The sequence below is a fragment of the Bos taurus genome, chromosome 15, assembly GCF_002263795.3.
Source record: "Bos taurus isolate L1 Dominette 01449 registration number 42190680 breed Hereford chromosome 15, ARS-UCD2.0, whole genome shotgun sequence".
NCBI lineage: Eukaryota > Metazoa > Chordata > Mammalia > Artiodactyla > Bovidae > Bos > Bos taurus.
The window spans coordinates 25,143,176-25,215,264 of record NC_037342.1 but is presented as its reverse complement, the minus strand read 5'-3'; the positions used below and the strand labels follow the sequence as shown (position 1 = coordinate 25,215,264).

The window sequence follows — 72,089 nt, the reverse complement described above, 5'->3', positions numbered from 1 at the left end:
ATTTAGAGTAAGGTGTTTCTGCACTTCTGCCTCCAATAATGATAAATGAGATTTCTTCTCTCTCTCACTCCCTTGCCTTCTCTCCCATAAGCTTAGAGACTTTTATATATTCAACATGTTTCAAACAATTGCAGTCTTTTTTTCAGTGTTCACATTGCCCCATATTTGGCCAGTAAGAGCACCTTTGAGTTTCTTTTCACATGCCTAAAAGGAAGGGGACCTCAGTTTTCATTCCACAATTTCTGTTTATAAAAATAGTTAAGTATTACATGTGAAACTTTATCCATGGCTGCTAGAAGCCTGAAAAAACAAAACAAAACAAAACAAAAAAAACCCCACCAGGACAGAAGTGAATTCAGAATCACCTTCCAACGTAAAAAGAAAAGTGTGTGATGTTAAGTGTAGGGGTCTCGGGGAAAAATTGTTAAGAAATTTCGGACATTGCAGGGATGGAAAAGTATTAGATGTAAGTAAATAAAAAAGCAACCACAAATAGCCTCAGGACCATTTTCAGATTGCAGATGAAATTTTGATGCAGTTATTCTTAAGCTACATTTTCCCATTTACATATCCCTGTCCACCAAAAGGGAGCAGAGAGTCAGAGAGATGGAGAGAAACAAAGAGAGGGTAAAGGGAGGGAGGGAAGAAATGTGGAGGGAGAAAGAGAAACAGAGGCAGACTAGCTTGGTTCTTCCAAAAGCTTTTAGATATGAGTAAAATTGCCACCAAGTCCATCCATCACTTGCACCCCATCTGCAAGTCCCACCTCTGCAAGTTACTTTGTCTTTACTTTAGTCCATGTCTGACTCTTAATTCCTTTGTTTTGAAAAGGCCTTTGATTTTTTTAATGTTTTTCATACCAGTGACATCAGCAAGGACTATTTCTTCTATTTATATGGATAAAAATTTGAAGGATTATGCCACATTCCCCAGAATATCGTCTACCATTTTGCTAATGGAGCAAGGCAATTGTCCCAAGCCAAAGTGATTCAAAGGGCTTCCCTGGTGACTCAGGCAGTAAAGAATCCTCCTGCAATGCAGGAGATCTGGGTTTGATCCCTGGGTCAGAAAGATATCCTGGAAAAGGGAATGGCAACCCACTCCAGTAATCTAGCCTTGAGAAGCTCATAGGCATAGGAGGGATTTTAAGGAGCCTGGGAGGCTACAGTCCGTGGGGTCACAAGAGTCAGACATGACTTAGCAACTAAACCACAACAGCCCGAAAGTGAGTCAAGACACAGGATATTTTAATGTTGATGGTTGTAGCACAAGGTACAGCTCAACTCAAAAGCAAGAAAGCCAAAAATTTAAGCCCCAATCTAAATCCGGCTACTTAATTTGAAACCAAAGATTAGTTGAAGGATTTAACAGCAAGTTGTCCACAATAAAGCTGATACTAGTAAAATATTTGGACTACAGGTCAGGAATGAGATTATGTCCAGGGGCGGGGCAAGACTGGCCGTCATGGGAGAAGATTTGTTTTTCACGTTAGTTACTTACTAAAAAATAATAATAAAGGCTAAAAGGTGAATGCTACCCATACCACTGCTTCCACAAAGCATCAGAATGACCAAATCATATTAATTACAGAAAAACCTTCAATTTCTTAACTGTTATTGCCCCTATATCTTATCCAAGGTATAAAATCTAAGAATTAGGCACAGTGACATAGATGAGATAGGAGAGGACATTTCTGTGAGGCAGAGAACATTTCAGAGGCAAGAGGGAACAATAGTACTTAACATCTTTTGCTGATGTTACTTTAAACTTGTTTTGATTTCATTGCAGCATTTGCTTCTTTAATCTGATGAGCATGGGAGTCCCAAAGAACACAAATATTCGGCTATGATGAATTTGGTTTATTAAAACCAAGCATCTTATGAGTGGAGAGAGTAGCGTGGAAGCATATACACTACCATATGTAAAATGGATAGCAAGTGGGAATTTGATGTATGACTCAAGGAGCTCAAACCAAGGCTCTGTGACAACCTAGAGGGGTGGAATGGAGTGGGAAGGAGATTCAAGAGAGAGGGGATCTGTGTATACCTATGGCTGATGCATGTTGATGTATGGCAGACACCAGCACAATATTGTAAAGCAATTATCCTTCAATTAAAAATAAGTCAATTAGTTTTGTATTCTTTTTAGTGGCTGAGTAATATTCCATTGTGTATATGTACCACAGCTTTCTAATCCATTCATCTGCTGATGGACATCTAGGTTGTTTCCATGTCCTGATATACTAACACATATATATGGAATTTACAAAGATGGTAATGATAACCCTGTATGGGAGACAGCAAAAGAGACACAGATGTATAGAACAGTCTTTTGGACTCTATGGGAGAGGGAGGGGGGGGATGATTTGGGAGAATGGCATTGAAACATGTATAATATCATATAAGAAACGAATCGCCAGTCCAGGTTCGATGCAGGATACAGGAAGCTTGGGGCTGGTGCACTGGGATGACCCAGAGGGATGGTATGGGGAGGGAGGTGGGAGGGGGGCTCAGGATTGGGAACACGTGTATACCCGTGGCAGATTCATGTTGATGTATGGCAAAACTAATACAATATTGTAAAGTAATTAGCCTCTAATTAAAATAAATAAATTTAATTAAAAAAATAAGTCAATTAAAAAAATAAAACATTATACAAGCATAAAAATGTTTTTAATAAAATTAAGCATCTTGCCATATTAGAGTGGTACCATTGTATTTTGACTTCCTTTCCTTGAAATGTTACACCAACTAATATCTTAAAACAAGAGCATGAGGCATAGTGGATATCAGTGAGTGTTAGTTGTTAACATTGATTTTGATGAAAAATATAATAGGTATTAATAATAAACAAAAATAACAAATAAAAAACATTGTTGCATACTTATATTGTTCCAGACTTATTTTACTAAATACTTTAATAAATCAGTCCTAGAAAGTAGATCAGTTCAGTTCAGTCGCTCAGTCGTGTCCGACTCTCTGCGACCCCATGAACTGCAGCACACCAGGCCTCTCTGTCCATCACCAACTCCCTGAGTCCCCAAACTCATGTCCATCGAGTCGGTGATGCCATCTAGCCATCTCATCCTCTGTCATCCCCTTCTCTTCCTGCCCCCAATCCCTCCCAGCATCAGAGTCTTTTCCAATGAGTCAACTCTTCACATGAGGTGGCCAAAGTACTGGAGTTTCAGCTTTAGCATCATTTTTTCCAAAGGACACCCAGGACTGATCTCCTTTAGAATGGACTGGTTGGATCTCCTTGCAGTCCAAGGGACTCTCAAGACTCTTCTCCAACACCACAGTTGAAAAGCATCAATTCTTCAGCACTCAGCTTTCTTCACAGTCCAACTCACATCCATACATGACCACTGGAAAAACCATAGCCTTGACTAGATGGACCTTTGTTGGCAAAGTAATGTCTCTGTTTTTGAATATGCTATCTAGGTTGGTCATAACTTTCCTTCCAAGGAGTAAGCGTCTTTTAATTTCATGGCTGCAATCACCACCTACAGTGATTTTGGAGCCCCAAAAATAAAGTCTGACACTGTTTCCACTGTTTCTCCATCTATTTCCCATGAAGTGATGGGACCAGACGCCATGATCTTCATTTTCTGAATGTTGAGCTTTAAGCCAACTTTTTCACTCTCCTCTTTTACTTTCATCAAGAGGCTTTTTAGTTCTTCTTTACTTTCTGCCATAAAGGTGGTGTCATCTGCATATCTGAGGTTATTGATATTTCTCCCGGCAATCTTGATTCCAGCTTGTGCTTCTTCCAGCCCAGCGTTTCTCATGATGTACTCTGCATAGAAGTTAAATAAACAGGGTGACAACATACAGCCTTGACGTACTCCTTTTCCTATTTGGAACCAGTCTGTTGTTCCATGTCCAGTTCTAACTGTTGCTTCCTGACCTGCATATAGGTTTCTCAAGAGGCAGGTCAGGTGGTCTGGTATTCCCATCTCTTTCTGAATTTCCCACAGTTTATTGTGATCCACACAGTCAAAGGCTTTGGCATAGTCAATAAAGCAGAAATAGATGCTTTTCTGGAACTCTCTTGCTTTTTCCATGATCCAGCAGATGTTGGCAATTTGATCTCTGGTTCCTCTGCCTTTTCTAAATCCAGCTTGAACATCAGAAAGTTCATGGTTCACGTATTGCTGAAGCCTGGCTTGGAGAATTTTGAGCATTACTTTACTAGCATGTGAGATGAGTGCAATTGTGTGGTAGTTTAAGCATTCTTTGGCATTGCCTTTCTTTGGGATTAGAATGAAAACTTACCTTTTCCAGTCCTGTGGCCACCGCTGAGTTTCCCAAATTTGCTGGCATATTGAGTGCAGCACTTTCACAGCATCATCTTTTAGAATTTGAAATAGCTCAACTGGAATTCCATCACCTCCACTAGCTTTGTTCATAGTGATGCTTTCTAAGGCCTACTTGACTTCACATTCCAGGATGTCTGGCTCTAGGTGAGTGATCACACCATCGTGATTATCTGGGTCGTGAAGATCTTTTTTGTACAGTTCTTCTGTGTATTCCTGCCACCTCTTCTTAATATCTTCTGTTTCTGTTAGATCCATACCATTTCTGTCCTTTATCAAGCCCATCTTTGCATGAAATATTCCCTTGGTAACTCTAACTTTCTTGAAGAGATCTCTAATCTTTCCCATTCTGTTGTTTTCCTGTATTTCTTTGCATTGATTGCCGAGGAAGGCTTTCTTATCTCTCCTTGCTATTCTTTGGAACTCTGCATTCAGATGTTTATATCTTTCCTTTTCTCCTTTGCTTTTCACTTCTCTTCTTTTTACAGCTATGTGTAAGGCCTCCCTAGACAGCCATTTTCTTTTTTGCATTTCTTTTCCATGGGGATGGTCTTGATCCCTGTCTCCTGTACAATGTCACGAACCTCCGTCCATAGTTCATGAGGCACACTATCAGATCTAGTCCCTTAAATCTATTTCTCACTTCCACTGTATAATCATAAGGGATTTGATTTAGGTCATACCTGAATGGTCTATTGGTTTTCCCTACTTTCTTCAGTTTAAGTCTGAATTTGGCAATAAGGAGTTCATGATCTGAGCCACAGTCAGCTCCCAGTCTTGTTTTTGCTGACTGTATGGAGCTTCTCCATCTTTGGCTGCAAAGAATATAATCAATCTGATTTCGGTGTTGACCATCTGATGATGTCCATGTGTAGAGTCCTCTCTTGTGTTGTTGGAAAAGAGTGTTTGCTATGACCAGTGCATTCTCTTGGCAAAACTCTATTAGCCTTTGCCCTGCTTCATTCTGTATTCCAAGGCCAAATTTGCCTGCTACCCCAGGTGTTTATTGACTTCCTACTTTTGCATTCTAGTCCCCTATAATGAAAAGGACATATTTTGGGGGTGTTAGTTTTAAAAGGTCTTGGAGGTCTACTATTATGTATTTCACATACGATGAAACTGAAGTCCAGAGAGGTTAAGTAAGTTGTTCAGAGTTACAGAGCTAATAAGGGACAAAGCTGGGATTCAAATTCAGGCTGTCAGAACCCAATCTCTTAATCAATATTTGATCATGATTGCATTCATTTATAGGTAGATACAATCATCATTCATTCACTCATCCAGCAATCATACACTGAATGGCTCCTATTTCCATACAATTGTGTCAGGCGTAGTAGATACAGAGCAAAATAAGACCAGAACTCAGCTCTTAAAGTGGAATCCAGTGACTGTCTTCTTTGACAAACATCCCCAGAGCAACCCACTCAAAGTTCTGTGTTTGTCCTGCTTGTAAGATCCCGGCCAACTCTCTCAGACCTCAGGCTTTTCCTAAGGTCCAAATACCTCAAACAGACCCAGAAGGTGGATCCCCTGGACTCCCATCCAGTCCTGACCTAAGCAGAGAGGGCAGCAGAGAAGATGGAGGAGAAAAGAGGAAGCCTGCACCCTGCCTGCCATGGGGCCAGCGGAGAAAAAGTAGGGAAGGGGTGTCCTAAGCACTGTGTGGTTTGTTTGCTTCTATCTGATCTCAGTCTTCCCAGATCCTTTTTTTGAGATAATCAGTTCAGTTCAGTCACTCAGCTGTGTCTGACTCTTTGCGACCCCATGAACCGCAGCACGCCAGGCCTCCCTGTCTATCACAAACTCCCAGAGTTCACTCAGACTCACGTCCATTGAGTCGGTGATGCCATCCAGCCATCTCATCCTCTGTCATCCCCTTCTCCTCCTGCCCTCAATCTTTCCCAGCATCAGGGTCTTTTCAAATGAGTCAGCTCTTTGCATCAGATAGCCAAAGTATTGGAGTTTCAGCTTCAGCATCAGTCCTTCCAATGAACACCCAGGACTGATCTCCTTTAGGATGGACTGGTTGGATCTCCTTGCAGTCCAAGGGACTCTCAAGAGTCTTCTCCAACATCACAGTTCAAAAGCATCAATTCTTCAGCACTCAGCTTTCTTTATAGTCCAACTCTCACATCCATACATGACCACTGGAATATTGAGATAATAATGTACCATTATTTCAAATTTATACATGGAAAACCAAGATCATTGACATTAAGTGCTGCATTCAATATGTTAGCAAATTTGGAAAATCCAGCAGTGACCCCAGGACTGGAAAAGATCAGTTTTCATTCCAATCCCAAAGAAGGGTAATGTCAAAGAATGTTCAAACTACTGAACAATTGAACTCATTTCACATGCTAGCAAGGTAATGCTCAAAAATTTTAAAGCTAGGCTTCAATGGTACCTGAACCAAGAACTTCTGGATGTATAAGCTGGAGTTAGAAGAGGCAGAGGAACCAGAGATCAAATTGCCAACATCCATTGGATAGAAAAAGCAAGGGAGTTCCAGAAAAATATCTACATCTGCTTCACTGATTATGCTAAAGCCTTTGATTACGTGGATCACAACAAATGGGAAATTTTTATTTTATTTTATTTTTTTGGGGGGGGAGGGATTTTTAATGAGATGGGAATACCAAACATGGAACAATGGACTGGTTCCAAATTGGGAAAGGAGTACGTCAAGGCTGTACATTATCACTCTGCTTATTTCACTTACATTACTTATTTCACTTATTTCAAAGAGTACATCATGTGAAATGCCAGGCTGGATGAAGTTCAGGCTGGAATCAAGATTGCTGGGAAATATATCAATAACCTCAGATATGCAGATGATACCACCCTAATGGCATAAAGTGAAGAGGAACTAAAGAGCTTCTTGATGAAGGCAAAAGAGGAGAGTGAAAAAGTTGGCTTAAAACTCAACATTCAAAAAACTAATCATGGCACCCAGTCCCATCACTTCCTGGCAAATAGATGGGGAACGAATGGAAACAGTGACAGATTTTATTTTCTTGAACTCCAAAATCACTGTGGACAATGGCTGCAGTGCTGAAATTAAAAGATACTTTCTCCTTGAAAGAAAAGCTATGATAAACCTAAACAGCATATTAAAAAGCAGAGACGTCACTTTGCCAACAAAGGTCTGAAAGGTTGTCGTTGAATCACTCTAAGACGCTGGGATTCTTGGCCCCTGGAGGAGAAGAATTCAATCCAGGGCCAGAGACAAGGCCTGATCACTCAGAGCTTTTGTGTAATAAAATTTTATTAAAGTATAAAGGAGATAGAGAAAGCTTCTGACATAGGCATCAGAAGGGGGCAGAAAGAGTACCCCCTGCTAGTCTTCAGCTGGATGTTATATAGTCACTAGCAGTCTGTTAATGAAAGAAAGGAATGTCTTAAAACTCTGAATGGCACCAGGCCCCTCACCCATAAGATGCATTTTGGGATAATCTTTGCACCAAATGGTTCATCCTGGGCCATAAAATGATTAACTTGAATCTTGAAGAAGGGCAGATCACCATACAAATAATTTTGTTTACATAGATTAGAGGAACAATATCTGAGTATAACATACTGGTTTGTCAAGTAGGTTCTGAGCCAAGAGGTGGAACCGACTTGAAGACAGAGTCTGGGGTAAATGCATAGTACATTACGTAGCTTAAGACAAACATTTCCATAAGGAAAAGGCATTGGTTATCTCTAGGCTTGAGAATAGTTAACTTCAGGTGAACCCAGGTGTCATTATGGCAACACGGTATTTTAAGAGAAACCTCCTTTTAAATTTGTATAGAGAAGGAAAAAATATCGCTAGTTTGTTTCCTCCTGCCGCTTAAGAGAGATAAAAATGTCTGACACTTGCAGGCTATTTCCTCCATTTGGAGACCCCTGGCCTTCCTGCCTGTTACCCTCACAGGTCCATATAGCCAAAGCTATGGTTTTTCCAGTAGTCATTGAGACTACAAATGAGAGTTGAAACAAATAAGAGTTGAACCATAAAGAAGGCTGAGCACTGAAGAATTGGTGCTTTGGAACTGTGGTGCTGGAGAAGACTCTTGAGAGTACCTTGAACAGCAAGGAGATCAGACCAGTCAATCCTAAAGGAAGTCAACCCTAAATATTTATTGGAAGAACTGATACTGAAGCTGAAGCTCCAATACTTCGGCCATGTGATGTAAAGAGCTGGCTCATTAGAAAAGACCCTGATGCTGAGAAAGATTGACGGCAGGAGGAAAAGGGGGTGATAGTGGCACCATAGACTCAATAGACATGAGTTTGGGCCAACTCTGTGGGATAGTGAAGGACAGGGAAGCCTGCAGTTCATGGGGTCACAAAGAGTCAGACATGACTGAGTGTACAACAGCAACATCCGGAGAAGTAATGATTTAATTTGAATTTAAGAATATTTAACTGGCAAATGATTCTCTTTCCACTATGCCAGCTGCCTCACACTTCTCAAGATCGGGCAGTGGTTGCAGGAGTTAACTCCTACCATCTAGCAAGATCTGATTGTGTGCATTGCCCCCCAATTTTGTGTTCAGTAACATCATTGTTACAGCTTGAAATTGTTGACAGCTTGAAATCAGCTGTGGAGGGGAGTATTTACACCACAGAAATTGGCAGATGCTACAAAGCAGGGCTTGTTTGTTCCACTTGCTGGTTGTTGACTGCTGCTACTGCTGCTGCTAAGTTACTTCAGTCGTGTCCGACTCTGTGTGACCCCATAGACGGCAGCCCACCAGGCTGCCCCATCCCTGGGATTCTCCAGGCAAGAACACTGGAGTGGGTTGCCATTTCCTTCTCCAATGCAAGAAAGTGAAAAGTGAAAGTGAAGTCGCTCAGTCTTAGCGACCCCATGGACTGCAGCTCCCTCGTCCATTGGATTTTCCAGGCAGGAGTACTGGAGTGGGGTGTCATCACCTTCTCCAGATGGTTGTTGAACACTTACCCAAACACAAATGAGACTGGGTGAACCGAGAACAGGTACATGAACTCGGTCAGAAACAACTCTTAGTTGGTCTTCATGATGCAGCCAGAAAGAGTCCAATTAAGAGGAGAACCAGACAGGAAGTTACCAGGTACATGAGTCTAAAAGGACTCTAAGCCAAATATCAGCAAATTTTTCTGTAAAAGGCCAGATGGTAACTATCTTAGGTTTGCTGGTCACATATTCTTCTTTGTTTTATTTTTACAAACCTAAAAAGACGAAAACCATACTTAGGCCCCACCCCTCAGGCTGCATAAAGGCAGGCTGCCATCTGGGTTTGGCTGGTAGCCATTCATTTGTTGACTCCTAAACTAGCAGCAGATCTGCAGAAAGGCAGAACCTATTTATTTATTTCCATTCTCCTTAGAGAAAGTGCTCTTTGCAAGTGGAATGAACACTTTCATCAACTGCTTCAAGTATGGAATACTGAAACGCCACCTGCCTCCTCCCTACAGTGTATATCTAAGTGACAATGGCCTGATACCAAATAACTTTCTGAGTAGGGCAGGTCTTTTCAATCACAGAGCTCTCATTTGGCTTAGTGGGATATGCAGCCTGGGGATCAGAGCTGAATTACTCAAGACAATATAAGCAGCACTGATCATTCACTGCTTTGCCCTCAGCTGACATCTCAATATATGCTGGCCAAGTCCTTAAAAAGAGCCACACACTTATTTCTCTGCCCAGGTCATACTTTGCAGGAAGGACATATTGTGTAATACATCCAAGACCCAGGTAATGGAGACAGAGATAAATAGAAGAGACAAGAAACATACTCACCTGCATTTCAGAGCATTTTTATTTCATCCCTCATCATGCCTCCCCTATTCCTAGGGTAACTTCTATGCCATAAATGGAGTGACCTTCCTTGAGCACTGGAATTCCTTTTTTCATGAAGTAGAGTAGAAGTGGAGATGTAGACACTGAGCTTTATTGGATCCAGAGCAGGTGAGGATAGAGACAAACTGCTGGTAAGCAGGTCCCATGAAGGCTGCTTTTCTTGTCCTACCTGCTGATGAAACTTCCACAAGGATTATGAGTTACCTGTCTTGGGAGCTGTTTCCCATAGTATCCGTGGTGAGGACTCAGCCATGTGATAGGTTTAGATGAGAACTGTTGCTGCTTCTGCTGCTGAGTCACTTCAGTCGTGTCCAACTCTGTGCGACCCCATAGACGGCAGCCCACCAGGCTTCCCTGTCCCTGAGATTCTCCAGGCAAGAACACTGGAGTGGGTTGCCATTTCCTTCTCCAATGCATGAAAGTGAAAAGTGAGTGAAGTCATTCAGTTGTGTCCGGTCTTAGCAACCCCATGGACTGCAGCCTTCCAGGCTCCTCCATCCATGGGATTTTTCCAGGCAAGAGTACTGGAGTGGGGTGCCATTGCCTTCTCCAATAAGAACGGAGGAGGGATATAAACAGGGAAAACGGACAAGTGTAAGCTGCTTGACCTCAGGAAATAGAGTAGAGAGAGAATACTGTAGAATATGATTCCTAAATTGATCTTATTGCAAGATGCCAGAATGGGTATGTTAGAGTTACACTGGAAGACCATTTAAAATAGAGATTTCTGAGCATTACACAAGGAAGGTCTTATTTGGCTGGCCAGAAGTTGGACATGTCAATCAACGTCTTTTATAAGCTTCAGAGGTAGTTGTGGTACCCAGGCTCTTGGAGGAGCTGACTTTGAAAATATGCTTGCAGACACAGAGAATGGACTTGTGGAAATAGCGGGGGAACGAGAGGGTGGGACAAACTGAGAGTAGCATGGAAACATATACCTTAGCGTGTGTAAAATAGATAGTCAGTGGGAATTCGCTGTATGACTCAGGGAGTTCAAACTGGTTGGTATTGTTCAGTTGCTCAGCCGTGTCCGACTTTTTGAAACCCCATAGACTGCAGCATGCCAGGCTTCTCTGTCCTTCACTATCTCTCAGAGTTTGCTCAAAGTCAGGTCCATTGAATCGGTGACGCCATCCAACCATCTCATCCTCTGTTGTCTGTTTCTGCTTTTGTCCTCAGTCTTTCCCAGCATCAGGGTCTTTTCTAATGAGTCAACTCTTTGCATCAGGTGGCCGAAGTATTGGAGCTTCAGTTTCAGCATCAGTTATTCCAATAAATATTCAGGATTTATTTCCTTTAGCACTGACTGGTTTGATGTCCTTGCTGTTCAAGGGACTCTCAAGAGTCTTCTCCAGCACCACAATTTGAAAGCATCAGTTCTTCAGCACTCAGCGTTATTATGGTCCAACTCTCACATCCGTACATAACTACTGAAAAAAAACCATAGCTATGACAATACAGACCTTTGTTGGCAAAGTGATGTCTCTGCTTTTTAATATGCTGTCTAGGTTTGTTATAGCTTTTCTTCCAAGGAGCAAGCATCTTTTAATTGCAAGGCTGCAGTCACTGTCCACAATGATTTTGGAGCCCAAGAAAATAAAATCTGTCACTGTTTTCATTTTTTCCCCATCTATTTGAAGTGAAGTGAAGGGACCAGATGCCATGATCTTAGTTTTTTGTTTTTTTGTTTTTTTACTGTACAATATTGTATTGGTTTTGCCATACATCAACATTATACAGAGTGAAGTAAGCCAGAAAGAAAAACACCAATACAGTATACCTATGCATATATATGAGCTTAGTTTTTTGAATGTTGAGTTTTAAGCCAGCTTTGTCACTCTTCTCTTTCACTTTCATCAGGAGGCTCTTTAGTTCCTCGTCACTTTCTGCCATAAGGGTGGTGTCATCTGCATATCTGAGGTTATTGATATTTGTCCCAGCAATCTTGATTCCAGCTTGAACTTCCTCCAGCCTGGCATTTTGCATGATGTACTCTGCATATAAGTGAAATAAGTAGGGTGATGATATACAGCCTTGATGTACTCCTTTGCCAGTTTGGAACCAATTCATTGTTCCATGTCTGGTTCTAACTGTTGCTTCTTGACCTGCATACAGAAGGTCTGGTATTCCCATCTCTTTAAGAATTTTCCACAGTTTATTATGATCCACACAGTCAAAGGCTTTAGCATACTCAATGAAGCAGAAGTAGATGTTTTTTCTGGAATTCTCTTGTTTTTTCTATCATCCAACGGATGTTGGCAATTTGATCTCTGGTTCCTCTGCCTCTTCTTGCTCCAGCTTGTACATCTGGAAGTTCTTGGTTCACATACTGTGGAAGCCTAGCTTAAAGGATTTTGAATATTACCCTGCTACCATGTGAAATGAGTGCAATTGTGCAGTAGTTTGAACATTCTTTAACATTGCTTGTCTTTGGGATTGGAATGGAAACTGACATTTTCCAGTCCTGTGGCCTGGAAAACAAGTACTCTGTGACAGCCTAGGGGAATGGGATGGAGTTGGAGGTGGGAGGGAGGTTTAGGAGGGAGAGGACATATGTATACCTATGAGTGATTCATAGTGATGTGTGGCAGAAGCCATCACATCATACTGTAAATACTGTAAAGCAATACTGTATTGCAATCATCCTCCAATTAAAAATAAATAAAAAAATTTTTTTTTAGAAAAGAAAATACCCTTTTAGGAGAAAGCACTAAACCTCAGAGTGTGACCTACAATAGTTTATCAAGGAGTCAGGAGGTATTTGGGTAGTTCTCAAAGAAAAACATGTAAATATTTTGTACTTATATTTCATAGAGTTGAAATGAAATGCATTTCATCGTACCCCTTCTTAGGTTAGTTTGATGTTGATTTCTATCACCTGCTAAAAAAAGTCTCATCTAATGCAGAGGACTAAAGCCGTCAAAGATTTTATGTAATTGTCAGAGAGAGCACCGTAACCTCTCTGCTAAAGCAATCTACTTTTTTTTCAGAGCAGGAACAAAAGATTTCCTTCTAGTACAAACTTGATGAGTTCTATCAGTAAAGCCAAAAGAAAGATTAGAATTACTAAGATATCATTCAGCATTGCACTCCTGATAATGAAAAAAGGTACATGTCAAACAACAAAGCCAACCACAAGTTAATGACAAATATGGTTACTGCTAAATCAGAAGGAACTGCTGGTAAAATTCCTTTATCAAATGATACTGTTGTGCAAACACAACGTCAATAACATAGGACGTGGATTGAAAGGTGTGTGCTAGACTACATTTTGCTTTACAATAGGTTGAAGTGATTGATATGAGGGTATAAATAAGCTCTTGGCATCTGTGCAGCATTTATAAGAAGCTGAAGCACTTGATTTTTTGCTTCTGGTTGTCACTGAAAACTCATGCTGTAGAGGAAGAATTTTCATATAAGTTACTTAGTGTGCTATGGTGTAGAATGGAAAGGAGCGTTGGGATTACTCCCATTAGGACAGCAGCTATGTGTGCAGCAAGACTTATACCTGAAGCCAATTCACATGCTGCTTACTAACAGAGAACAGTCAGGGTTTTTTTAAAAAAACAACAATATGCTTCCTAATGTTGACTCATTATGAAAGAAAATTAAGAATTCAAGACACTAACAGCTACTGTGCAACTGTGGTTGTTTCATTTTAACATGTTGAGCAAAGAAATGAACTGCTTTGGATTTCAACACTGATGTTTATTTGCTATAATATGGAAAGAACACACATCATGTAAAAAACACATAATATTACATTTACCACCTTAACTATTTTTAATGCTCATTTCAGTAGCATTAAGTATATTCACATTGCTCTCCAACAGGTCTCTAGAACTTTTGTCTTGCAACAGCAAAACTCCACACCCACTCAATACTTGTTGCCCTTCCCCCACATTGATAACCACATTTGTACTTCTTGTTTCTATGATTTTAACTACTTTAGATACTTCATATTAGCGGAATCATAACACTGTTTGTCCTTTTGTGACTGACTTATTTTGCTTAGCATAATTTCCTTGAGGTTCATCATGTTATAACATGTGACAGGGTTTCCTTTTTTCCCTAAGACTTCCATTATGTTCCATTACATGTATATACCACATTTTCTTCATTCATTCATCCATTTTTCAGTGGGCATTTGGGTTGTTTCCGTATCTTGGTTATTGTCAATCTTGCTGCAATGAACATGGGAGTGCATGCAACTCTTTGAGATCCTGATTTTAGTTCTTCTGAATATACCTAGAAGCAGAACCAGTGGGTTCCATGGTAATTTTATTTTTAACTTTTTGAGTAACCTCCATACTTTTTTCCACAATAACAGCACCATTTTACATTCCCACTAACAGTGCACAAGAGTCCCAACTTCTCTACATCCTCACGAACGTTGTTTTGATTGTGGCCCGTCTGATAGGCATGAAGTGATGTCTTATTTTGGTTTTGATTTACTTTTCCCTAACGATAAGTGATGATGAACATCTTTTCATATGCTTATTGGCCATTTGTATATATTCTTTGGAGAAAACCTAATCGATTCCTTTGCTCAGTTTTTTCCTCTGTTGCATGTCACTAGCCTGGTGACTGACTACGCCAAAACCAGTGATTAAGGTCAGCAGTTACTCTTCAAGGACTCTAGCACACTAAACTAATAGCTGATACTCAGGTGGCTCAGATGGGAAAGAATCTACCTGCAATGCAAGAGACCTGGGTTTGATCCATGGGTCAGGAAAATCCCCTGGAGAAGGGAATGGCCACCCACTGTTCTTGCCTTGAGAATTCCACTATTGACTCCAGCCTCAATCCTTTGCCCATAGTTTCAATCAGGTTGTTGTATTACTATTGTTGAGTTGTAGCTCTTCCTTATATATTGTGGATATTAAGCTTTGCCAGATGTACAATTTAAAATTCTTTCATCCCATTCTGTAGGCTGTCTTTTCATGCATTTTCCCCTTTGACATGCAAGTCTTTGAGTTCATGGCACAGTCCCATTTGTGTTTATTTTCTTACTTGTGCTTTTGGTGTCATATCAAAGAAGTCATTGACAAATCCACTGTCTTAAAGAGTTTCCCCTATGTTTTCTTCTAGAAGTTTAGCAGTTTTAGGTCTTCTGTTTAGTTATTTCATAAATTTTGAGTGAATTCTTATGTACAGTATAAGGTAAGGGTCCAGCTTCATTGTGTTGTATGTGCATACCCAGTTTTCCTGACACCATTTGTTGAAAAGACTGTTCTTTCCCCATTGATTAGGCTTAGCACCCTTGTTAAAAAAATCATTTGACCATATATGCAAGGGGTTATTTCTATACTCACTATCCTGTTCCATTGGCCTATATATCTTTATGCCTGTACCATATCACATTACTTGGGCTTCCTAGGCGGCTCAGTGATAAAGAATCCACCTGCCAATGCAGGAAATGTAGGAGATGCAGGAAACCTGGGTTCAATCCCTGGGTAGCGAAGATCCCCTGGAGAAGGAAATGGCAACACATTCCAGTATTCTTGCCTGGAAAATCCCACGGGCAGAGGAATCTGGCAGGCGACAGTCCAAGGGGTTGCAGAGTTGCAGACACCTGCCTGACTAAACAACAAGAACACTGCCTTCATCACTGTTACTTTGTAGTGTCATTTTGAAATCAGCAAGTCTGAGTCTTCCAACTTTGTTCTTCTTCAAGATTGTTTTGGATATTCAGGTTCCCTTGAGAGTTCATATGAATTTTAGAATTTTTTTTCTATTTTCACACACACACACACACAAAAAAAAACCCACTGGAATTTTTATAAGTATTGCATTGAGTCCGCAGATTGCTTTATTTGGTATGTATGAACATTCTGATAATATTAAGTCTTCCAGTCTACATGTACATGAATGTCTTTCCATTTATTTGTAACCTCTTTGATTTTAAAAGTATTTTTTGTATCATTTAGTGTACAAGTCTATAGTCTACTTCATTAAGTTTATTCCAAAATATTTTATCCTTTTTGAGGCATAGTAAATAGGACTGCCTTCTTAATTTCTTTTTCGGGTTGGTCATTGTAAGTGTATAAAAACGCAACTGAATTTTTTTTAATCAAAGTACAGTTGATGTTCAATACTGTGTAAGTTTCACATGTGCAGCATAGTGATTCAGTTATTTTTTCTGATTATATTCCCTATAGTTTATTACAAGATGTAGAATATAATTCTCCGTGCTATACAATAAAGTCTAGTTGCCTACCTATTTATGTATAGTGGTTTTTATCTGTTAATCCCACACTCCTAATTTTTCCCTTCTTCCCTTCCTTCCTCTCCCCTTTGGTAACCATAAGTTTGTTTTCTGTCTGTTTCTGTTTTGTATACAAATTTATTTGTATTATATTTTAGATTCCACATTTAGTGAAATCACAGAGTATTTGTCTTTCTCTGCCTGACTTACTTCACTAAGTATAGTATTCTCTAGGTTTATCAATGCTATTGCAAATGGCATTATTTCATTCCATTTTTACTGCTGAGTAACAGGGCCTAGAGGAGCTATCCCATGTTGAAGGTCAGGAAGGGCGGCGGCGAGGTGATACCCCTCATCCAAGGTAAGGAGCAATGGCTGCGCTTTGCTGGAGCAGCCGTGAAGAGATATCCCACACCCAAGGTAAGAGAAACCCAAGTAAGACAGTAGGTGTTGTAAGAGGGCATCAGAGGGCAAACACACTGGAACCATACTCACAGAAAACTAGTCAATCTAATCACACAAGGACCACAGCCTTGTCTAACTCAATGAAACTAAGCCATGCCCATGGGGCAACCCAAGATGGGTGAGTCATGGTGGAGAGGTCTGACAGAATGTGGCCCATTGGAGAAGGGAATGGCAAACTGCTTCAGTATTCTTGCCTTGAGAACCCCATGAACAGTATGAAAAGGCAAAATGATAGGACACTGAAAGAGAAACTCCCCAGGTCAGTAGGTGCCCAATATGCTACTGGAGATCAGTGGAGAAATAACTCCAGATAGAATGAAAGGATGGAGCCAAAGCAAAAACAATACCCAGCTGTGGATGTGACTGGTGATAGAAGCAAGGTCCGATGCTGTAAAGAGCAATATTGCATAGGAACCTGGAATGTCAGGTCCATGAATCAAGGCAAATTGGAAGTGGTCAAACAAGAGATGACAAGAGTGAATGTTGACATTCTAGGAATCAGCGAACTGAAATGTTCTGGAATGGGTGAATTTAACTCAGATGACCATTATATCTACTACTGTGGGCAGGAATCCCTCAGAAGAAATGGAGCAGCCATCATGGTCAACAAAAGAGTCTGAAATGCAATCTCAAAAACGACAGAATGATCTCTGTTCATTTCCAAGGCAAACCATTCAATATCACAGTAATCCAAGTATATGCCCCAACCGGTAACGCTGAAGAAGCTGAAGTTGAACGGTTCTATGAAGACCTCCAAGACCTTTTAGAACTAACAACCAAAAAAGATGTCCTTTTCATTATAGGGGACTGGGATACAAAAGTAGGAAGTCAAGAAACATCTGGAGTAACAGGCAAGTTTGGCCTTGGAATATGGAATGAAGCAGGGCAAAGACTGAGTTTTGCCAAGAAAATGCACTGGTCATAACAAACACCCTCTTCCAACAACACAAGAGAAAACTCTATACATGGACATCACCAAATGGTCAACACTGAAATCAGATTGATTATATTCTTTGCAGCCAAAGATGGAGAAGCTCTATACAGTCAGCAAAAACAAGACCAGGAACTGACTGTGGCTCAGACCATGAACTCCTTATTGCCAAATTCAGACTGAAATTGAAGAAAGTAGGGAAAACCACTAGGCCATTCAGGTATGACCTAAATTAAATCCCTTATGATTACACAGTGGAAGTGAGAAATAGATTTAAGGGCCTAGATCTGATAGACAGAGTGCCTGATGAACTATGGAATGAGGTTCATGACATTATACCAGAGACAGGGATGAAGACCATCCCCATGGAAAAGAAATGCAAAAGGGTAAAATGGCTGTCTGGGGAGGCCTTACAAATAGCTGTGAAAAGAAGAGAAGCGAAGAGCAAAAGAGAAAAGGAAAGATATAAACATCTGAATGCAGAGTTCCAAAGAATAGCAAGGAGAGATAAGAAAGCCTTCCTTGGCAATCGATGCAAAGAAATACAGGAAAACAACAGAATGGGAAAGACTAGGGATCTCTTCAAGAAAATCAGAGATACCAAAGGAACATTTCATGCAAAGATGGGCTCGATAAAGGACAGAAATGGTATGGACCTAACAGAAGCAGAAGATATTAAGAAGAGGTGGCAGGAATACACAGAAGAACTGTACAAAAAAGATCTTCACAACCCAGATAAACACAATGGTGTGATCACTGACCTAGAGCCAGACATCCTGAAATGTGAAGTCAAGTGGGCCTTAGAAAGCATCACTACGAACAAAGCTAGTGGAGGTGATGGAATTCCAGTTGAGCTATTTCAAATCCTGAAAGATGATGCTGTGAAAGTGCTGCACTCAATATGCCAGCAAATTTGGAAAACTCAGCAGTGGCCACAGGACTGGAAAAGGTCAGTTTTCATTCCAATCCCAAAGAAAGACAATGCCAAAGAATGCTCAAACTACTGCACAATTGCACTTATCTCACACGCTAGTAAAGTAATGCTCAAAATTCTCCAAGCCAGGCTTCAGCAACATGTGAACCGTAAACTTCCTGATGTTCAAGCTGGTTTTAGAAAAGGCCAGAACCAGAGATGAAATTGCCAACATCCGCTGGATCATGGAAAAAGCAAGAGAGTTCCAGAAAAGCATCTATTTCTGCTTTATTGACTATGCCAAAGCCTTTGACTGTGTGGATCACAATAAACTATGGAAAATTCTGAAAGAGATGGGAATACCAGACCACCTGACCTGCCTCTTGAGAAATTTGTATGCAGGTCAGGAAGCAACAGTTAGAACTGGACATGGAACAACAGACTGGTTCCAAATAGGAAAAGAAGTTTGTCAAAGCTGTATATTGTCACCCTGTTTATTTAACTTATATGCAGAGTACATCATGAGAAATGCTGGGCTGGAAGAAACACAAGCTGGAATCAAGATTGCCAGGAGAAATATCAATAACCTCAGATATGCAGATGACACCACCCTTATGGCAGAAAGTGAAGAGGAACTCAAAAGCCTCTTGATGAAAGTGAAAGTGGAGAGTGAAAAAGTTGGCTTAAAGCTCAACATTCAGAAAACGAAGATCATGGCATCCGGTCCCATCACTTCATGGGAAATAGATGGGGAAACAGTGGAAACAGTGTCTGACTTTATTTTTCTGGGCTCCAAAATCACTACAGATGGTGATTGCAGCCATGAAATTAAAAGACGCTTACTCCTTGGAAGGAAAGTTATGACCATCCTAGATAGCATATTCAAAAGCAGAGACATTACTTTGCCAACAAAGGTTTGTCTAGTCAAGGGTATAGTTTTTCCTGTGGTCATGTATGGATGTGAGAGTTGGACTGTGAAGAAGGCTGAGCGCCAAAGAATTGATGCTTTGGAAGTGTGGTGTTGGAGAAGACTCTTGAGAGTCCCTTGGACTGCAAGGAGATCCAACCAGTCCATCCTAAAGGAGATCAGCCCTGGGTGTCCTTTGGAAGGAATGATGCTAAAGCTGAAACTCCAGTACTTTGGCCACCTCATGCGAAGAGTTGACTCATTGGAAAAGACTCTGATGTTGGGAGGGATTGGGGGCAGGAGGAGAAGGGGACGACAGAGGATGAGACGGCTGGGTGGCATCACTGACTCGATGGACATGAGTCTGAGTGAACTCTGGGAGTTGGTGATGGACAGGGAGGCCTGGCGTGCTGCGATTCATGGGGTGGCAAAGAGTCAGACACGACCTGAGCGACTGATCTGATCTGATCTGAACAGTCCATTGTATATGTACCACATCTTCTTAATCCAATTATCTGTTGTTTCCATGTCTTGACTATAAATAATGTGGCTATAAACTTTGGGATGCATGTATCTTTTTGAATTAGAAGCTTTTTTTCCTGAGTATATATCTAGGAGTGGGGTTGCCAGATCATATAGTAGGTCTATTTTTAGTTTTTAAGGAATATCTATACTGTTTTCCATAGTAGCTGAACCAATTTTCATACCTATCAGCAGTGTACAAAGGTTCCCATTTCTCCACACCCACTGCAGCATTTATTATATGTAGATTTCTTTAATAATAGCTATTCTGACCATTGTGAGGTGACACCTCATTGTGTTTTTTATTTAAAAGTGCAACTGATTTTAAACGTTGATTTTGTTTCTGCAAATTTGCTGAATTTAATAGTTCAAACAGGTATTTTTGTAACATCCTTAGGATTCTAAATATAAGATCATGTCACCTGGAAATGGAAATAATTTTATTTCTTTTTTTCAATTTCCATGCCTTTTGTTTATTTTTCTTATCTAATTGCATTGGCTAGAATATCCAGTACTATGTTGAATCTTTGCCTTGTTCCTGATTCTAGAAGCTAAGTTTTTAGTCTTTCTATGTTGACTAAAATGTGTGGGCTTTTCAAATGGAAGTAAGTATTGTACTGTCAGCACAGTGCCACTAGCCACATGTGGCCACTGAACACAAAATGTGATTAGTGCAACCAAGTAAATGATTTTTCATTTAATTTAATTTTAATTTAAACAGTGACATGTGACTCACAGCTATAATACTTACAGTGCAGCTTTAGAACAAGTGAACAGACCCTTACTATTCAATGCTGATTAATCACATTTAAATTAGAGCATTGACTTTGTTGAAGTGAGAGATGGGATAGAACACATGTTGTAGAATGACACAGACACAGTTCAGTGCAATCAGAGAAGAGTAATCATAATAAAAGTGTAAACTCTATCACGTCAGAATTAGGTTAGAGGGACTTAAGATAACTTTGTTGGTAGGACAATGATAACTCATATAAGCATTTAAGAGTGCAATGATTGGAAGAACAGATAGATTTATTTTGAAAGCTTTCTATGTGATGATTTAGAACCAAAGGAAAAGACTTCTAATATGTTTCTCTTATTTAGAGAAGCCTGATTCTAAGCTGTATGGATTGACATTCATACTGATGTTACAGCACTATAATTTCACTTCCTCTCCCTAAGAAAGACAGTACAAAAAAGAAATCACCCTGGAGTAACAACATTTCCACTCTTGTAACTTCAAGTGATCTTCATAGAACCATTCAATTCCAGTTTCTTCAGCATTACTGGTTGGGGCATAGACTTGGATTGCTGTGATACTGAATGGTTTGCCTTGGAAACGAACAGAGATCATTCTGTCATTTTTGAGATTGCACCCAAATACTGCATTTCATACTCTTTTGTTGACTATGAGGGCTACTCCATTTATTCTAAGGGATTCTTGCCCACAGGAGTAGATATAATGGTCATCTGAATTAAATTCAACCATTCCAGTCCATTTTAGTTCACTGATTCCTAAAATGTCAATGTTTACTTGTGCCATCTCCTGTTTGACCACTTCTAATTTACCTTCATTCATGGACCTAACATTCCGGGTTCCTATGCAATATTGCTCTTTTACAGCATCGGACTTTACTTCCATCACCTGTCACATCCACACCTGGGTGTTGTTTTTGCTTTGGCTCCATCTCTTCGTTCCTTCTGGAGTTATTTCTCCAATCTTTTCCAGTAGCATATTGGGCACCTACCAGCCTGGGGAGTTCATCTTTCAGTGTCCTATCTTTTTGATTTTCCATACTGTTCATGGGATTCTCAAGGCAAGACTACTGAAATGTTTTGCCATCCCCTTCTCCAGTGGACCACATTTTGTCAGAACTCTCCACCATGACCCGTCCAGCTTGGGTGGCCCTACATGGCATGGCTCATGGTTTCATTGAGCTAGACAAGGCTGTGGTCCATGTGATCAGTTTGGTTAGTTTTCTATGATTGTGGTTTTCATTCTGTCTTCCCTCTGAAGGATAAGGATAAGAGGCTTATGGAAGCTTCCTGATGGGAGAGACTGACTGTTGGGGAAACTGGGTCTTGTTCTGATGGGTGGGGCCATGCTCAGTAACTCTTTAATCCAATTTTCTGTTGATGGGTGGGGTTGTGTTCCCTCCCTGCTGTTTGACCTGAGACCAAACTATGGTGGAGGTAATGAAGATAATGGCGACCTCCTTCAAAAGGCCCCATGCATGCACTGCTGCACTCAGTGCCCTGGACCCTGCAGCAGGTGACCACCAGCCCATGCCTCTGCTGGAGACTCCGGACACTCACAGGCAAGTCTGGGTCAGTCTCTTGTGGGGGTCACTGCTCCTTTCCCCTTGGTCCCAGTGCACACAGGTTTTGTTTGTGCCCTGCAAGAGTCCATTTCCCCAGTCCTGTGTAAGTTCTATAATCAAATCCCACTGGCCTCCAAAGTTAAATGCCCTGGGGGTTCTCAGTCCCTTTGCCAGATCCCAAGGTTGGGAAATCTGTTGTGGGTCCTAGAACTTTCTTAACAGTGCAATAATTTCTTTGGTATAATTGTTCTGCAGTTTGTGGGTCATCTGCTCTGCATCTGTGGTGGGGTTAATGGCGACCTCCAAGAGGGCTTATGCCACAGGCTATGTGACCAGGCAGCTGCACCCAGAGCCCCTGCCCCTGTGGCAGGCCACTGCTGACCCATACCTCCACAGGAGACTCAAACACAGGTCTGACTCAGTCTTCTGTGAATGATGTCCTTTTCATCATAGGGAAATAGAATGCAAAAGTAGGAAGTCAAGAGATATCTGGACTAACAGGCAAATTTGGCCTTGGAGTACAAAATGGAGCAGGGCAAAGGCTAATAGAGTTTTCCTAAGAGAGCACACACTGATCATAGAAACACCCTCTTCCAACAACACAAGAGAAGACTCTACACATGGACATCACCAGATGGTCAACACTGAAATCAGATTGATTATATTCTTTGCAGCCAAAGATGGAGAAGCTCTATACAGTCAGCAAAAACAAGACCAGGAGCTGACTGTGGCTCAGACCATGAACTCCTTATTTCCAAATTCAGACTGAAATTGAAGAAAGTAGGGAAAACTACTAGGTCATTCAGGTATGACCTAAATCAAATCCCTTATGATTATTCAGTGGCAGTGACAAATAGACTCAAGGGATTAAATCTGATAGAGTGCCTGAAGAACTATGGATGGAGGTTCGTGACATTGTACAGGAGACAGGGATCAAGACCATCCCCAAGAAAAAGAAATGCAAAAGGCAAAATGGTTGTCTGACAAGGCCTTACAAATAGCTGAAAAAAGAAGAGATGCTTAAGGCAAAGGAGAAGAGGAAAGACATACCCATTTTAATGCAGAGTTCCAAAGAATAGCAAGGAGAGATAAGAAAGTCTTCCTCAGTGATCAGTGAAAGAAATAGAGGATAACAGTAGAATGGGAAAGACTAGAGATATCTTCAAGAAAATTAGAGATTAAAGGGAACGTTTCATGCAAAGATGGGCACAATAAAGGACAGAAATGGCATGGACCTAACAGAAGCAGAAGATATTAAGAAGAGGTGGCAAGAATATACAGAAGAACTGTACAAAAAAGATCTTCACAACCCAGATAATCACGATGATGTGATCACCAACCTAGAGCCAGACATTCTAGAATGTGAAGTCAAGTGGGCTTTAGGAAGCATCACTACGAACAAAGCTAGTGGAGGTAATGGAATTCCAGTTGAGCTATTCCAAATCCTGAAAGATGATGCTGTGAAAGTGCTGCACTCAATATGCCAGCAATCCTGGAAAACTCAGCAGTGGTCACAGGACTGGAAAAGTCAGTTTTCATTCCAATCCCAAAGAAGGACAATGCCAAAGAATGTTAAAACTATCGCACGATTACATTCATTTCACATGCTCGCAAAGTAATGCTCAAAATTCTCCAAGCCAGGCTTCAACAGTATGTGAACCAAGAACTTCCAGATGTTCAAGCTGGTTTTAGAAAAGGCAGAGGAACTAGAGATCAAATTGCCAACATCTGTTGGATCATTAAAAAAGGAAGAGAGGTCCAGAAAAACATCTACTTCTGCTTTGTTGATCATACCAAAGGCTTTGACTGTGTAGATCACAACAAACTGTGGAAAATTCTTAAAGAGATGGGAATACCAGACCATCTTACCTGCTTCCTGAGAAATCTGAATGCAGGTCAAGAAGCAACAGTTAGAACCGGACATGGAACAACAGACTGGCTCAAAATCAGGAAAGTAGTATGTCAAGGCTGTATATTGTCAATCTGCTTATTTAACTTCTATGCAGAGTACATCATGTGAAATGCCAGGCTGGATGAAGTTCAAGCTGAAATCAAGATTGCTGGGAGAAATATCAATAACCTCAGATATGCAGATGACACCACCCTTACGGCAGAAAGTGTAGAACTAAAGAGCCTCTTGATGAAAGTGAGAGAGGAGAGTGAAAAAGTTGGCTTAAAATTCAACATTAAAAAAACTAAGATCATAGCATCTGGTCCCATCACTCCATGACAAGTAGGTGGAGAAAGACTGGAAACAGTGACAGACTTTATTTTCTTGGGCTCCAAAATCACTGCAGATGTTGACTGCAGCCATGAAATTAAAAGACACCTGCTCCTTGGAAGAAAAGCTGTGACCAACCTAGACAGCATATTAAAAGCAGAGACATTACTTTGCTGACAAAGGTCCATCTAGTCAAAGCTATGATTTTTCCAGTAGTCATATATGGATGTGAGTGCTGGACCATAAAGAAAGCTGAGTGCCGAAGAATTGATGCTTTTGAACTGTGGTGTTGGAGAAGACTCTTGGAGAGTCCCTTGGACTGCAAGGAGATCCAACCAGTCCATCCTAAAGAAAATCAGTCCTGAAAATTCATTGGAAGGACTGAAGCTGAGACTCCAACACTTTGGCCACCTGATGTGAAGAACTGACGACTCATTGGAAAAGACCCTGATGCTGGGAAAGATTGAAGGCAGGAGGAGAAGGAGATGACAGAGGATGAGATGGTGGGATGACAGAGGATGAAATGTTTGGATGGCATCACCAACTCTATGAACATGAGTTTGAGTAAACTCCAGGAGTTGGTGGTGGACAGGGAGGCCTGGCGTACTGCAGTCCATGGGGTCCACTAAGTCCACAATTGAGTGGCTGAACTGACTGAACCTCAAGTATATTAATAGAAAGGGAGGATAATTTTATTTTGAGAGGACAATCTAGAGAAAATCTTATAAAGTCATTTGAAGTCGTCTCAAGGAGACCTCCTCTCATACTTTTAGGATCAGCAAGAACCAGGATTGTAGGGTCTGTACATTGACATAATAATAGTAGCTGGTTTTCTCAACATGTTTGCAGGTTTGGGCTGTGATTCCTGATTCTTACTGAAATCTAGAGAACAACTGGTTAACAAATTTCAAATAATTATCTTAAGTACAAAGACTGCTATTATGATTCCACTAGGTTTTCTTCTATATTTCACATTTTCTCTAAACTTCTCTAAACTTTAATCATTTAGACTGCTCATTTCCAGGCCTTATATTTCCTAAAATTAAACTATGAATGATGACCTTTTGCTGTTCTGTCATCACACTCAGCACTGGAAACAATCCTTTAAGTTTTATTTCCTCTTCATAGCAGTATTATTCACAATATCCAAAAGATGGAAACAACCCAAATATCCCCATCAATAGATGCCTGGAAAGACAAAATGTGTATAGACATAATACAATGGAATTTTTCATCTGCAAAAATGGAAGGAAATTCTGACACATGCTACAACATGTCTGAAACTCAAAAGACATTATACTGAGAAAAATAAGCCAGAACAATGGAAAAATACTGTATAATTCCACTTGTATGAACACCCGCCTCTGCTAAGTTGCTTCAGTCGTGTCCAACTCTGTGCAACCCCACAGACAGCAGCCCACCAGGCTCCCCCGTCCCTGGGATTCTCCAGGCAAGAGCACTGGAGTGGGTTGCCATTTCTTTCTTCAATGCATGAAAGTGAAAAGTGAAAGTGAAGTTGCTCAGTTGTGTCCAACTCTTTGAGACCCCATGGACTGCAACCTACCAGGCTCCTCTGCCCATGGGATTTTCCAGGCAAGAGTATTGGAGTGAGGTGCCATTTCCTTCTCTGATATGAGCTACCTAGAATGGTTTAATTCATAGAGACAGAAAGTAGAATGGTTGTTATCTGGGGGTAAGAGCAGTTGGGGAATTATTAGTCAATGGATACAAGTTTCTGTTCGGGATGATAAAAAATATCTGGAGATCATGATGGTGGTTGCACAATATGGTGAATGTAATTAATGCCATGGAATTGTACACATAAAATGGCTTAGGTTTTAAATTTTATATTATGTTTATTTTAACAGTAACTTTTCAATTTTGTTTCCTCCTACCTTGGATTGTATTAAACCACCCTTGCAGTATAAGTGAGGTCATCTATATAGAATGGCTAGCACAGGGTATTTTTGTTATTGCTATATTTTTCCTCTAGCAAATGTAGTTTAAGAACATGTTAATCTGATTTTCAATCACATAATCAGGTGGATGGATATTATTGGTGCTATCAGCAATAGTCATGTCCCAGGCATCAATAATACCCACATTGAGATCCATGAAAATATCCCTCATGATAAGATTCTGAATATAACCATGAAAATCACTAAACATCTCTGCATTATCAAACATCCTCCTAGTGTTTTCAGTTTTCAGGATCACCTTGGTTTCTGGGCTTCGCAAGAATAGCCGTTCTATGGCCTTTTGAACATTGATGGCCCTACGGATAAAAATTTTTATAGGGAAGGGTCTCAAGTGCTGACCAAGAGTGATAACAATGGCGGTGTCCTTGTCTCCTGCTATCCGGTCAATTTCCCGTGGGATATAATTATCATCCTTTACCGAGAACAGACTTTGAGTAACAAATGGATGACCATGCTTTTTCCACTGAATCAAAGTATGTCTTTCAGCATCCAGAAGCATATGTGTTTTAAAGGGCCCAACTCCATGAAGATCAAAATCTTTTAAGGCTGATGGGTAAAAAAAAATCAATAACTCTTTTAACAAAAGGAAAATAATGATATAATTTTTAGATGTACATATTTATAAAATTCTGACCAAGATCACTTCTAACTATAAAAACATTGCTGCCTATGGGAAGAATAGAACTTTACCAAATGCATTAAAATCTTAACAAAATTGTGAAATTATTACCAGCATAGAGACAGAGGAATAAAATGTTGATATTTGAGAACGAAAAGATAAAATTTAACTTTTGATTAAAAGCCCAAATCTAAATGTTTGATGCGTTTTAAAAAATAATTAACATTAGAAAAGGAAAATGAAGACTTCTATTATAAAAATAGCCTCTGAAGGCAACTATAATTTCAAAATAAAAATAAGACACGTACTTTTTACCATTTTTGGTAAATATTGAATCCACTGACGCAGTGTTGAATCTCCCATTAGGTAAATAAGTTTTCTCTTCAAGCAGTCATTTATAGTTTTTGTTTCATTTAATTCTATCTGTTTACAAAATGCTGCAATCCACTTTCTTTTCACAGTATAACCACTGGGGAAAGGACTCTTCATGCCGAGCCGACATTTTGCTTCTATGTTCTTACTCTCTGGTGATAAGAATTCCCACAATCAGCAATTTTTATTATCACAAATTATTTCAAAGACAGTTTCCTCATTTTCTTCCTCTTTTTCCCCTTTTCCCTCCACCCTTCTCTATTGCTTTGTCTTCTTCCTAAATATTTACTTAACAAGATCATGTTAAAGGGATGACTTAAAACTTATCACTTTTGAATAATCTCAGTAATGAATGGTATTCCCTAGAATGGGGTTGAGGCTCCCCAGGTGGCACAGTGGTAAAGAATCTGCCTGCCAGTGCAGGAGATACAAGACACACAGGTTTGACCCCTGGGTTTGGAAGATCCTCTTGAGTAGAAAATGGCAATCCACTTCAGTATTCTTGCCTGGAATAGCTAATGGACAGCGGAGCCTTGAGGGCTACAATCCATAGGGTCGCAAAGAATTAGACATGACTGGATGACTGAGCATGCACACACACAGAGGGGGGTTAGATTTTTCCCTTGTGAATTTTCAGTGTTTCCCAGGGCTTCATGTTATTCCTAAGGCCATGCAGTTGTGAGACAGCTAGCCAAAATTGAGGGAGAAATGCGTGGTGGTAAAAAGCAGCAATCAGTAGCCCAACTGAATATCATTTCCATGACCCTGGCCAGGCAGGACTGGACATCTCTTCCTCAAACTACTTACTCATGGAGAAAGTTTGAACACATTTACGAAATGACTGCTGCTTCTTATTCTGTATATATCAGAGCCATGTTTTCTAGTTCACAGGAAAACTCCTTCAGTGTTTCTTCCTTGTGCCCAAAACTGAACTTAATATGCTGTGTGGTCTGATTAGTGCAGAAAAAGAGAAGAACAATATCTGCTTTTTCTGAATATTCTGCTTTGCAGTGCTTAGTCGCTCAGTCATGTCCGACTCTGTCCTCTGTCAGGCTCCTCTGTCCATGGAGATTCTCCAGGCAAGGATACTGGTGTGGGTTGCCATGCCCTCCTCCAGGGTATTTTCCCAACCCAGAGATCGAACCCAGGTCTCCTGCATTGCTGGTGGATTCTTTATCATCTGAGCCACCAGAGAAGCCCGACTATTCCACTTTAAAAGTGGCCTAAGCTGAACTCACTGACTCATATCAAAATCTTTCCATCCATGTGTAACTCAGCTATTTTTATCTTTTGCCACTTTAAAACCAATCTTGGCATACATCAACATGAATCAGCCACATCACAATATTGTAATTATCCTCCAACTAAAATAAATAAATAAGTTAAAAAGAAAAAATCTTGGGACTTCTCTGGTGGTCCAGTGGTTAAGAATCCACCTGCCAATGAGGTGACGGTAGTTCAGTCTCTGGCCCGAGAAGATGCCACGTGCCACGGAGCAACTAAGCCCAAGAGCCACAGCTACTGATTTCTTGAGCCTATAGACTGTACTCTGCAACAAGAGAAGCCACCGCAGTGAGAAGCCCATGAACTACAAGGAAGAGTAGCCCCTATTCACCACAACTGGAGAAAGCCCATGCGCAGCAACGAAGACCAGTGCAGCCAATAAATAAATAAATACACAATTTTTTTAAAGCCACATCTTTTTGTTATCTACCTACATCGCTCAGATTTGGGATATATGTTCAGGAACACACCATCTCATAAGACTTTACTAGAAATTACTATCTAGGCAAGAGGGAAACCAAAGAGGGGTGTTACACATTAATTGGCCTCAAGAGTCAAAGAACTTTCATTGGTGTAAAAGTGATGGATGGATGATGGTTGCCATGGCAGGGAAGGAATGTATCTTTCACCCATAGCCTGTGAGCTTTAGATCTGGGTTTCTGGTTTATTTATATCCCCACAGGGTTTAGCAAAGTTCTTTGCCTATAGTAGGTCCTCAATAAACATTTCTGAATACATGAGAAAAGGGCAGTGGGTAGATGTATACCCTATTGACTGTTAAAATGGAAGTAATCTGCTTCTTTGAAGTTCACTTTAATTTCAGTATAGCAGAAACATCACTTTGATAACTGAGATGGCTTTGAATTGACCACTGAAGTTTATGTGATAAAACTGAAAGAAATCCACAGGAATTTTCATTTATAGAACTTTAACTGAGATGGTTTGGCTGAAAGAGAGATTAGAAACCATCAAAGAAATTTCCAAGCTCTGTAGTTCATTTGAGACATTTTCACCGGTACCCAATTACTGGTTTTTCAGGAACAAATCCCAAGATGAAATACAAATACAAATAACCTGTACATTTTGAGAGAAGGCAGCTGAAATGAAGGGTTGCCTAGCCTTTTATAGCGGACTCAAGATGAAAATTGGTTTAAATTTATAAGAAAATAATTTCCAAGAATAAAACCCCTTCTGCAAAGCCCAAGATAATTAATACTATTTATCCCAGGAAATGAAAAATTGAAATGGTTAATATTCAATAAATATCTCTTAAAGTAAGGATGTCCATTAAATGGATAAATTTTGAACACAATAGACTTACTGCCACATGCTAAGACCTTGATGGAGGCAAAGTTCTTCATCATTTCAACCCCCACGTTGGACCTCCAAGAAACGAGAAAATAAATTAGCCTGATAACTGTTGAGACATTAAAGTAAGAATAAATCATGGGGGACTTAGAACAATCAAACCACTCTCAACTCTCTGTAAATACGTTTTTTCTTTATTTTGATATATTTTAGATATTATACAGAAAAGAAACAGGCCAGGATTCTGTAAAACTGTTCTCCTGCTAATGATAGGAATCCAGAGATCCAGAGAGTCACTCACCTTGTATGTGCAATTAATCAAGTATAAATCTCTTCGATTTTACCATCCAAATTATTTTTGACCACATTCTACCACATTTAGCACACATAGTAATTTAGTCCTTCATGGATATTTTCTTAGGCGAGTACTTCTCTAATTCGAGTTTGCATCAGAATCATCTAGAGTGCTTGTTATAACTCAGATCACTGGGCTTCATCTTCAGAGCTTCTGATGTAAGAGTTCTGCAAACTTGAAGAGATATCTGTAGTTCTGTGGTCATAGCAGCATTATTGGCAATAGCCATGATATGGGAACAAGCTAAGTGTCTATCAATGGGTAAATAGATAAAAAAAAATATGGTTTATATGTACAATGGAATATTTCTCAGCCTTAAGAAAGTCCTGCCATTTGCAACAATATGGATGATTCTAGAGACCATTTTGCTAAATAAAATAAGCCAGATATGGAGAAGGAAATGGCAGCCCAGTATTCGTGCCTGGGAAACCATGGACAGAGGAGCCTGGTGGGCTATAGTCTATGGGGTCACACAGAGTCAGACACGACTGAAGTGACTTAGCAGCAGCAGTGTGAACTCTACTACTCATATCTCTACTTCCATGCATTGATGGACAGGGGAGGGGGGAGGGGTGTGGGGTAAGGGAGGGAGGGATAAATGGTTTGAATAGAGCAGGGTATGGAGGAAGTAAATGTGTCTTTGGGGAAGTAAAATGGAGTCGGGCAGATTATTGTCATGAACATAGCTCACTTGAGAAGCATCAGATCAGATCAGTCGCTCAGTCGTGTCCGACTCTTTGCAACCCCATGAATCGCAGCACGCCAGGCCTCCCTGTACATCAACAACTCCCGGAGTTCACTTAGACTCACATCCATCGAGTCAGTGATGCCATCCAGCCATCTCATCCTCTGTCGTCCCCTTCTCCTCCTGCCCCCAATCCCTCCAAGCATCAGAGTCTTTTCCAGTGAGTCAACTCTTTGCATGAGGTGGCCAAAGTACTGGAGTTTCAGCTTTAGCATCATTCCTTCCAAAGAAATCCCAGGGCTGATCTCCTTTAGGATGGACTGGTTGGATCTCCTTGCAGTCCAAGGGACTCTCAAGAGTCTTCTCCAACACCACACTTCAAAAGCATCAATTCTTCGGCGCTCAGCCTTCTTCACAGTCCAACTCTCACATCCATACATGACCACAGGAAAAACCACAGCCTTGACTAGATGAACCTTTGTTGGCAAAGTAACGTCTCTGCTTTTGAATATGCTATCTAGGTTGGTCATAACTTTCCTTCCAAGGAGTAAGTGTCTTTTAATTTCATGGCTGCAGTCACCATCTGCAGTGATTTTGGAGCCCAGAAAAATAAAGTCTGACACTGTTTCCACTGTTTCCCCATCTATTTCTCATGAAGTGATGGGACCGGATGCCATGATCTTCATTTTCTGAATGTTGAGCTTTAAGCCAACTTTTTCACTCTCCACTTTCACTTTCATCAAGAGGCTTTTGAGTTCCTCTTCACTTTCTGCCATAAGGGTGGTGTCATCTGCATATCTGAGGTTATTGATATTTCTCCCGGCAATCTTGATTCCAGCTTGTGTTTCTCCAGCCCAGCGTTTCTCATGATGTACTCTGCATATAAGTTAAATAAACAGGGTGACAATATACAGCCTTGACGAACTCCTTTTCCTATTTGGAACCAGTCTGTTGTTCCATGTCCAGTTCTAACTGTTGCTTCCTGACCTGCATACAAATTTCTCAAGAGGCAGGTCAGGTGGTCTGGTATTCCCATCTCTTTCAGAATTTTCCATAGTTTATTGTGATCCACACAGTCAAAGGCTTTGGCATAGTCAATAAAGCAGAAATAGATGCTTTTCTGGAACTCTCTTGCTTTTTCCATGATCCAGCAGATGTTGGCAATTTGATCTCTGGTTCCTCTGCCTTTTCTAAAACCAGCTTGAACATCAGGAAGTTCACGGTTCACATATTGCTGAAGCCTGGCTTGGAGAATTTTGAGCATTACTTTACTAGCGTGTGAGATGAGAAGTATAATTAGACCCAAAATAGACATCTGCAGACCTGCCAGACCCAGAACTTAGCATTCCTGAGAGCAGACAGGAGAATGTGCAAGGAGTGCTCCTCCATCCCAAACTGCAAGGAGGACCATTTTCTCAAGAGGGAGCAGATGTAGTGAACAGGAAATATGGAATCAGCACAGGTAATCTTTGTGCATAGAGTTGAGATGTGGTTTTGAGACCTTCAAGACAAGAAGGTCTTTATGCTTTTGTGATTATTTAGGCCTTTATGTCTCCATGATTATGTATCCTTTGGTTATTAGCAAAATATTTGAAAAAGTCCTGCCTTTTATGGCTGAGCTATAAGATCAATGGATTTTTTCACACCTCGACCAGGAAAACAAAAAGAAATAAAGGCAACCTAGGCGTGGAAGGGAAATCTTATAGCCAGGTAGGGTCTGTTGTATCCTGCCCCCTCCCCTTGTGTCATCATAGTGTTTGAATTGGATTTGAACTTGAACTTCCAGGATATTATGCTATCCAACTTGCTTTTCTGAACCTGTTTTAGAAAACCAAGGCCATTCTGCAGCAGCATTTACTATAGAACCACAACCCCTTAAAATAATCCATTAAATGGGTGGCCCATAGTCAAATAATTTGGGGAAGTGTTTTGTGTTCTATCTGACTTGAAGGAATAGATACTAAAGTTAATAGATATTCCAACGCTCTACCTACTTGCTGGAGCTCCTTTTTCCTTCATTCACTGCATTCCAGCCTCAATGGTCCCCTTCATGTTCCTGGAAGATTCCAGTATGCTGTTGCTTCAGGTTCTAGTCCCCTTCTTGAAATAGTGTTCCCCTTAAATGCACATGGCTCACTTCCTCACTTCATTCAGGTTGCTGTTCAAGTAACCCATTCTCAGTTTGCTGCTCAAGATACTTACCTGACCATGCTTTTCATTTCGATATTTGGCAAAACTCATACAATATTGTAAAGTTTAAAAATAAAATAAAATTTTAAAAAAAGAGAGGAAAAAGAATATCATAGATGACTCCAAGAGCACAGGAGCATGCATATGAAAAATAAATAAATAAATAAAATAACATTCACTATCACATTCCGATCTTATTCTGATGACTCTATGTTACAAATCTCTTTGTTGTCTTTCTACCCCAGCCCAGAATGTTAAATTCTCAACACCTACAGCTGTGTCTGGAATATAGAAAGTGAGAACTATTTACAAATTGAATGAATGAATGTTGAAAAAAATTTGATTGGCCAAAAGGTTCGTTTGGGTTTTTCCATAAGATGTTATAGAAAAACCCAAAAGAACGTTTTAGCCAACCCAATCGTCACAGTTATTGGGTCACAGAGCTTACAGCTTGGCAGAGGATACAAAATGTTTATCTGAAATTTAATAGTGTAATGAGTATTTTGATTGGGGGAGAATAGAATACAATGGAAGGCTACGGGACTAGCAGTTTACCAAACAAAGCGGAAATGATGTTAAGATGCAGGCTTGTGAAATGCCAGAGCTGAGAGAGAGCATGGTCCTTTTGTATAATTAAAGGAGTTCAATTTGAGTGACAGAGAGCAAGGTAGCTGAAAGGTGAGATAAGGGGCTTCAGAGAGAGACAAGCCCTTGTAAACATACTAAAGAGTTTAGATGTCATCCTTAGAGGAATGGGATCATATTAAGGATTTTAGGCAAGGAAAAGTAAAACACTGGTCTGAATGCACTATGGATAGGAAGGAAACCAGGCTGTGAGCAAGGAAACATCTCTGGAGATCGCTGCAATAATCTGAGGCAAGATAATAGTTTATACAAGGACAGAGGGAACAGCCATGGAATGAAATGGCTGGGTTCAGGAAATATTGGAAGGTACAATTCATGGGATTTGGTGAGTCATTTGATGTCAAGGGTGAGGTAGACCAAATAATGACAACATTCACTCCCTGTGGGTTTTTTGTTGCTTTGTTTGTTTTGGGGTTTTTTTTGTCATTGTTGTTCTGTTTTTGTTTTTGCATAGCATCTATTAACACTCTGTAGGATTGGCATCCCATGGAATATATTATAGAAAATGTTAGTCTCCAGAAAATTACTGAATCTAAAAGTGTGACAAGCCATGGAGAACTATCAGATCAGATCAAATCAGTCGCTCAGTCGTGTCCGACTCTTTGCGACCCCATGAATCACAACACGCCAGGCCTCCCTGTCCATCACCAACTCCCGGAGTTCACTGAGACTCACGTCCATCGAATCAGTGATGCCATCCAGCCATCTCATCCTCTGTTGTCCCCTTCTCCTCCTGCCCTCAATCCCTCCCAGCATCAGAGTCTTTTCCAATGAGTCAACTCTTCGCATGAGGTGGCCAAAGTACTGGAGTTTCAGCTTTAGCATCATTCCTTCCAAAAAAATCCCAGGGCTGATCTCCTTCAACCTATAGAAATTGCTTCATGGGTTATACTCGTTTTACAAATAGTCAGGATGACTAAAAGCACAGTTGAGAAGGGGACCTGTATGGGGCTCTGCTAATATATTACCATCCCAACTGACTCTGATTATAACCTAGTCAACATTATTGACTTAAGGGAGCTTGATTATGAAAAGTTATTAAGCAGAGTTGGTCTGAACCTAAGTCTCCTTCTTTGTATCAATAATAGTATTTGAAGGCCTATTTACCTGTGGAAAAGGGCCCATTCTTTCTGTCTAATATAGGAAATATTTGCACTCCTGGTGGTCACGTGGGTCAGCGCCTCACAGGGAACACGGGGAGGCTTCAAGCAGTAGAAGGCTTCCTGGTCGCGATCGTCCAGGTACTCGCACAGTTCAGCACTGGTGTGAAGGGTCAGGCCACATTTAGAGAAGACCGGGGAGGGGCCGTTAGCAAACTGGCCTGTAAAGTTCACCCTGTCGTAGCCTTGGTTCCTGGCCCTCCAGAGAGCCGACACCCCTTCACTGGGGTGGATGAGCAGGACGGACAGGGACACCTGGCCCTCCCAGAACAGGGTGAAGCTCACAAGGTAGGTGCCGTTGCTGAAGTCTGTCACCTTTCCTGAAGCACCCGCCTTCAGGCCTGGGGAAAATATCCTGGCCCTGAGGAAATCCCCGCCATATTCCTTCCTGCGTCCCAGGTGGTCCCTCATCTCCAGCAGGACGTCCAGCCGGTCCCCCCTGCAGTATGTGTCCCGAGGGCTGAGGACGGTGGCTCTGCTGTGTGTGGCGCTGGTGGTGGAGCTCACGTTGGTGAAGGGTCTGGGTGGGACCAGCTGGTCTAGCTTCTCCATGATCCTCTGTATCCTCAGCTCAGTCTCAGTTGGTGAAATTTCCGGATTTGGTGGGGCTTCCAGGTAGGTGGAATTTCTGAATATGTTCCAATGATTCAGAGAAATAGAATTTCTCAAGCTGAACAAGAACTGAAGTATTGAGGAAAAAAGGATATATTATCAGCAAATAATATGGCTTGCTTTTCAAAATAAACTATTATGGGTTAGTTATATACATCTCGATTGATATAATCACACAGATAAAAAATGGATTCTAACTAGTTTTCAGTTTTGGAATCACAGGACTAATTTCCATGAAATGTAACTTCCTTAGTTACCAGCTGATGATTTCTGTTAGAAGTCATTGGCTTAAAAATTAAATATATGAAATAATTTTATACTACCAAATGATTGGCTGGTTAAGTGTTTTCCTTCACCAACTCTTCACTTGGCTTACTTTTCTTTATGAAAATCATATAGCCATATTATAGGCAATAGGGAAAACACCATGTTTTAAAAATATGATCTTACCTAAGCTTTGCTCTTTATGGTGTTTTTGAATTGTTATGTCCACTCCTTCTTTTTCCTTCCATGCATATAATTCATTTAGTTGTAACCATACTAAATATATAGTACTAACACATATTTGCAGATAATACCATGGATTTTAAACATTTTAATATTGTTAGATAATTTTCATGATCAGTTTTAATGGTTGCATGATACTCTGTCAAGAGGATGTAAAATGAATTCTGTGGCCAGTGACACTAGACAATTGGATTATAGTTATTCACTTCCATCTGACATTACATTTGGATAGTTTCCAACTTTCCAAACATAAGATACTTCTTTGAAGGATTCCTAGGGATGGGCATATCAGATCATATATTATTGAATTATCTGTCATCTAAAGAATATAAACATTTCTATCCTTAACTGTCAAATATATATCCTCAAGATAAGAGTTTTCATTGCCACCAGCAATATGTAAGACTAGCTGGCGTGCCACACTGCAGCAAAGTATGAGTTAAGTACAATGCTCCATTACAAGGGTACTGAAAGACATCTTTAATCAACTCAGAAGTTTATTTAGCTGACAAGGAATGCATGTTTTCTGCGGGACAATGAGGTAATTGGAGGAAACATCACCACCAGTTTAAAGTCTGTTCAGGTCCCAGGAATCTCTCAGGCCTCAAGGAAGTACATTTAGCTGTAGCCTAAAATGACATGAGTAAAGCCAGGGTTGGAAACAACTCCTGTTTGTTTCTTAATTGTCGTGTTTGTGGTTTGCTCTACTTTGTTTTGCTTTTTAAGTCAACTGCTGTTTAATACTTATACAGAAAGGCTTGAAGCTCAGATGTCTTATTTCCTCTGTCATAAAGATGCATTGCAGGATATGCAAGAGACGTGGGTTCGATTGCGGGGTCAGGAAAACCCCTTGGAGTAAGAAATGGCAACCTGCTCCAGTATTCTTGCTTGGAAAACTCCACGGAGGAGCCTGTCAGGCTACAGTCCATGGGGTTGCAAAGAATCAGACATGATTGAGCGACTAAGCAGCACTGCAGCTATAGTCAAAGATTTTTCTAGAACAAGATATTTAGTTATGCCAAAACAATATATAACATCACATATATCATATTCTGCCTCCCAGTTGGCACTAGTGGTAAAGAACCTGCCTGCCAAAGCAGGAGGCATAAGAGATGTGGGTTTAATCCCTGGGTTGGGAAGATCTCCTAAATGAGGGCATGGCAACTCCATTCTCCTGGCAAGAATACTGGAGAATCCCATGGACAGAGGAGTCTGGTGGACTACAGCCCATGGGGTTGCAAAAAGTCAAACACAAATGAAGCAGCTTAGCACACATGCATCCATTTCATATTCTAATAATTGGACTGTGAGCTGACTAAGAGAGTCATATAAAATCTGTCTTCTGACTGAGAAGTTTGGATAGCTTTCTGCTCACCGAGAGAAAGGAGTTGGATATCTCAGTTAATTAAGTTTCCCTTACAAAATTCATCATTTTAAATACTGTTGGTGAAATTATAAAACGTTGTCATTAAAACTATTTGCAAAGTTGACAGGTAAAAATGGAGACTTACTATTGTTTTAAATTACATTTATTTTAATACTAGTATGTTTCAACTTTATTTTCTCTCAAATATTGTATAAGAAATAGTGTTTTCTTCTCTTCCATATAGTTTATTTCATTTGTTCAATTTTTTATTCTGATTTCATTGATTTCAATGCTTTTTAATTTCTTGGTACATCAGTACTTTATATAACAAACATTTTAACATTTCATCTCTCAGTTTTTCAGAAAAAACTTTTTACCTGCAAATGTCACTTCTTGACATTTTTAGAAGTATTTAATGTTTACTGTAAAAGTGCTGAAAAATCCCTTTGTGATATACTTCTATTGCTTCTAATCTTAGACTGTTCCCCACACTTTCATTTTCTAAATATTCAATTCTATTTTTTAAACAAAATAAAATGTTTATTTAGTGAATAAAAATACCCGCTCAGTAGAGAGCAAAATTTTGAGATAGTATTTGTTCTATAGGAATTAGCACTATTGGAAAATCATGAAAAATATGTCATTTCAAATTATAAACAAGTACCTTTGTACTAAGTCTATCAGGTACTAAGTCAAAGAAAAAAATCAACTATTTTATTAAGGAAAAACCTAGTCAGCCAAACTAGATCCTTTAGACTACCCATAATCATTCTAATTAGATTTAGTTAAATTAGCAGATTACCTGTTTTGAATTTATTCACTTTATTGCATTATTTTCATTCCTTTTTATTACCATATATGATCGTAATTTCACTATCTGGTAAATAATCACTCTCCCCAATTTTTAATCTTAAATTGGATAACAACTTTATTACTTCTTATTAAGATTATAGCACTTTTTAAATATTTACTTTGTTTATTTATTTATTTGGCTGCATTGGGTCTTAGTTGCAGCACACAGGATCTAATTTCCTGGCCAGGGATTGAACTCATGTCTCCTGCATTGGGAGCTGTAGTCTCAGCCACTGGACCACCAAGGAAGTCTCAATTGTAGCACTTTTTAAAAAAAGAAATTTTTTTTATTTTGTACTGGGGTCTAGTCAATTAATGTTGTGATCGTTTCGGTGAAGAGCGAAAGAACTCAGCCATGAATAAACATGTATCCACTCTCCCCAAACAGCCCTCCCCTCCAAGCTGCCAGGTAACATATAGCACTTTCAAATTAACAAATTTAACATCTAATGGCTTGGGCAATATCTACCCATAGAAAAAAACTTTTTAATACCTGGGTTGCCAGTGTCCTTGATGAACTGAGTGACTTCAGGGCTGATGAAGCAGATGTGGTCAGAGCAGTCATGAAGTTGACTGTTGACAAAGTGCTCAAAGGCAGACCCAGTAATACAGTCATTGAGCCAGCTTCGAGGATCCAGTAGTGAGATGTCTGACAGCCTCAGTAGACTATACATATAACTCAAGACTACCGGAACTATCTGGTACTGACTAGAGCCACTCAGAAATTCCAGAAGCTGCCTTGGGCCTACCACCCCAACCAACCTGAAAGCTGAAGATGAGTCTCAAGGTAAATAAGTCTAAAAGCTAAACTTCGAATTAGCCTGTGTACATGAATTTATGCTTCATTCTGTGTTTTCCCTCATACCTTTCAGTGTATGTGTACAAACCAAATGGATTAAATGTTTTAAAATATTTGGATACATTTTTTGTTTATTTTTTGGAGGACAATTGCTCTACAATATTGAGTTGGCCTCTGCCACACATCAACATAAATGAGCCACAGGTGAAAACAAATCTATAATGTATTCAAACAACTGTGATTGTACATATATATCAAAAGTATTAAATAAATAGATTTAGATAAAGAACAATCAAGTTACCTGTGAAATTATTAAGAGAGTTTTACTCCAAATCATGAAACCATGCCATACTATTATTGGTTTTCTGCTCCTGACTAAACATTTTCACTTCTTTTACTCCTTATTTTCTCTCCTTTCCTCTCTTCTCCCACATCTCTTCTCTCCTCTCCTCTCCTCTCCTCCTCCTTTTCCTTCCTTCTCTTCCTCCCTACTTCATTTCTCTTTTTTCCTTCTCTCCCCTTCCTTCTTCCATAAAATACATAGTGAGTCCATGCTATGCACCCAACCTTGGGTTAACTATGGAGACATGTGGAAACATAAGCAAGACGCACCTGATCTCCCCTGAATTTTTAAGTTGGAAGACTTAGATGGAAAATTAGAAAACAAAGTAAGAAATCACAACAGTATTAAATAACATTAATAATAATAATAATAAGCAAGCATTTTCTATGAGTCGATGCTGTTCTAATTGTTTTAATTGGATTTTCTAATGTAGCCCCATGACAATCCTTTGACACTAGTAGAACTGCTTCCCCTCTTCTACAGAAAGTGAAAGTGAAGCCCTGAGAAAGTTAAATAACTTGGCCAGAGATGCAGAGCTAGTAAGTGATGGGAAGTATGATTCAAATGCAGGAAGGCAGACTCTAGAACCTGTAGTCTTAACCACTAAATTGTACTACACGCTGAAGAAGTTCTTTGGTCGACAATAAGGGAATAAATTAAAAAGCTTAGTTGGTTTATTTTTTACCATGAAGTCTTTTTTTTAATATATATGTATTTTGTGCTTTTTATAAACAATTTTGACCTACTTTAGCAGTGAACATTTCATCTTGATGTGGTTACTGTGAGTTGTCTTACTAAGTTTTAGTTCATGTTTATCTTTTAGGATATAGAATCTGGTTCTGTTTTAAAATACGCTCCAAATTTTGATTACAGGACTAGAAGATATTTTGGCTACAAACTAGATTGATCAAATAAATGTTCCAAATAAATGGCTTTTCAAATGGGTTTGGCAAAGATATAAGTGTAGTGAAGATAAATTTCATGTTTAAGCAATGGTAGAGTGTTCCCTTAGGAGAAGATGTTTAATATTGCACAACTAGCATCTCCTGTGGCAATTTTGAGATAAATAAGAGGATCTTTCAGTTTGGAAACGGATGTGCTATCTACAGCTACAGCTTTATCTAAGGTTCATATTTCAAATTCTAAAGATGACGCTTCAGATACTCTGTGTGTGTATTATATATGTTTCAAGTGGTTTCTAATTTTTTCACGTGTAAATGTGCCAAATAATCCTAGAGGGGAAAAAAGGGTTCTTTGTATATTTTTGATAACATTTATTTATCAGATGTGTCTTATGCAAATATTTTCTGTCTGCAGCTTGTCTTCTCATTCTCTTGCCTTTCATAGGGCACAAGTTTACTTTTAAAGAGGTTCAGTTTATGAATTATTTCCTTTATAGATTGTGCCTTTGGTATGATATCTAAAATGTCATCTCCATACCCAAAGTCAGTATCATTTTCTCCTGTTATCTCTTGAAATTTTATAGTTTTACATTTTACATTTAGGTCAGTGATTCATTTTTAGAAAAGTTGTCTAGGTTTTTTTTGTTTTTTGTTTTTAAACATGTTCCAGTACCATTTATTGAAAAGACTGTCTTTCCTCCATTGTCAACCATTAGTTGACTTTATATATGTGGGTCTGTTTCTGGAGTCTCTACTCTGCTCCACTGATTTGTTCATCATTCTTTCACTAATATCATTCTGTCTTGATTACTGTACTATAGTAAGTATAGTAAGCTTTATAGTAAGTCTTGAAGTCAGTCTTCTGACTCTGTTCTTTACTCTTGATTTGGTTACCCTGGGGGTTTTGCCTCTCCACACAAACTTTAGAATCAGTTTTTTCATATTTTGTATGACTGGATTTTTAAATTCTTTTGTCTATATAGAATTCAAATAAGTGGATAGAAAGATCTACTCCACTGGCTCTTTTTTTCAATTGGAAGATAATTTCTATACAATATTGTGTTGATTTCTGTCTACTGGTTCTTATGGTATAGATATTCTTAGCCTTTACTGATCTCAATAATAATAATTTTAATTTAATTAATTATTTCTGACTAATTATGAGAGGATATGATTGTATATCCAGAAAAACCAACCTAGTGAAAAGAATGAATATACAAACTTATTATTAAAAAAAGAATAATTTGAAAGACATGTTAAGTAGAACTGCAAGGGCATTTCAAAGAGATTGTTGCAAACTTGGCCCCAGACTGCTAAAAATGGCTTTCTGAGGGGGAAATGGGAATTGGGGTTTAGTGGTCACAGAGTTTCTATTTGGAGTAATAAAAATGTTTTAGAAATAGACAGTGGTGATGGTTACACAATATTATAAATATTATTAATGTCATTGTGTTATAACATTAAAATTGTTAAAATAAAGTTTTATGTTATATTTGATCACAGTTTTTACAATTAATAATTATAAAACCAATTGTAACCCCAAAGTATTGAATTATATATTTTAAATGAGTGAGTAGTATGTTATATGAGTTATACCCCAATAAAATTTTTTGCCCTCTTGAAGAATGAATGGCTTCACAGAGCTGATGACATATAGTTCTCAAAAGATAAGAGGAAGGTTACCTGATAGAAAAAAGAAAAAAAGGCTTTTTAAGGAGAGCTATTTCTTGCACTGAGATTTTTATCTTTACAGAAAAGGACTGTCTTTACTACCTGTCTCTAAACTGTGGCCATAAGTCCAGAACCATTAACCTTTCATCAAGAACAATTCTTTGGAGGGGGGAGGAGCCAAGATGGCGGAGGAGTAGGACGGGGAGAACACTTTCTCCCCCACAAATTCATCAAAAGAGCATTTAAACGTCGAGTAAATTTCCACAAAACAACTTCTGAATGCCGGCAGAGGACATCAGGCACCCAGAAAAGCAATCCAACTCTTCAAAAGGAGGTAGGAAAAAATATAAAAGACAAAAAAAGAGACAAAAGAGGGAGGGACGGAGTCCCGGGAAGGGAGTCTTAAAAAGAGAGAAGTTTCCAAACACCAGGAAACCTTCTCACTGCCGAATCTGTGCCGAGCTTTGGAAGCACAGAGGGCAACATAACAGGGAGAAAAAATAAATAAACAATTAAAACTCGAAGATTGCGAGTCCTACGGTAACTCCCCCAGCGGAGAAGCAGCGCAGACACCTGCACGCGCCATTAGCAAGCTGGGGCTGGGCAGGGAGACGCAGCGCGGGCTGCATTGCTTAGAGTAAGAATCTGGCCTGAATACCCTGAGCGCTATCTGAGCGAAATAATTTGGGCTAGCAAACCAGACTGTGGGATATCTACCAAGCGAAAAGCCAGCCCCAACCTAAGACACCGCCAGGCCCGCGCACGGAACAAAGAATTGAACAGAGATAGCTGGCTGCAGACCTTCCCCCTCCGGTGATAGGCAGCCAGAGCCGGAAGGGGGCAATCGCAGCCCCAGAGAGACATTATCTATAAACCTGTAAGCAGGCTTCTTTGCTAACTAAAACTTCTTGGGGGTCTGGACGGTTCACATCTGCCTGAGAAGGTACGCCGGTTTTACACCCAGATAACCAAGTAGCGGGGAGGTGATAAGTCGCAGCACTGGCGCTCGCCAAACACCTCATCACTTGAGCTGCTCGGACCTGGGAAGAGCAACAAAACTCAGGCCCAACTGAGTCTGCGCCTCTGAGGACTACCCGAGTGCCTGAACCTGAGTGGCTTGGACCTGGGAGGTACATGCAACCCAGAGCCAGCCTCGGATTGTTCCCAGCAGAACAACCTAGAGCCCGAGCAGTGTGGGCAGGGAGGTTACACGCGCCGTGAGCGGGGGCAGACTCAGTGTGGCTGAGGCAGTGCGAGCGCATGCCAGTGTTATTTGTTTGCAGCATCCCTCCCTCCCTCCCCATAGCGCAACTGAACAAAGAGAAGAAATACAGCTACACCCATCAGAACACCGACACAAGCTTCCCTAACCAGGAAACCTTGACAAGCCACCTGTACAAACCCACACACAGCGAGGAAAAGCCACAATAAAGAGAACTTCACAAACTGCCAGAATACAGAAAGGACACCCCAAACTCAGCAATTTAAACAAGATGAAGAGACAGAGGAATAGCCAGCAGATAAAGGAACAGGATAAATGCCCACCAAACCAAACAAAAGAGGAAGAGATAGGGAAACTACCTGATAAAGAATTCCAAATAATGATAGTGAAATTGATCCAAAATCTTGAAATTAAAATGGAATCACAGATAAATAGCTTGGAGACAAGGATTGAGAAGATACAAGAAAGGTTTAACAAGGACCTAGAAGAAATAAAAAAGAGTCAATATATAATGAATAATGCAATAAATGAAATTAAAAACACTCTGGAGGCAACAAATAGTAGAATAACAGAGGCAGAAGATAGGATTAGTGAATTAGAAGATAGAATGGTAGAAATAAATGAATCAGAGAGAATAAAAGAAAAACGAATTAAAAGAAATGAGGACAATCTCAGAGACCTCCAGGACAATATTAAACGCTACAACATTCGAATCATAGGGGTTCCAGAAGAAGAAGACAAAAAGAAAGACCATGAGAAAATACTTGAGGAAATAGTTGAAAACTTCCCTAAACTGGGGAAGGAAATAATCACCCAAGTCCAAGAAACCCAGAGAATCCCAAACAGGATAAACCCAAGGCGAAACACCCCAAGACACATATTAATCAAATTAACAAAGATCAAACACAAAGAACAAATATTAAAAGCAGCAAGGGAAAAACAACAAATAACACACAAGGGAATTCCCATAAGGATAACAGCTGATCTTTCAATAGAAACTCTTCAAGCCAGGAGGGAATGGCAAGACATACTTAAAGTGATGAAAGAAAATAACCTACAGCCCAGATTATTGTACCCAGCAAGGATTTCATTCAAGTATGAAGGAGAAATCAAAAGCTTTTCAGACAAGCAAAAGCTGAGAGAATTCTGCACCACCAAACCAGCTCTCCAACAAATACTAAAGGATATTCTCTAGACAGGAAACACAAAAATGGTGTATAAATTCAAACCCCAAACAATAAAGTAAATGGCAACGGGATCATACTTATCAGTAATTACCTTAAACGTAAATGGGTTGAATGCCCCAACCAAAAGACAAAGACTGGCTGAATGGATACAAAAACAAGACCCCTACATATGTTGTCTACAGGAGACCCACCTCAAAACAGGGGACACATACAGACTGAAAGTGAAGGGTTGGAAAAAGATTTTCCATGCAAATAGGGACCAAAAGAAAGCAGGAGTAGCAATACTCATATCAGATAAAATAGACTTTAAAACAAAGGCTGTGAAAAGAGACAAAGAAGGTCACTACATAATGATCAAAGGATCAATCCAAGAAGAAGATATAACAATTATAAATATATATGCACCCAACACGGGAGCACCGCAGTATGTAAGACAATTGCTAACAAGTATGAAAGGAGAAATTAATAATAACACAATAATAGTGGGAGACTTTAATACCCCACTCACACCTATGGATAGATCAACTAAACAGAAAATTAACAAGGAAACACAAACTTTAAACAGTACAATAGACCAGTTAGACCTAATTGATATCTATAGGACATTTCATCCCAAAACAATGAATTTCACCTTTTTCTCAAGCGCACATGGAACCTTCTCCAGGATAGATCACATCCTGGGCCATAAAGCTAGCCTTGGTAAACTCCAAAAAATAGAAATCATTCCAAGCATCTTTTCTGACCACAATGCAGTAAGATTAGATCTCAATTACAGGAGAAAAACTATTAAGAATTCCAACATATGGAGGCTGAACAACACGCTGCTGAATAACCAACAAATCACAGAAGAAATCAAAAAAGAAATCAAAATTTGCATAGAAACGAATGAAAATGAAAACACAACAACCCAAAACCTGTGGGACACAGTAAAAGCAGTCCTAAGGGGAAAGTTCATAGCAATACAGGCACACCTCAAGAAACAAGAAAAAAGTCAAATAAATAACCTAACTCTACACCTAAAACAACTAGAAAAGGAAGAAATGAAGAACCCCAGGGTTAGTAGAAGGAAAGAAATCTTAAAAATTAGAGCAGAAATAAATGCAAAAGAAACAAAAGAGACCATAGCAAAAATCAACAAAGCCAAAAGCTGGTTCTTTGAAAGGATAAATAAAATGGATAAACCATTAGCCAGACTCATCAAGAAACAAAGGGAGAAAAATCAAATCAATAAAATTAGAAACGAAAATGGAGAGATCACAACAGACAACACAGAAATACAAAGGATCATAAGAGACTACTATCAACAATTATATGCCAATAAAATGGACAACGAGGAAGAAATGGACAAATTCTTAGAAAAGTACAACTTTCCAAAACTCGACCAGGAAGAAATAGAAAACCTTAACAGACCCATCACAAGCACGGAAATTGAAACTGTAATCAAAAATCTTCCAGCAAACAAAAGCCCCGGTCCAGATGGCTTCACAGCTGAATTCTACCAAAAATTTAGAGAAGAGCTAACACCTATCCTGCTCAAACTCTTCCAGAAAATTGCAGAGGAAGGTAAACTTCCAAACTCATTCTATGAGGCCACTATCACCCTAATACCAAAACCTGACAAAGATCCCACAAAAAAAGAAAACTACAGGCCAATATCACTGATGATGAACATAGATGCAAAAATCCTTAACAAAATTCTAGCAATCCGAATCCAACAACACATTAAAAAGATCATACACCATGACCAAGTGGGCTTTATCCCAGGGATGCAAGGATTCTTCAATATCCGCAAATCAATCAATGTAATACACCACATTAACAAATTGAAAAATAAAAACCATATGATTATCTCAATAGATGCAGAGAAAGCCTTTGACAAAATTCAACACCCATTTATGATAAAAACTCTCCAGAAAGCAGGAATAGAAGGAACATACCTCAACATAATAAAAGCTATATATGACAAACCCACAGCAAACATTATCCTCAATGGTGAAAAATTGAAAGCATTTCCTCTAAAGTCAGGAACAAGACAAGGGTGCCCACTTTCACCATTACTATTCAACATAGTTTTGGAAGTTTTGGCCACAGCAATCAGAGCAGAAAAAGAAATAAAAGGAATCCAAATTGGAAAAGAAGAAGTAAAACTCTCACTATTTGCAGATGACATGATCCTCTACATAGAAAACCCTAAAGACTCCACTAGAAAATTACTAGAACTAATCAATGATTATAGTAAAGTTGCAGGATACAAAATCAACACACAGAAATCCCTTGCATTCCTATACACTAATAATGAGAAAACAGAAAGAGAAATTAAGGAAACAATTCCATTCACCATTGCAACGAAAAGAATAAAATACTTAGGAATATATCTACCTAAAGAAACTAAAGACCTATATATAGAAAACTATAAAACACTGGTGAAAAAAATCAGAGAGGACACTAATAGATGGAGAAATATACCATGTTCATGGATTGGAAGAATCAATATTGTGAAAATGAGTATACTACCCAAAGCAATTTATAGATTCAATGCAATCCCTATCAAGCTACCAACAGTATTCTTCACAGAGCTAGAACAAATAATTTCACAATTTGTATGGAAATACAAAAAACCTCGAATAGCCAAAGCGATCTTGAGAAAGAAAAATGGAACTGGAGGAATCAACCTACCTGACTTCAGGCTCTACTACAAAGCCACAGTTATCAGGACAGTATGGTACTGGCACAAAGACAGAAATATAGATCAATGGAACAAAATAGAAAGCCCAGAGATAAATCCACGCACATATGGACACCTTATCTTTGACAAAGGAGGCAAGAATATACAATGGATTAAAGACAATCTCTTTAACAAGCGGTGCTGGGAAATCTGGTCAACCACTTGTAAAAGAATGAAACTAGAACACTTTCTAACACCATATACAAAAATAAACTCAAAATGGATTAAAGATCTCAACGTAAGACCAGAAACTATAAAACTCCTAGAGGAGAACATAGGCAAAACACTCTCTGACATACATCACAGCAGGATCCTCTATGACCCACCTCCCAGAATATCGGAAATAAAAGCAAAAATAAACAAATGGGACCTAATTAAACTTAAAAGCTTCTGCACATCAAAGGAAACTATTAGCAAGGTGAAAAGACAGCCTTCAGAATGGGAGAAAATAATAGCAAATGAAGCAACCGACAAACAACTAATCTCAAAAATATACAAGCAACTCCTACAGCTCAACTCCAGAAAAATAAATGACCCAATCAAAAAATGGGCCAAAGATCTAAATAGACATTTCTCCAAAGAAGACATACAGATGGCTAACAAACACATGAAAAGATGCTCAACATCACTCATTATCAGAGAAATGCAAATCAAAACCACTATGAGGTACCATTTCACACCAGTCAGAATGGCTGCGATCCAAAAGTCTACAAATAATAAATGCTGGAGAGGGTGTGGAGAAAAGGGAACCCTCTTACACTGTTGGTGGGAATGCAAACTAGTACAGCCACTATGGAGAACAGTGTGGAGATTCCTTAAAAACCTGGAAATAGAACTGCCTTATGTTCCAGCAATCTCACTGCTGGGCATACACACTGAGGAAACCAGAAGGGAAAGAGACACGTGTACCCCAATGTTCATCGCAGCACTGTTTATAATAGCCAGGACATGGAAGCAACCTAGATGTCCATCAGCAGATGAATGGATAAGAAAGCTATGGTACCTATACACAATGGAGTATTACTCAGCCATTAAAAAGAATACATTTGAATCAGTTCTAATGAGGTGGATGAAACTGGAGCCTATTATACAGAGTGAAGTAAGCCAGAAGGAAAAACACCAATACAGTATACTAACACATATATATGGAATTTAGAAAGATGGTAACGATAACCCTGTATACGAGACAGCAAAAGAGACACTGATGTATAGAACAGTCTTATGGACTCTGTGGGAGAGGGAGAGGGTGGGAAGATTTGGGAGAATGGCATTGAATTATTAATAAAATTAAAAAAAATAAAAATAAAAATAAAAACAACCCCAAAAATAAATAAATATATAAAGTTATTACAAAAAAAAAAAAGAACAATTCTTTGAGTCAAGAAGGCAATTAGTGTCAAAAAAGAAAGGAAAAAAAACCAAAAAGTCTAACCTAAATATTTAAAGGACTTGGAGGAGCTCAGGGGAACAAACTAATAAGGAGAATCAGCCATCTTGGTTTCCTTCTTTCTGACAATCAGTTCAGTTCAGTCGCTCAGTCGTGTCCAACTCTTTGCACCCCCATGAATCGCAGCACGCCAGGCCTCCCTGTCCATCACCAACTCCTGGAGTTCACTGAGACTCACGTCCATTGAGTCAGTGATGCCATCCAGCCATCTCATCCTCTGTCGTCCCCTTCTCCTCCTGCCCCCAATCCCTCCCAGCATCAGAGTCTTTTCCAATGAGTCAACTCTTCGCATGAGGTGGCCAAAGTACTGGAGTTTCAGCTTTAGCATCATTCTTTCCAAAGAAATCCCAGGGCTGATCTTCAGAATGGACTGGTTGGATCTCCTGGCAGTCCAAGGGACTCTCAAGAGTCTTCTCCAACAACCACAGTTCAAAAGCATCAATTCTTCGGTGCTCAGCCTTCTTCACAGTCCAACTCTCACATCCATACATGACCACAGGAAAAACCATAGCCTTGACTAGACGGACCTTTGTTGGCAAAGTAATGTCTCTGCTTTTCAATATGATATCTAGGTTGGTCATAACTTTCCTTCCAAGGAGTAAGCATCTTTTAATTTCATGGCTGCAGTCACCATCTGCAGTGATTTTGGAGCCAAAAAGAAATAAAGTCTGACACTGTTTCCCCATCTATTTCCCATGAAGTGATGGGACCAGATGCCATGATCTTCATTTTCTGAATATTGAGCTTTAAGCCAACTTTTTCACTCTCCTCTATCACTTTCATCAATGGTCTTCATTAATTTTAACTATGCAATCATGCTTCCTGATTTCTTTACAAAAACAAATATCCAATAGTTCTTATGATATAAAGATCCCAATAACAACTAAATAAAAGAAGAGTCTAGGCTAATAAATGATAAAGGTATTGTGGAAGATTTTGAAGAATTGGAACTAACTCTTCTTGGGACTTCCAGAGTGGACTTTCCATTGATTACTCAGGGTCAAGTTGTGTTTATTCATGGTTTTATTGGTGATGGCCTTTCTGATCAGTGTGGGGTAATAACTCATAGTTTTGATTTGCATTTCTCAGCTAATTAGTGATGCTGAGCATCTTTTTCATGGTGCTTTTCTGAATGTCTCTGAGGGACATTGTCACAACTGAAGCAGTGTTGGGGGGTGAGGAGGCTGAAATGTTGCTGCTAACATCTAGTGGGTAGAGGTCAAGGTGTGTCTTCTGACAATGCACAGGACAGCCCCCAACAACAAATAATTACTGGCCCAGTTGAGAGTTCTACAATTGAGAGACCTGCCCCACAAAAAAATACCTAAGAGTAGGAATTATAAAGGTGTATGGTAAGTGCATCTTTAACTTTACCAGAAACAACCAAATTGTTTTCTAGAACATGTGTATTTTTGACATTCTCACCAGCAATGAAAGTGCCATGTCTTTACCAGCAGTTGAAATTGCAGAGTTTTCATTTTTTTTTTTTTTTTTTTTGCCATTCTAGTAGGTACATAGGATCAGCTCATCAGAGTTTTAATTTGGATGTCTTTAGTGCCAAATCACATGGATTATATATTTTTATTTTGCTTACTTGCCATCCATTATATCTTTTTGGTGAAGGATCTATTCAAGTTTGGGGGCCTAATTTTTAATTGAATTATTTGCTTTCTTACTGTTGAATTTTGAGAGTTCTTTTTATACAATTGTCCCATGGACAATGTGGAGGTTGGGGGACCAACTCTCCACACAGTCAAAAATCCGAGTATAACTTACAGTCAGCTCTACTTACACTATGTGTCAGGTATACTAGAAGTATAACTCATAGTCATTTACAAACAGTAAATGCAACTCCTCCATACACTTGATTCCACATCCATGGATTCAATCAGCGGCAGATCCTGTAGAACTGGCATGTTTATTGTTGAAAACAATCCACATGTAAGTGGACCTGTGCTGTTCAAACTCATGTTAATCAAGTGTTCACTGTATTTTATAGATACAAGTGCTTTGTTGAATGTATAATTTGCAAATATTTTCTCCCATTCCGTTCCTTGTCATTTCATTCTCTCAACAGTATCTTTTGGAAAGAAAAATGTTTTAACTTTGATGAAGTCCCATATTATTATTTTTTTAATTTTATGGATCATGTTTTTAGCATTGTATCTAAGAAATCTGACTAACCACAGGAGGTTAAGATAATTTGCTTCCTTAAAACTTTTATGGGTTTAACACTTTATGATCCACTTGAGTTAATTTTTGTATAATTTGTGAGGTTTAGGTTGATATTCATTTTATTACCATACAGATGGCTGATGATTCTAACCACATTATAAAACTATCATTTTTCCATTGAACTTCCTTTCTACATTCCTCAAAAGTCAGGTCACCTTATTTGTGTGGCTACATTCCTGGACTTTCTATTCTGTTTTACTCACCTTTATGTCTATTCCTTCATTAATTCTGTACTGTGTCAACTACTGTATCTTTATAATGAGTCTTGAATTATTTTAGTGTGGCTTCCAACTCTATTCTTCTTTTTAAAACTTGCTTTGTCTGTGCTACTTCCTTTGCTTTTCCATATAAATTTTAGAATTATCTTATCTAGATCAACAAAAATTCCTGTGAAGATTTTGTTTCAAATCATGTTAAATCTATAGTTTGATGACAGTTATATTGAGTCTTCCAATCCATGAACACTGTATGTGTTCAACACTGTATGAACATTTTTATGTATATAATATTTTTTTCAGTATTTTAAAGTTTCAGACTATAAATTCTGCCTTATTTGGTTGGGATTTTATCTCAGGATTTCATTTTTTAATCGCTTGTAAATGGCATTATGTAGATTGATGCTTTTGAACTGTGGTGTTGGAGAAGACTCTTGAGAGTCCCTTGGACTGCAAGGAGATCCAACCAGTCCATCCTAAAGGAGATCAGTCCGGAATATTCATTGGAGGGACTGATGCTGAAGCTGAAACTAATACTTTGGCCACCTGATGCAAAGAGCTGACTCATTTGAAAAGACCCTGATGCTGGGAAAGATTGAAGGCAGGAGGAGAAAGGGACGACAGAGGATGAGATGGTTGGATGGCATCCCGACTCAATGGACGTGGTTTGGGTGGACTCCAGGAGTTGGCGATGGACAGGGAGGCCTGGCGTGCTGCGGTTCATGGGGTCACAAAGAGTCTGACACGACTGAGCGACTGAACTGAACTGAAATAGCATTATGTGGGTTTTTATATCTGATTTTTCACTGCTAAAATTATGGTGTACAGAAAAAAACTGAATTTTGTGTTACCCTTATGGCCTATGACCTTGATAAAATTACGTAATAGTTCTGGGAGCATTTTTGTCGGCTCTTCAGGATTTTCTATGTGGCCGATCAAGTCACCTGGGACAAATAGAGCAAATAGGTTCGGTTTTATCCCCTCATTTCCAGCGTATGTGCTTTACTTCCTCTTTCTTCTCTTGCTACAATGGCCAGCCCTTCCAGTATGATGTTAAACAGAAGTGGTGAAAATGGACATCCTTGCCTTCTTTACAGTCTCGGGGATTAAGAATCCTTTTCACCATTAAGAATTATGTTAGCTCTATATTTGCTATGGATGTACTTTAATGGGTTAAAGAGGTTCTCTTTCATTCCTAGCTTGCTAAAGGTTTTGTCATAAATGACATGTGAATCTTATCAAATGTTTTCTGTATAAATTGATATGATCAAGTATTTTTTTCTTCTGTAGCCTGTTGACATGGTTGAATATTTTGATTGATTTTTAAAAACATTAAACCAGCAATTGTATTCCTGGGATAAAATCCAGTTAGTTATGGTCTATTAGTCCTGTTCTATATTGCTAGGTTTGATTTGTTAATATTTTGTTGAGGATGTTTGCGCCTATGTTCATAAAGCATATTGGTCTGTTATTTTATTTCCTTGTACTCTTTGGTTTGGGCATCAGTATAATGTTGGCCTAATAACATAATTTAGGGATTTTCCTTTCTCTTCTATCCTTTAGAAAAAGAGACTGCGTAAAATTAGTGTTCTTTATTTTTTAAGTATGTGATAGAATTTTACCATGTAAAATGACTATCTGGGCCTAGATGTTTCTATTTTGGAAGAGTTTTAACTATTCAGAACATCTATTTATTCTTGGTGACTTTTGGTAGTTTATGTCATTAAGGTATTCATCCATTTTATCTAAGTTGCCAAATTTACATTCATAGAGTAGCTTGTGGTTTTCCATTATTATCTTTAATGTCTGTAATTTCCTTAATAATGTCTCTTTTGCCAATGCTAATATTGGTTATTTATACCTACTCTTTCTTTTTTCAATATCAGTTTGGCTAAAGTTTGATCAATTCTATTAATCATTTTAAAGAACCAACTTTTGTTCTATTGATTTTCTCCATTGTATTTGTTTCCAATTTTAATGATTTCTACTGTAATATTCATTATTTCCTTATTTCTGCTTTCTCTTTCTTGTTCTTTAAGGTGGAAATTAGATTATTGATTTTGTACCTTTCTTCTTTTTTAAAATAACCACTTAATTTATAAATGAGTTATACATGAAAGAAAAAAAGAACAAATTCAAAAGTATAGTTGTTGACTCCTGCATTGCTCTTCTTTCACTTATAAATTTCACTCTACTACCTTAGCTGTACTGGAAACACAACAAATATTAATGTTATATTGCCATTTTTGTTTAGTTCAAAATGTTCTCTCATGTCCCTTGAAGCTTATTCTTTGATTCATGGATTATGGAGAATTGTGTCACTTAATTTCCAAATGCTGAGAGATTTACCAGTTATTGTTCTGTTACTGATTTCCAGTATAATTTCATTATGGTCAGAGAACAAACTTTGTGTAATTTCAGTCACTTTAAAGTCTATTAAGGTTTATTTTATGACTTTAGATATGTTCTATCTTGGTGAATGTTTTATGTGCACTGAAAATATATATTCTGCTATTGCTGGGTGAAATGTTCTATAAATGTCAAACAGATTCAGTTAATTGTATTCTTTAGTTCTTCTGTATTTTTGCTGACTGTTTTAGATTCCTAGGGCTGCCATTACAAATTGTCACTAATTTGGTGGCTTAAAACAACATAAATGTATTCTCTCACAGTTATGAAGGCCAGAATTCTAAAATCAAGATGTCAACAGATACGATTCCTTCTGGGGGTTCTGAAGGAGCGTATACTCCATGCCTCTCTCCTAGCTTCTGGTGGATGCTGGCAGTCCTTGGTATTCTTGGCCTACAGAAGCATCACTGCCATCTCTGCCATCAGATTCACCTTCCCCTTGTGCATCCTCTCCCTTCTTCTCTTTTAAAAGGACACTTGTCATGGGCTTTAGGGTCCACCCAGGATGATTGCATCTCAAGATTAAAATCAAAGATGCAATTAAAGTTGCTAATCAGCTGATGTTAAAATAGGGAATACTGCATTATATTGAATTACCTAGGTGGGCCAAATGTAACAAGGGTCCTCAAAAGTAAAACAGGGGAAAAAAAAAAAAAAGGAGGAAGGCAAAGGAGGGAGGACCAGACAGCCAGCTAAGAAGAACTTGGCCCAAAGTTTGCTGGCTTTCACTGATGGAGGAGCCAAGAAAAGCAGACAAATTCTAGAAGCTAGAAAAGGCAAGGGCATGTACTCTCCCACAGAGTGTCCAGAAAGGTGTACATACTGTCAACACCTTGACTTTAGCCCAGTTGAACCTCATTCTGGAATTTTGACCTCAAGAAACCTAACATAAAATACATTTGTATGGTGTAAGCCACTAAGTTGGTGATAATATGTCACAGCAGTGGTTATAATACAGTTATAACTACTGTCTTAAAGTTTTTGATGACTTCAACAGCTATGTGTCTAAGAGTTAGTAACTTTGCTTATTCTCCTGAAAGTTATAGTTTTCCGGGTTCCTCATATGCTAAATCGTTTTGGCTCAGATACTGGATATTTTAACTATTGTGCTATGAGGTTCGGGTCTTGTTAAACCCTAAAGATAATGTTGATTTTTTTTTTAACCAGGCAATCAAACCTAGTTAGGGTAAACCCATAACTTCCAACCTACTTTTTACAAGCCCTAGTTTCAAGGTCCGTTCAGTTCTGTAAGCCTTTGCCTGTACTGTTTGAATCTGTCCCATGCATCTAACATCCAGCAGCCACCCTGGGACCTGGGCAATGTCCAGCCTGTAGTTCAATTCCCCCAAGCCTTTAGCATGCTATTTAGGGTAAGAGTGACATGGGCTAACCTCCGCTTTGGGGGATAACCCTTTTGAGCTTTGTCTTCTCTGCCCACTCTATGGAATCCCTACTTTTGGCCCTTCAGCCAGGCAAATGGGGCAAGAAGAAGGTTTCGTAGCCTGCATGAGAAACTTAACATGTTTCCCTATAACTCCTGTAGCACCTGAATCAGGCAGGAGCATTTGAACAAGGCCTGGGTGGCTCAGTGGTAAAGAATCTGCCTGACAGGCAGGAGACGTGGGTTTGATCCCTGAGTCTGGGACATCTCCTGGAGTAGGAAAATGGCACTCCAGCATTTTTGCCTGGGAAATCCCATGGACAAAGGAGCCTTGGGGGGCTACCGTCCATGGACTCACAAAGAACTGGGCACATCTTAGCTACTAAACAACAACAACAACAACAACTGATAAAGGCAATCTAAGTACCTCATGAGGATCTACTCTTAAGGGATATGCACTTCGGGCAAGATTCAGGTTGCAATGAGATGTTTAATCTGAACAGTAGTATAGCAGTGAGCAAACAAAAACTATTTTTAGACAACTGTAAATTCACACATATATAAAAATAACAATAGAATAAAGTAAATAAAAATACAATAGAATAAAATAAATACAAAAAAATAAGAATAACAGAGAGACCTCATGTATCCTTTACCCAGTTTCAACAATAGCACCTTGTAAAACTGTAGTAAAATGTCACAACCAGCATATTGACACTGAATATAATCAAGATGGGGCTCCCCTGGTGGCTCAGATATTAAAGAACCTGCCTGCAATACAGGAGACCTAGGTTGGATCCCAGGTCAGGAAGATTCCCTGGAGAAGGGAATGGCTAACAACTCCAGTATTCTTGCCTGGAGGATTGATGGACAGAGGAGCCTGTCAGGCTACAGTCATAGGGTCACAAAGAGTAGGACATGACTGAGAGACTAACACTCAGATAATCAAGACACAGAATACTTCCATCACCATCTGCCTCCTTCATATAGCCCTTTTCAGTCACACTTAGTCCCTCCCATTCCCACCCCTTCTTAATCCATTATCCTTTGTTCTCCCTTCCTCCATTGTTTGAAGAATATTATGTAGTGAAATCACATAATATATGAGCCATAAATATGAGCTAGGGAAAACAATTTTGTGCCTGACCCTTAAAATGAGTCATAGAAAGGGGAATGTCTCTTTAAGATAGATAGTAGTAGTAGAGCGGGGATCAGGATTCAGCACTCAATTTCTCCTACCCAGTTGCCTCATTCCTTTGACAACCTGTTTCAAAGATACTTATTTCAAATATAAATATTAGGGATATATATATTTTTTCAAGTGTATATTAGAGACAAATATAGAGTAAATACAAATGCATATTAAATATAAATATTTAATTTAAATGCATTTATATTTCCCATATATAGGCCCTAATACATACTGTATTTTTCAGAAGACTCTAAGATCTTCTGAAAGATTTTAGAGTCTTCTAAGATATGTCTAACCAAATTTCACTAATATCACTACATAATCCTCCTATCATCCATCATGTTCTAATGATTGGTAGCTTCTATTCAACTCATTGACTGAAAATTTTGAAGAAATTGGCTTATATAGTCTTCATCATTAAAAATCCTGATAACCTCCAAGCAGCCCTCAACATCCAGGAGGCAACTCCTCCAATAACTGAATTTTTTTGTTCCTAAACTTTAAAAATCTAAAAAAGTCGTCAGGGACTTCCTGGTGGTCCAGAGGCTAAGACTCCTTTCTCCCAATGCAGGGGCGTGGATTCGATTCCTGGTCAGGGAACTAAATCCAAGATCCTGCATGCCACAACGAAGACTTGGTACAGCCAAATAAATAAATTTTTTTTTTTTTTAATTCTTATTTTTAAAAAAAAGATCCAGTGCTTCCCTGGTGGTTCAGTGGTAAAGAATCCACACGCCAATGCAGGAGACATGTTTGATCCCTGTTCCAGGAAGATCCCACATGCTGCAGGGCAGCATAGCCCATGCGCCACAACTAAGCCTGTGCCCTAGAGCCCAGGGACCTGCAGCTACTGAGCGCTGAAATCCACATGTCCCAGAGCCCATGCTCAGCAAGAAGAGAAGCCACCATGATGAGAAGCCCATGTACTGCAACTAGAGGGCAGCCCCCGCTCACCCCAGCCAGAGAAAAGCCCACACAGTAACAAAAAGCCAGTACAGCCAAAAATAAATAAATTAATTAATTAAAAAAATTTTTAATCCAAATAAATTTTTTTAAGTAGTCATATAGCAATTCAACTTTCTGTTACCCTTCCCTACTTAACTGGACCCACATTTTTTTCTTCTACTTCCTATTTACTTCTGTTAACTTCTTTCCATAAGAATTTAAAAGTATTCACGTATCTCCCATATTATACAAAGAACTGCTATACTAAAACTTTTGCTTATTCCCTAAACCTACCCAGTTAAACTTCTCGGGAGTTCTTGTCAGTCTCTTTCTCTCCTCCCACTCACTTCACAGACCAGTGCTCTTTTTGTTCCTTGGGGCAATAGCTTTAGCAACATTTTTTTTTTTCTTTTCTTAAATTTGTATTGCGGTATAGTAGATTTACATTGTGTTAGTTTCAGGTGTACAGCAAAGTGAATCAGTTATACATATACATATATCCAGAGCTGACTCATTGGAAAAGACCCTGATGCTGGGAAAGATTGAGGGCGGGAGGAGAAGGGGACGACAAAGGATGAGATGGCTGGATGGCATCACCGACTCAATGGACATGAGTTTGGGTAAACTCCGGGAGTTGGTGATGGACAGGGAGGCCTGGCATGCTGCGGTTCACGGGGTTGCAAAGAGTCGGACATGACTGAGCGACTGAACTGAACTGAACTGTTTCTTAGGTTCTTTTCCCACATAGACCATTACAGAGTACTGAGTAGAGTTTCTTGTGCTGTATAGTAGGCCCTTTCCTTTTCACTCTGTAGCTCACCCAAGGAACTGTCACCCACTTCAATAAGCTAAGCTGCCATTTATATTCTGCTGCTGCTGCTAAGTCGCTTCAATCGTGTCCAACTCTGTGTGACCTCATAGACAGCAGCCCATCAGGCTCCCCCGTCCCTGGGATTCTCCAGGCAAGAACACTGCAGTGGGTTGCCATTTCCTTCTCCAAAGCATGAAAGTGAAAAGTGAAAGTGAAGTTGCTCAGTCGTGTCTGATTCTTAGCGACCCCATGGACTGCAGCCTACCAGGCTCCTCCATCCATGGGATTTGCCAGGCAAGAGTACTGGAGTGGGGTGCCACTAAATCCATTTTTCTAAACAACATCTTTCTTAGCTTCAGCTTTGTATATTCAAGTCTACTGAAGCAACTTCTCCCTTTAGATGACCTAAAAGCACCTCCAACATAGACTGTTCATATCTAAACTTGTCTTTTTTCTTCCAAAACTATTTCTCTTACTCTATTCTATACTTCAACGAATGGCATCACCAGCTGGGCAGTTGTTATCTGGAATAATTCCTACTTAATTCCACATCCTCACCCTTGCCCCACAGTCAATTTATTCCTGTCAATTCTAACTCAAATTCCTTGACTTTTTTCCATCCTCATTGTTATACCTTATTTCAGGTCACCATTATATCTCACCAAGACCACTGAGCAGTCCTTATTTTGTAATTTAAAGAAATTTATTTGTTAAGCACCTACTATGTGCCAACCACTGTTCTGGGCACTTGGGATATACCAACAAATAAATAATGATAAAAATCCTTCTCTTATGGAGGTCACCTTACAGCAGGCCAAGAGAGACAATAATCAATGAACAGAGTAAATAAATAAATTATATAGTATTTTAGAAAGTGAAAAGTATTATCATTATTTTTTAAAGTCAGAGTAACGGATATGCTAAGTGGTGGGGTGGGGGTCATTTCTAGTGCTAAATAAAGATGACATTTGAGCAAAGACCTGAAGGCAGAGCACTAGCTACATGAAAACTTGGAGGAAGAATAAGCAGAGGAATTGGCCAGTGCAAGAATACCTAGATCCTTTTTTATGAAAGGTCCTAAATCCTTTCATAAAAAACCCTGACTAAGACACTGAGCCAGGAATTCTGAACCCCACCATGTTTCCCCTGAAGTTGGGAGCATGGCATTTTTCTTTTAGAAATACAATCTCAGGATCTTGAACACAAAGATTATGTCCTATATTTCTGTATCCCTAATACCCAGTTCAGCCCTGACACACAATCTATACCCAACAAAGGTTTGTTGAATGAATGATTGGATCAGGCTGAGACTGGAGGCAGGGAAATTAATGAGGGGACTATTTCAACACCATAGATGAGAAATGACAAAGGACTTGACTAAATCAAGACTCTGGGGATGGAGATAAAAGTATAGATACAAGAGAAACAGGAGGTAGAATTTAGGAGATTCGTGACTGATTGCTTGTGCAGAGAGAATTGGTTTAGTTGACTAATGGGCTGAGGCAGCACAGGAGACATAGGAGAAAGCACAGAGAATTTGTTTCCATATGATTCTGTTTTGCCAAGGAGGGAGGCAAGGAAGAAGATAACCTCTGTGTGCTTTTCTCTGTGTTGGTAACACTAGTGAAACTGAGGTGCAGATAACCAAGGAATGAATTCAAGAGTGAGGCACAGAAAAGATCTCAGATCTGGAAATACAAAGGCAGTGATTCTCAAACTTCAGTGAGTGTGAGAATCAGCTGGGGGACTTGTTGAAACTTTATCATTCTGTTCATTTTTATTGGGGTACAGTTGTCTTCTGGTCTAAAGTAAAGTTATTCATTTATTTATTTATATATATATATATATATATATATATATATTCTTTTTCAGATTCTTTTTCATTGTAGGTTATTACAAGATATTGAATAAAGTTCCCTGTTCTATATAGTAGGTCCTGCTGTTTTTCTATTTGGCGGGGGGGCTGTGCTGCACAGCATGTGCTATCTTTAGCTCCCCAAGCAGAAATCAGTTCCCTGTTGTGGAATCAGAGTCTGAACCACTGGATCACCAAGGTCCCTCTATTTTGTATACAGTAGTGTGTATCTGTTAATCCTAAACTCCTAATTTACCCCTCCCCCATCCCTACTTTCCCTTTAGTAACCATAAGATTGTTTTCCAAGTCTGTGAGTCTATTTCTGTTCTGAAAATAACCTCACTTGTATCATTTATTATATTCCACAAATAAGTGATATCATACAACATTTGTCTTTCTCTGACTTGCTGAAGTGAACTTAGTATGATAAACTCTAGCTCCATCCATGTTGCTGCAAATGGCATTATTTCATTCTTTTATATGGCTGGGTAATATCCCACTGAGTATGTATTCCACATCTTCTTTATCCATTCCTCTGTTGATGGACACTTAGGTTGCTTCCATGTCTTGGCTGTTGTAGACAGTGCTGTTATGAACATTGGTGTACTTGTATCTTTTCTGATTAGATTTTTCAAAACTTCATTTTAGGCTCAAGTCCAGAGATTTGTTTTTAGCAACTTTGGAGTAGGGCTCAGGAATCTGCATTTTACACACACATGCACAAACATGGGCATTTCAGTGTAGATTGTCCAGGCCTCACTTTAAGAAACACAAATATTTGTGGATGGGACCTGAGCATATGAATTAAAGAGTACAAGCATGAACAAGAAGAAGATTGATGGAAGAAATCTAGAAGACACATATTTACAGAGAGGGTTCACAGAGAGATGGAAGAAATCTAGAAGACACATATTTACAGACAGGGTTCACAGAGAGGAAGTTTCTGAGCTGTGGTTTGAGAGCTCTACAGTTTACCAGTTTCCATCATTGTCTGAACGTCCTAGATTTGTGGTCCTTCTCATTTGGAGGTGAGGGTCTGTATTAGACCAAGGTGGAATAGATAACTTTGAAAAGAAGCTCGGCTCAAATTTAGAAGACGCTTGAATGGTTAAGGAGTTGATGTCTTCAGCACTACCCTCTGAAAGCCATTGGTGAAAGTTTTTGATCAGGACAAGAAGATGATGAAAACAGAATTTTTGAAAGATCAGATTTGTACTGAATGGTTGAGAAGAGGAAAAAGTAAAGCAAAATCAGTTCTTAAAAAGACTGAGGAAAAGGAAAATCAAGAAACATGAACTGAACTATGTAAAGAATTGCAACAGACCACGCAGAAGTGCCGCGGAGAGGAGCTACCCCACGCCCAAGGTCAGGGGTGGCGACCGAGAGTGCCAGGCTGTGTGCGTGTAGGAGGGCCGAGAGGAACTACTCCACGTTCAAGGTCAGGAGGGGCAACATCATCCAAAGTAAAGAGCAGCTATGAAGAGACACCCCACGTCCAAGGTAAGAGAAACCCAAGTAAGACGGTAGGTTTTGCAAGAGGGCATCAGAGGGCAGACCTGAAACCATACTCACAGAAAACTAGCCAATCTAATCACACAGACCACAGCCTTGTCTAACTCAATGAAACCAAGCCGTGCCGTCTGGGGCCACTCAAGACGGAGGGGTCATGGTGGAGAGGTCTGACAGAATGTGGTCCACTGGAGAAGGGAATGGCAAACCACTTCAGTATTCTTGCCTTGAGAACCCCATGAACAGTATGAAAAGGCAAAATGATAGGATACTGAAAGAGGAACTCCCCAGGTCAGTAGGTGCCCAATATGCTACTGGAGATCAATGGAGAAATAACTCCAGAAAGAATGAAGGGATGGAGCCAAAGCAAAAACAATACCCAGTTGTGAATGTGACTGGTGATAGAAGCAAGGTCCAATGCTGTAAAGAGCAATATTGCATAGGAACCTGGAATGTTAGGTCCATGAGTCAAGGCAAATTGGAAGTGGTCAAACAAGAGATGACAAGAGTGAATGTCGACATTCTAGGAATCAGTGGCTAAATGGACTGGAATGGGTGAATTTAACTCAGATGACCATTATATCTACTACTGCAGGCAGGAATCCCTCAGAAGAAATGGAGTGGCCATCATGCTCAACAAAAGAGTCCGAAATGCAGTATTTGGATGCAATCTCAAAAACAACAGAATGATCTCTGTTCATTTCCAAGGCAAACCATTCAATATCATGATGATCCAAGCCTATGCCCCAAGCAGTAAGGCTGAAAAACCTGAAGTTGAACGGTTCTGTGAAGACCTACAAGACCTTTTAGAACTAACATCCAAAAAAGATGTCCTTTTCATTATAGGGACCTGGAATGCAAAAGTAGGAAGTCAAGAAACACCTGGAGTAACAGGCAAATTTGGCCTTGGAGTACGGAATGAAGCAGGGCAAAGGATAACAGACTTTTGCCAAGAGAACGCACTGGTCATAGTAAACACCCTCTTCCAACAACACAAGAGAAGATTCTACATATGGATATCACCAGATGGTCAACACCGAAATCAGATTGATTATGTTCTTTGCAGCCAAAGATGGAGAAGCTCTATACAGTCAGCAAAAATAAGACTGGGAGCTGACTGTGGCTCAGATCATGAACTCCTTATTGCCAAATTCAGACTGAAATTGAAGAAAGTAGGGAAAAGTAAAGTAGGTCATTCAGGTATGACCTAAATCAAATCCCTTATGATTATACAGTGGAAGTGAGAAATAGGTTTAAGGGACTAGATCTGATAGACAGAGTACCTGAAGAACTACGGACAGAGGTTCGTGACATTGTACAGAAGACAGGATCAAGACCATCCCCATGGAAAAGAAATGCAAAAAAGAAAATGGCTGTCTGAGGAGGCCTTACAAATAGCTGTGAAAAGAAGAGAAGTGAAAAGCAAAGGAGAAAAGAAAAAATATAAACATCTGAATGCAGAGTTCCAAAGAATAGCAAGGATAGATAAGAAAGCCTTCCTCAGCAATCAGTGCAAAGAAATAGAGGAAAACAATAGAATGGGAAAGACTAGAGACCTCTTCAAGAAAATTAGAGATACCAAGGGAACATTTCATGCAAAGATAGGCTCAATAAAGGACAGAAATGGTATGGACTTATCAGAAGCAGAAGATATTAAGAAGAGATGGCAAGAATACATAGAAGAACTGTACAAAAAAGATCTTCACGACCCAGATAATCATGACGATGTGATCACTTACCTAGAGCCAGACATCCTGGAATGTGAAGTCAAATGGCCTTAAAAGCATCACTATGAACAAAGCTAGTGGAGGTAAGGAATTCCAGTTGAGCTATTTCAAATCCTGAAAAATGATGTGAAAGTGCTACACTCAATATGCCAGCAAATTTGGAAAACTCAGCAGTGGCCACAGGACTAGAAAAGGTCAGTTTTCATTCCAATCCCAAAGAAAGGCAATGCCAAAGAATGTTCAAACTACCGCACAATTGCACTCATCTCACACGCTAGTAAAGTAATGCTCAAAATTCTCCAAGCCAGGCTTCAGCAATATGTGAACCGTGAACTTCCAGATGTTCAAGCTGGAATTTAGATAAGGCAGAGGGACCAGAGATCAAATTGCCAACATCCACTGGATCATCGAAAAAGCAAGAGAGTTCCAAAAAACATCTATTTCTGCTTTATTAACTATGCCAAAGCCTTTGACTGTGTGGATCATAATAAACTGAGGAAAATTCTGAAAGAGATGGGAATACCAGATCACCTGACCTTCCTCTTGAGAAACCTATATGCAAGTCAGGAAGCAACAGTTAGAACTGGACATGGAACAACAGACTGGTTTCAAATAGGAAAAAGAGTACGTCAAAGCTGTATATTATCACCCTGCTTATTTAACTTATATGCAGAGTACATCATGAGAAACGCTGGGCTGGAAGAAGCACAAGCTGGAATCAAGGTTGCCAGGAGAAATATCAATAACCTCAGATATGCTGATGACACCACCCTTATGGCAGAAAGTGAAGAGGAACTCAAAAGCCTCTTGAAGAAAGTGAAAGAGGAGAGTGAAAAAATTGGCTTAAAGCTCAACATTCAGAAAACTAAAACCATGGCATCTGGTCCCATCACTTCATGGGAAATAGATAGGGAAACAGTGGAAACAATGTCAGATTTTATTTTTGGGGCTCCAAAATCACTGCAGATGGTGACTGCAGCCATGAAATTAAAAGACGCTTACTCCTTGGAAGGAAAGTTATGACCAATCTAGATGTCATATTCAAAAGCAGAGACATTACTTTGCTAACAAAGGTCCATCTAGGCAAGGCTATGGTTTTTCCAGTAGTCACATATGGATATGAGAGTTGGACTGTGAAGAAAGCTGAGCGCTGAAGAATTGATGCTTTTGAACTGTGGTGTTGGAGAAGACTTTTGAGTCCCTTGGACTGCAAGGAGATCCAACCAGTCCATTCTAAAGGAGATCAGTCCTGGGTGTTCTTTGGAAGGAATGATGCTAAAGCTGAAACTCCAGTACTTTGGCCACCTCATGTGAAGAGTTGATTCATTGGAAAAGACCCTGAGGCTGGGAGGGATTGTGGGCAGGAGGAAAAGGGGACGACAGAGGATGAGATGGCTGGATGGCATCACCGACTCGATGCACATGAGTTTGGATGAATTCTGGGAGTTGGTGATGGACAAGGAGGTCTGGCGTGCTGTGATTCATGGGATTGGAAAGAGTCGGACACAACTGAGTGACTGAACTGAACTGATGTAAAGAATTGGGGGGGAAAAAAACTGAAAAAGGCAAGGACTGACATGGAGATAATTGGATTGGAGGCTCAGAGGCCAAGGTTGGAGAAAATGCTTAGGCAGAATGGTTAGCAGTGCCAAACACTACATAGAGGCTGCAATCTACCTGTCACTCAAAAAATAAGAATAATAGAATGCATATTGTTAAAGGAATTACTGCTTAACAAAGGATGACCTTGAGATGGTACAGGGAGGGAGGTGGCGGGGGGTGGGTTCAGGATGGGGAACACGTGTACGCCCGTGGTGGATTCACGTTGATGTGTGGCAGAACCAATACAATATTGTAAAGTAAAAAAAAAAAAAAAAAAAAGGATCCTCTCACCCACATCTATTGCTAAGATTACATGCTTTTAACATTTAATTCTTGCGTTAATCCCAGTGAACATTCCAACATTCCATTGTGACCTTTTCTGAAATGCTGAAAAAGGAAACAATACCTACCTTTGTATGGTCTTTGAGAGAGAAGGAAATGACCCAGAAAGCTAATATGAACATCCACATCAGCAGTAATTTATGAGCTATGGCATTTGGAAACAAAGCGAGGAGCCTATAAGAGAGGACAGGAAAAACAGTCACATGTTGAATCAAATAAACATGACATTGCTCTGCATACCTAGCTTCCTCCTCAGTACTTTTCCAGAATAGCTTATGTTCTAGACAGCTGCCCTTTTCTGGGTTTCCAGGATGTTCCATCGTAGGTTCTATTAGAAATCAGAAACAACTGTCCTCCCCAAAGAAAAGAACTGAACTAGGTGAAGCAGGATAGAACTCCTGGTTCCTAACTCTCAGATGAATTTTTCATTTGAGTCATATCAGGGATCTCGCATTAATGGCTTAGCAGTTGTTGCAGCAGCAGCAGCAGGTGTAGTGAGGTTTTACAGCTGTTTACCCTAAGAAACAGGTTTTTTTTTCTGATGCCCTCTAATGAATTCTGGTCTCTAAATCTCTCTCAGACACACACACACACACACACACACACACACATGCATGCACGCACACACACACGCATATATGCATTATCTGGTATCCTGTCTCCCTGAAGCAGGTGAGGCTTCCTTCTAAATCTCCCTTTTGCTTTCTTAGGCAGCTTATTCCACCTCAGGTTTTTAATCGCCTCATGTTGAAGTAGTTTAGAAACATTGCCATAAAGGGCAAGAGTATATTCTTTAGAGAAGGTCACTGTTGAGTGGCCAGAATTTTAGTTTGTTTTGCAAACATAGAGTGCCAAAAGTATGTGGCAAAGAGCTAAATTATGGCAACACTTCCCAAACTTCTTTTGCCTGAGACACACAGTAAGATCATATTAAATCTCATTTCAGGGCACACACACACATGTATACACACACATATCACAAGTTTCATAAACAATGCTTATTTGTACTGCATCCATTGTACTATGATATTTTCTAGTTATTATATTTATTCTATGTGACTATTTCATTTTAAAAGTATTTTTTTCATGCCCCAATAAAACTCATTTTCATCCCCTACGGGGTGGCACCATTTGAAAATCCCTGATGGGTCTATGGTTCTCCCTCCTGTTTCTGCCATTATACCTACAAATAAGAGTTGGACAGTACCTATGAATGAATGTCTTCTCCATCATATTCTCATATTCTCTCACAGGAATTACAGCCGTCCAGACTTTCTTCAGATAAAGCAGTCTTTGCGTTTATTTCGGGACTGGACTTTGCCTATAAGCTTCATTGATCAAAAGCTGAAATGCCATTGGTGGCTCAAGTGTGACTCATAGGATCACAGCCCTGCCCCTGCTCACTTCACAGAGCCAGAGAAAGAAGCCAGGAGGAGGAGGAAATTCATTTTAGAAAACAGACACATCTAATCCCAGCCCATGGTCACCTCTTACTGCAGTCTTACACTTTTTACGTATTTACATAATGAATTTCCCTTGCTTATGCCCTCATTTCCCTGTCACGTGGAATTAGTTACTTACACAATAGCAGAAGTATCTGAAAAACTGCAAAGAAGGAAAATAGCCTTTGACCACAGTTGCTGAATGACTAAGATTTGATTTGACTGGTTCTTCTCAACATTCAGGTTGTATTCTTTGTAAAGTCTTCCCCTTGCTCTAAGCAACTACATCGATTGAGCAATCCAACAATGATGATCTAGATTAAATCTCAGGCTGTAAAAGGAGGAGGCATAGGTCTTAATCACACCGTAGCCTGCCTCTGTAACAGGATAGGGGAGCATCCAAAAGAGAAAATTCTATGGACAGAGCCCATAGAATGGACTCCATGCTAAAATTCTATTGGCAAAGATTCAGACACGTCTGAGCGACTGAGTATGCATGCACACTTGCATAACGATAACTACAGAGATGAATATCTAGGTAGAGATGTGTATATAGGTGTTGTTCTTTAGGCACTAAGTCATGTCTGACTCTGCAACCCTATGGACTGTAGCCCATCAGGATCCTCTGTCCATGGATTTCCTGGACAAGAATACTAGAGTGGCTTACCATTTCCTTCTCCAAAAGATCTTCCCAAGCCAGGAGTTGAACCCAGGTCTCCTGCGTTTGCAGGTGGATTCTTTACCAGTGAACCACCAGGGAAGCCCATATATAGATAGACATATGTTTATTTCACATACATACTATGATGTACACATAACATTTGTGTGTTTGCATCTGTATTAATCTATACATATAACTGTATGGCTATCAGGACTGTGATCACAGCATGTAGGAGACTGGCACAGAGATTGAGTAGATAATTTCTAAAGGAATATATTGAAAGAAAAGAGATCTAGATCCTGCCAATCCTTCCCTGCCCTTTCTAAGGCATATTTCTGTCTATTGCCTTGTACTACTCAAATTCTGACAATGATAATAGTGCATCCAGGATTCTTAAAGTAAACCCTAACAGCCTTCTCTCATGTAGAAATAAGTGAAAACACTTGGCTCCCTAAATTTTTGATGATAAATGTATGCTCCGAGCCACAGCATAATTCCCACAGTCCCTTAGATAATAGCATAGTAAACAGACAAATGCTTTGTACCCCTAAAATATGTAATTAACTCATTTTGTTTATATAAGAGTTGCTGAGCTAGTTGGGATAGTTACTACCACCCTGAGACACAGAGAGGATCTACAAAACTGGCCTGAGGTCACCGCGTCAGCAACTGAGCTGCAGTTAGAGCTGAGGTGAGGCTAACTGAGGCTAGCCTCTGAGCTGAGGCTAGAGCTCCCAGCCCTGGACTTGTGCAAGCCCGCACTCCACAGGAATGGGTGTGGTGGGTTCAGCGTGTGTCTCCACATCACAGAGACCAATTTGAAAGGAAAGAAGTGTAATGAAGGAGAACTATTTTTGGTTGATATAACAAAGCCTTGGCTTTTGCTTCTCAAATTAAAATTACTTTGCTCAATGGCAGGGATGGTATGAAGCCACATTCGAGGGGAAGAGGGTACTTATATACTTCAAAAGTACACTTTTCCTATAGTGTTAATTTTACTCAATGATTTGGTGGGTGAGGGGGGATTAAAAATATTTAATTGGAAAATAACTTAGACAATTTTGTCAATTTAAACTTTAGCATACCCCAAGGGAAATGCAACACTGGCATAAAAAGAAAAGATGGCCAAGGAATCTTACCCCCTTAGTGGGGTCTTTTTCACTCACATCCAGAAGTCCTGGAAGCTTAAATTCCCTTCTAGTCTGCTTTTGGAATACATTCACAGAGAAATTTGAGCTAAATGCAGAAAAACTCCCCTGGCACACACTCAGGAAACTATGACAATGTGTCAGCGTGTTGCCAGCACTCTGGTGGGAGAGGCGGCCTTGACCTCATAAACATAAACATCCAGTCTGGCAACAGTGGGAGAAGGGGATGAACATTTGCCCTCGCCAGAACATTAAGAACCCATTCCTGATATTTCCATCCATTTGGACAGAACCTTAATGATTTTTTATAAAAAGGTACCCAGTCTCCTCAACTTCTTCCTGTTCGAGAAGGCCTGGCTTGGTGTGGTGCTGCCTAGACAACGTAGGTAAGCTTCTCTGATTCTGGGGTTCAGTATTAGAAAGGCCACTTACCTACAGATATAAGCCACCTTCTCCAATGCCAGATTTCTTATAAGTAACAGTGAATTTTGGGGTGGGGCAATGTTTTCCATTTGCTTTTTTCTAATTCCTCAACTGTGTGCCGTCAATTACATGATGCTGATACATCTTCTCAGTTAATTCTTTTTTTTAATATTTATTTATTTCCTTGGCTGCACAGAGTTTTCACTGAGGCACACCAGATCTTCCATCTTTGTTGCAGTATATGAGATCTTTTTTTAGTTGTGGCATGAGGGATCTTTAGCTGTGGCATGTGAACTCTCATTTGAGGCATGTGGGATCTCGTTCCCTGATCAGAGATCAAACCCAGATCCCCTGAACTGGGAGAATGGAGTTTTAGCCACTGCACCACCAGCAAAGTTCCTTCATTTCATTCTTATAAACTTGGAGAGTTAGAAAGCATCATCCCCAATACATAGACAGAGAAAGAAGGCTCAGAAAAATTAAATAACTTGCATTTTCTTGCATAAGCCCATGTCTAGGTCTGAGTCTAAACTCAAGGGAGGAGTATAAACTGTGGTCATGGATCATATCTGATCTGTGGCCTGTTTTTGTAAGTAAAGTGTTCTTTGGAAGACAGCCATTCCTATTTGCTTACATATTGTCTAGGACTGCTTTTCCCCTGAAACAGCAGATTTGAATAATTGTGATAGAGAGCATGTGATCCAAAAGGCTAAAATTTTTGCTATCTGGCCATTGACAGGAAAATTTGCCTTCGATATTGGGTCTAAGCAGTCTAATAACTTATTAGATTAGTAAGCGTGAAAAATCCAGGAGGCTACAGGAAGAAAAGCAGGGTGTACTCACTAAGAGGAGCGGTGAGGTGGCAGAGAAATTACAGCTAATGACAAGCTGTAATGTATGCCCATGGGTCTGATTCTCTAAAGTGGTGAAAAGGGGAAGAAGATCACTGGATTGAAAAGGCAAGAAACTATGAGGGTTTAGATGTCAGATGTGTCATCCAGATGACTATTGAAAACACGTGGAATGAAAGCAAAATTTAGGGTGGAAAGAAGGTCATGAACTCAATACTAAACTCAATTACAATGTAAGGGAAAGATTGATACATGGCAAATAAAGGAGGGTGTGATGGGTATTAGCAGAAGAGAATGATCCTCAAAAATGAGGGGGAATTCTACAGAAGAAAATGGAGATTTAATTGTTTGAAAGCAGCTCTGTTGATGGCAGCCCTCGTTTTCTACTGGCTCCTTGCCACTTACACTGATATATCTAGTACCCAGTAATCACCTAAGGCCATCACAGATCATAGTGATCTACTGGCTGACATGTCCTTTTGTATCACTAACAAATTTCTGTATGTGTGTGTGTAGTCACTCAGTTGTATCCAACTGTTTGCAATCCTTTGGACTGCAGCCCACCAGACTCTTTTGTCCATGGGATTCTCCAGGCAAGAATACTGGAGTGGGTTGCCATGACCTCCTCCAGGGGATCTTCCTGATCCAGGAATCGAACCCATGTCTCCTGTGTCTCCTGCATTGCAGGTGGACTCTTTACCTGCTAAGTCATCAGGGAAACCTTATAAATTTCTAGGCATTTTTATTTGAATTGCTGTTAAAGGCTGCTTACATATCTTGGCTATTGTAAATAGTGCTATAATTTTGAAGCGACACCTACAGGAAGATTCTTTACCACTGAGCCACCAGGGAAGCCCTATAGTGGAATATTACTCGGCTATAAATAATGAATTTACAGCCACATGGATAGACCTAGATATTATCATACTGAGAGAAGTAAGGCAGAAAAAGACAAATATCAAATTATATCACTCATATGTGGAATATAATTTTTTAAATGATACAAATGAACTTATTTATAAAACAGAATCAGACTTACAGATGTAAAAAACAAGCTTATGGTTCCCAAAGGGAAACAGGTGAGGAGGGATAAATCAGGAGCTTAGGATGAATATACATACTACCATCTACAACATTCAGAAAACGAAGCTCATGGCATCTGGTCCCATCACTTCATGGCAAATAGATGGGGAAACAGTGGAAACAGTGTCAGACTTTATTTTTTTGGGCTCCAAAATCACTGCAGATGGTGACTGCATGAAATTCAAAGACACTTACTCCTTGGAAGAAAATTTATGACCAACCGAGATAACATATTCAAAAGCAGAGACATTACTTTGCCAACAAAGGTTCGTCTAGTCAAGGCTATGGTTTTTCCTGTGGTCATGTATGGATGTGAGGGTTGGACTGTAAACAAAGCTGAGCGCCGAAGAATTGATGCTTTTGAACTGTGGTTGTTGGAGAAGACTCTTGAGAGTCCCTTGGACTGCAAGGAGATCCAACCAGTCCATTCTAAAGGAGATCAGTCCTGGGTGTTCTTTGGAAGGAATGATGCTAAAGCTGAAACTCCAGTACTTTGGCCACCTCATGCGAAGAGTTGACTCATTGGAAAAGACTCTGATGCTGGGAGGGATTGGGGGCAGGAGGAGAAGGGGACAACAGAGGATGAGATGGTTGGATGGCATCACTGACTTGATGGAGGTGAGTGTGAGTGAACTCTGGGAGTTGGTGATGGACAGGGAGGCCTGGCGTGCTGCGATTCATGGGGTCGCAAAGAGTCGGACACGACTGAGCGACTGAACTGAACTGAACTGATATACAATTTGGATAACTAACAAGGACATACTGTAAAACACAGGGAACTCTACTTAATACTCTGTAATGGCCTATATAGGAAAAGAATCTAATAAGGAATGGATATGTGGATACATACAACTGATTCACTTTGCTGTACATCTGAAACAAACCCAACATTGCAAATCAACTATAATAAAATTAAAATTTTGAAAACAACAACAACAAAGAGTCATTTACCAAACATCACAGCATCTGCTGCTCCACCTGCACATAATTCAATGAGGATCTGCAGACAAATAAAAATGTGTGTAACTAAACAAAAAAACATTGTTAAAGAGACTGTATAGGAGACCTCCAAGGTGACGTTCTAAGAATCTCCCCATTTCAAATACTACTGTCACATTCAACTTTCTACATATAATATTCATATCACACTAGGAGAAAATAACAAAGCAGTGCTGCAATGTAGATTCTGCTCCCTTAGCTCCCACCACCAGTACCTATGTGAACTCTCTCTGCACCAATCTCATGGTGGACTGGCTTAAACTTTAACCTTAGAAAACCACAAGTGACTGTATTTAGTGGGTTTTGGGGTTTGTTCAGGTACAGACAAAACCAAGAATGGTTTCCAATCTATGTTTCATGTTTAGTACCATCCAACCCAAAACACAGTGATTG

General features: G+C 39.6%; 1 protein-coding gene across 2 annotated transcripts; it reads right to left on the bottom strand.

Annotated features, from left to right (window-relative positions):
- Positions 1-15,893: 15,893 nt before the first annotated feature.
- On the bottom strand, positions 15,894-66,917 carry NXPE2 (neurexophilin and PC-esterase domain family member 2). Of its 2 annotated transcripts, none has more exons than XM_059875091.1 (6): positions 66,671-66,917; positions 65,158-65,263; positions 35,181-35,914; positions 30,212-30,273; positions 27,543-27,758; positions 15,894-27,161 (listed from the first exon to the last, which is right to left on the bottom strand). In XM_059875091.1, the coding sequence occupies exons 2-6, from the start codon at positions 65,215-65,217 to the stop codon at positions 26,626-26,628; spliced, it is 1,608 nt and encodes a 535-aa protein (XP_059731074.1). In that variant the 5' UTR covers positions 65,218-65,263; positions 66,671-66,917; the 3' UTR covers positions 15,894-26,625. The 2 variants fall into 2 exon arrangements, with proteins under 2 accessions (XP_059731074.1, XP_002693043.1); XM_002692997.6 differs by lacking the exon at positions 66,671-66,917 and adding an exon at positions 66,297-66,386.
- Positions 66,918-72,089: the final 5,172 nt, after the last annotated feature.

Excerpts from the sequence above, each read along its gene's own strand:
- NXPE2 (XM_002692997.6), bottom strand. The coding sequence starts at position 66,322 with ATGATGGAGAAGACATTCATTCATAG. Across the intron at positions 30,274-35,180 it reads GAATGGGCCCTTTTCCACAG|GTCCAACGTGGGGGTTGAAA; the intron begins GTAAATAGGCCT and ends CGTTTCTTGGAG. Across the intron at positions 27,162-27,542 it reads TTTACCAAAAATGGTAAAAA|CCTTAAAAGATTTTGATCTT; the intron begins GTACGTGTCTTA and ends TTTACCCATCAG.